Raw genomic sequence first — 72089 nt, forward strand, 5'->3', positions numbered from 1 at the left:
GTATAATCTTTATTTAAGGACAGTCTTTCATGTTCAGGTCTTTTAATTGACATTAGTTTTGTTTTTAGAGCATTGAATATTTTCTACATTTTAACAATTTATTGTTAATCGCATCTCTAACTATCCTACCTTTGGGGTGATGTTGACTCTTTTCATGACAGGAAATTATGAGAACAATCAGGAAAATATACTGCCACATTTATTAACAAATTGAGCCAAACTATTTAAAAAGACCTTTTAAGGAGGATGAACTTGATTTTCTTCAAGTCTGAGGGTTGCTTCCAATGCAACAGCAGCCACTTTACAGAGTTCATGAGTATAAGGAGTGTCCCCAGACATGTATGTTTCCTGATGTATCAGGATTCTTGCTAACTCTGGGCTTGACAAGCAAAGAATGATGAGTTAAGTGAGACTGATATGTAGTTGAGAAGAGGGCTCAGAGAAGACTGACTAAAGTGGTCCAGCAAGTGTCCATTCTCATTATGTCAGTAAAGTTAAGAGAGACACTCTAACTGGGAAATTGGCAATGGTACCTATAAGTTTCCATCTTTACTGAAGAAGGAAATGGCCACCCACTCCAGTACTCTTGCCTAGAAAATTCCATGGATGGAGGAGCCTGGTGGGCTACAGTCCATGGGGTCTCAGAGTCAGACATGACTGAGCGACTTCACATCACTTAACTTCAAGCTCTATTTTGTTGAACTATAATTGCATCTTTTGCCCTCTTCAGATTTAGGAATGTGAAGTCTCTGCAGCCTCTTAACTGTCCTCTTAATTTTGTCTATTTTCTCTTAAATTTTATCCTAACTTTACAGATGTAACACATATTATTTCTACAAGTTGAGTTTGATACATTTTGCTCCTCCAGTATAATTGTTTTCTCCTCTGGTCAATATTACTTAATATTTGCCTGGTATTTTTTTTTTTTTAATTTATCCAGTTAAGATTGTGATGTTTGTTGTTGTTGTTCAGTCACTGGGTCGTGTCCAACTCTTTGCGACCCCATGGAGTGCCACACACCAGACATCCCTGTCTTCGCTATCTCCTGGAGTTTGCTCAAACTCATGCCCATTGAGTCAGAGATGCCATTCAACCATCTCATCCTCTGTCGACTTCTTCTCTTCCTGCCTTCAATCTTTCCCAGCATCAGGATCATTTCCAATGAGACTGCTCTTCACATCAGATGGTCAAAGTACTGGAGCTTCAGCTTTAGTATCAATTCTTCCAATGAATATCCAGGGTTAATATTTGTATTAACTACATATTGATATGTAACAAATTACTTCAAAGTTTGCCAATTTAAAACAGCAAGCACTTATTATCTCACAGTTTCTAGGGGTTAAGAATTTTGGATGTGGCTAAGCTGGATGTCTCCTAGTCAGTCTCTCCTAAGAGTCAAATTAAGATGTCCTTGGAGCTACAGTTCTCTCTCTTATGAAGGAAGGTCCATTTCCAAGATCAATAACATGACTGACAATAGACATTCAGATCTCAGCTGAATGTTAACAAGAGACTTCTCTCTGTTCCTTGCCATATGGTCTTCACCATGGACTGCTCATAAGTTGGCAGTTGTTTGTTTTCCCCCTACTGAATGGAATCTGAGAGAGAAAATGAGAGAAAGCATTTAAGACAAAGCTGTATATTTTTTATATTTTTATCCTATCCTCTACAGTGTCATCAGGGTCTTTTCTAAAATGTCAGCTCTTAGCATCAGGTGGCCAAGGATTGGAGGTTCAGATTTAGTATCAGTCCTTCCAATGAAATTTCAGGATTGATTTCTGTTATGGTTGAATGGTTTGATCTCCTTGAAATCCAAAGGGTGCTCAAGAGTCTTCAACAACACAGTTCAAAAGTATCAATTCTTCGGTGCTCAGCTTTCTTTATGGTCCAACTTTCACATCAATACATGACTACCAGAAAAACCATAGCTTTGATTACAATGACCTTTGTCGGCAAAGTAAGGTCTCTCCTTTTTAATATGTTGTCTAGGTTGGTAATAGCTTTTCTTCCAAGGAGCAAGCATCTTTTAATTTCATGTCTGCAGTCACCATCTGCCATGATTTTGGAGCCAAAAGAAAAATAAAATCTGTCACTATTTCCGTTGTTTCCACATCTATTTACCAGGAAGTGATGGGGCCGGATGCCATGATTTTCATTTTTTTTAAATGTTGTTTTAAGCCAGCTTTTTCACTCTCCTCTTTCACTTTCATCAAAGAAGCTCTATAGTTTTTCTTTGCTTTCTGCCATAAGGCTGGTGTCATCTGCATATTTGAGGTTATTGGTATTTCTCCCTGAAAACTTGATTCCAGCTAGTGCTTCATTCAGCCCATCATTTCTCATGATGTACTCTGCATAGAAGTTAAATAAGCAGGGTGATATACTGCCTTGATGTACTCTTTTCCTGATTTGGAACCAGTGTGTTGTTCCACGTGTGGTTGCAACCGATGCTTCTTGACCTGCATACAGATATCTCAGGAGGCAGGTAAGATGGTCTGATATTCCCATCTCTTGATGAATTTTCCAGGGTTTGCTGTGATCCACACAGTCAAAGGTTTTAGTCTAGCCAATGAAGCAGAAGTAGATGTTTTTCTGGAACTCTCTTGCTTTTTCTTTGATCCAACAGATGTTGACAATTTGATCTCTGGTTCCTCTGCCTTTTCTAAATCCAGCTTGTACGTCTGGAATTTCTCAGTTCATGTACTATTGAAGCCTCGCTTGGAGAATTTTGAGCATTACCTAGCTAGTGTTTGAGACAAGTGCAATTGTGCAGTAGTTTGAACATTCTTTGGCATTTGCATGTTGCACAAGTCCCCTTGGAGGAGATTGCCATTAACCCACCATAAAGCTGCTGGGCAGACAACCCACAAACTGGAGAACAATTATACCAAAGAAATTCTCACATTGTTGCAAAAGTTCTAGGGCCCAGAATAGATTTCCCAAGCTGGGGGTCTGGCAAAGGGACTGAGAACACCCATTAAATTTGAAGGCCAGTGGGATTTGATTACAGAACTTCCGCAGGACTGGGAGTCAGACTTTTGGAGGGCACAAACAAAACTTTGTGCACACCAGGACCAAGGAGAAAGGAGCAGTGACCCCAGAGGAGACTGAGCCTGAGTTGCCTTGGAGTGTCCAGGCATCTCCAGGGGAGGCATGGGTCAACAGGGGACTGCTGTGGGGTCAGAGGCACTGAATGCAACAGTCCTGGGAGTGGAGGCATGCTGGCGTAAGTTCTTTTGAAGGAGGTTGACATTTGGCCTTAGGTCAAGTTACAGGGAGGGAACACAGCCCTACCCATCAACAGAAAATTGTATTAAAGATTTACTGAGCATGGCCCCGCCCATCAGAGCAAGACCCAGTTTCCCCACAACCAGTTCCTCCCTTCAGGGAGCTTCCACAAGCCTCCTATTCTTATCCATCAGAGTCCACACAGAATGAAAACCAATCATACTGAAAACTAAAGATATGACCAACCTAGACAGCATATTAAAAAGCAGAGACATTATATTGCCAACAAAGGTCCACCTAGTCAAAGCTATTGTTTTTCCAGTAGTCATGTATGGAGTGAGAGTTGGACTATAAAGAAAGCTGAGCACCAAAGAATTGATGCTTTTGAACTGTGGTGTTGGAGAAGACTCTTGACAGTCCCTTGGACAGCAAGGAGACCCAACCAGTTCATCCTAAAGTAAATTAGTCTTGAATATTCATTTGAAGGACTGATGTTGAAGCTAAAATTACAGTACTTTGGCCACCTGATGGGAAAAACTGATTCATTTGAAAAGACCCTGATGCTGGGAAAGATTGAAGGCAGGAGGAGAAGGGGATGACAGAGGATGAAATGATTGGATGGCATCACCGACTCAATGAACATGAGTTTGAGTAAACTCTAGGAGTTGGTGATGGATGGGGAGGCCTGACATGCTGCAGTCCATGGGGTCACAGAGTTGGACACGACTGAGCAATTGAACTGGACTGAACTGGTGGTGAAAGTAAGGTCCAATGCTATAAAAAACAATATTGCATAGTAATCTGGAATGTTAGGTCCAGGAATCAAGATAAATTGGAAGAGGTGAAAAAGGTGATGGCAAGAGTGAACATCGACATTTTAATAATCTGTGAACTAAAATGGACTGGGATGCATGAATTTAATTCAGATGACCATTTTATCTGCTACTGTGGGCAAGAATCCCTTAGAAGAAAAGGAGTAGCCCTCATGGTCAACAAAACAGTCCAAAATACAACACTTGGGTGCAATCTCAAAAATGACAGAGTGATCTTTGTTCATTTCCAAGGCAAAAAAAATTCAACATCACAGTAATCCAAGTCTATGCCCCAACCACTAATCTGACATATAGGCATATTAATTTTACATTACCTTAAGAAGCTTCACTTTTTTCTCTGCAATGACTTCCATTGTCTTTAAACTTGCCAAGTCACCTGAAATATATGATGAAACTCCTTTCCCTCCTTTTTTGTCCCCCCCCCTCTTCTTTTTTGGTCTCTTTATACTCATTTTCATTTTCTTTTGTAATAACTGAAATATATTAATTAGGGAAAGTTGTCTGAAATTTGTAGACAGTCAACTCAATTTCTGCTATTTTTTTTAAATGAAAAAATTTCCTTTACCTCATATGCATCTTCCTTTGTCATAACTCATTATCTTACATATCAGATTCTGTTCATTCTTATTTCCCATGCTTTAAACTGTGATATCTGCTGTTAAAATACAGGTGTCATGTTAGAATTGTTGATTTAAAATTGGTTTATGCCACGTTCCTAGAGTGTTGATTTATTTCCTTTCTTATGAATGCCACAATTCTCTTTTAAACTTCTTACCATTCTTCCTCCTTTTGAATCAACATCCATCTTTTTTTCTATACATGCCTTTCTCTCCATTTTGTTTCTTGAGATTTCACAAATCATTTGTGAACCTCCTTTCCCATATGCCAAATTTTCTAATAATTTGGATTGTTTTAGATTTACAGTTATACTATTATTATCTTTGCATTCCCCCCCATTAATTTCCCTAGGCAGTTATTAGCTATTTTCTGTAGCACTTAGACAAATACGTACTCTGTATGTCAAGTATTTCATTGTTTCACAAAGAACATCTTTACCATAGTGTAGAACAGATTGCCAATCCTTAGTGTCTACATATGACTTATCTTTTCTGGTAGCTAAGGTGATAGAACTTATATCTCTACCTATCTAAATATAGATATTTCTTTTCAAACTCTTCTCTGTTCAGGGGTGTAAGAGAAGTGTCCTAAGAACTATATTTCATTTATTTTGTAAATAGTGAAATGAGTGGCCTCCTTTCACTGTGTACTTTCATGGCCCAGGTAAAAGTTTCCCTGAGAGAAATTTAATGGAGTGTCCTGTTGTCCCTAATAGATAATGTTATGTGTATATTAAGGAGAATATTTGGAATTTCTTAAGACAATTTTATAAGGGTAGATTTAGAGGGAAATTATCTAATGGGAAAACAGTATATAATGGGAAGTGGTACAGTTGCACCATGTTAATCTCCTCCAACGTCTTCAAATAGCTATGTCCAGTAAACTTTTCATTCTCTTGATGTGAGAATTTTTATTAGAAGCATCGGTGAAGTGCCTTATTTGGGGTCAGGGTGGTAAGAAATAAAATAAAAGGCTGAAAAACTGTAACCCTAGATCCTAAAGAGGTAAATAAATAAAATAGGAGAAAATAATATTCATGCTGTATATTATAAAATTCTAATAGTAATTGCATTTACTTAGACATGTCATTCTTGATCCAGTTCACTCAAGGGATAATAGTTAAAACTAATAATTCAGGTCAGTTCAGTCTCTCAGTTGTCTCTGACTCTTTGCGACCCCATGAACTACAGCACACCAGGCATCCCTGTACATCACCAACTCTGAGAGATTGCTGAAACTCATGTCCATTGAGTTGGTGATACCATCCAACCATCTCATTGTCTGTTGTCCCCTTCTCCTCCCACCTTCAATCTTTTCCAGAATCAGGGTCTTTTCCAGTGAGTCAGTTCTTCACATCAGGAGGCCAAAATATTGGAGCTTCAGCTTCAGTATCAGTCCTTCCAATGAATATTCAGGACTAATTTCCTTTAGGATTGACTGGTTGGATCTCCTTATAGTCCAGGGCACTCACAAGTGTCTTCTCTAACACCACAGTTCAAAAGCATCAATTCTTTGGTGCTCAAATTCCTTTAAAGTCCAACTCTCACATCCATACATGACTACTGGAAAAACCGATTTGACTAGGTGGACCTTTGTTGGCAAAGTAATGTCTCTGCTTTTTAATATGCTGTCTGTGATGGTCATAACTTTTCTTCCAACAAGCAAGCATCTTTTAATTTCATGGCTGCAGTCACCATCTCCAGTGATTAAGGAGCCCCTAAAAATAAAGTCTCTCACTGTTTCCATTGTTTCCCCATCCATACGCCATGAAGTGATGGGGCCAGATGCTATGACCTTAGTTTTCTGAATGTTGAGCTTTAAGCCAACTTTTTCACTCTCCTCTTTCATTTTCAACAGGAGACTCTTTAGTTCTTCTTTGCTTTGTGCCATAAGGGTGGTGTCATCTGCGTATCTGAGATTATTGATATTTCTCCCAGTAATCTTGATTCCAACTTGTGCTTCATCCAACACAGCATTTTGCATGATTTACTATGCAAATAATTCCAATAAGCAGGGTGACAATATATAGCCTTGATGTACTAATAATTGAAGTAATAATTTAAATCTATTTATTAACTATGACAACTGCTTATTTTCCAAATAAAATAATTAATGAAGATTTAATTTAAAAAATGGCATAAGTACACAGTTGGTAATTTAAGTACACAGATCCTCTTGGATTATGCCCCAATATTTCATATAAACAAATAAAATTAGCTGATAATTGCCAGAGGCATGTCTGTAGAATCATAAATTTGATTAAAAAAACTCACAGAATCTTCTAATTAATTGCACAAAATATCAGAAGTCTTGTTAAGTTTTCTCACAAAAGCTAAAGGAATAATAAAATGTTAAATTATCTGTATCTATTTTGAGTGTTAGAATTGTCATAGGACAATTTTATCTATGACTTTACCTAATTAGTAAACAGGTTATTCTCACATAGTAGTAAGAATCCCAGGCATAACTGAGAGAATTGGAAGTTATAAATCACAGCAATTTTGAAATGGTTTTGTCACTTTTTTAGAAACAGTGATAAATTTGAAAGTGTTTGCCATACACATTCCTGTATATAAAATACCTATATTGTTTTTTCAGTAAAAATAAATAGACATTAACATGCACTGAACTTCATCTTACTATAACCAAAATCTTGTTGTTGTTGTTGTTGTTTTGTTTAGTCTTTAAGTTGTGTCAAACTCTTTTTGGGACCCTGTGAAGGGTAGCCCACCAGGTTCCTCTGTCCAATGGATTTCCCAGGAAAGAATACTGGAGTGGGTCACCATTTCCTTCTCCAGGGGATCTTTCTGACTCAGAGATTGAATCTTCTACTCCTGTATTGCAGGCAGTTTATTTACCCTGAACCGTTAGGGAAGCCTCATAACCAAAGTGAGATTCCCCCTATTGCATTTCTAAATACTTTTAAGCAATACCATTCTGACTAAGAATCTTAACTAATGAAGTAGTGATTTGAATTTGATGCTAATTCTATTCTGATATTTTTACTTTCTTTCTGAGAAATAGATAATATTCTTTATTCAATAGTTGTCTCATAGATTTCTATGATCATTTAATATCATGTGACTATCTACAATGTCCTGTTCTTCATCCTGGAGCCAAACGACTTAAATTTTCTTTAACTCCTATTGCCTTTGATTATGTCAGGCTGGGTCCATAGAAGCACATAGTAGAAGAGAAAGGCAACAATGGGGATTATCAGATAATCAGCTCATCAGATAATTTGTACCTTATAGTGTTTTCTCCCTCAAGAGTCATACTTCTGATATAAAGGAAATCCTAAGGGAACTAATTAGTTTATTAGGGCATAACAATAGAAAATATATTGAATATTGTTATTCAGTGGATTTCAAGGTCCAGGGACTCAGACCACACATATTTGGAGCATCAGGACAGAGAATTTCATTTTAGAAACTCAGGAGAGTAGGCCAATTTATATTCTGCCAGACTGGTATAAATTTTTCAGAAAATAAGCCATCCAATATTTTGCAAGTGTTTAATGCCTGCAGCTGACTAATAACAGGAAATGTATGCTAGTAATTTTAATCCAATTTTGAAAACATATATATATATATATATATCTTGAATCCATTTACTCATTTCCATTTTCACTACTATTACTCAACTGGTAGTGGATTAAGTCTCTTAGGATAAACCACCATGAAATTAGGAGAAAAAAAAAAGAGCTCCTTGAGCAAAGGGAAATAAGTAATTTAAACTTATTACTTATTCTGAGTTTCTGCTGAAAGCCAATTTTTCTAAATACATTGCAGAGATGGGTAGCTCAAACAGAGCATGATGGTTTTGTTCAGATAAAGAAATTAACACTGGAGCTATTGGGATAGCTTGACTTTTTGAGGCAAGATAATGGGTGTGGAGAACATGCAGAGAAGTCACTTTGAATTTTGTCCAAATACAAAGTTGCACATATAGAGAGCTACACACCTAAAAGACTGGATGAAGAAAAACTACTAGGAAGAAAATATCTACCACAAAAACAAAAACTATAACACAAGTTCCAAGTGAAAAATTGCACAAAAGTAGGTTACCTAGTTCCAAATAGCCAGAGTAAAGAGGCCAGCTTGAACACCATATGCATTCCATAGAAAATTCAGAAAATCCTCGGATTTGAAGTACCATTTATCACAATACTTTATACCTATTTGTTAAAAAATTAAAACAAACCTCAAAAATATCAAGCTGAAACAAAAGTAAATCTTTGTATGACAGTAAAACACTAAGTTCTACTAAAACAGATAGCAAATACTGATAGCAGATATACTGACAGACAAATGTGATCTCTGTAATATCCAGCATAAAATCACAAACTAAAGGACATATGATGGATTCAGTTCAGTTCAGTTAGGTCGCTCAGTCGTGTCCGACTCTTTGTGACCCCATGAACTGCAGCACACCAGGCCTCCCTGTCCATCACCAACTCCCGGAGTTCCCCCAAACCCATGTCCATTAAGTCAGTGATGCCATCCAGCCATCTCACCCTCTGTTGTCCCCTTCTTTTCCTGCCCTCAATCCCTCCCAGCATCAGGGTCTTTTCCATTGATTCAGCCCTCTGCTACAGGTGGCCAAAGATTTGGAGCTTCAGCTTCAACATCAGTCCTTCCAATGAACACCCAGGACTGATCTCCTTTAGGATGGACTGGTTGGATCTCCTTGCAGTCCAAGGGACTCTCAAGAGTCTTCTCCAACACCACAGTTCAAAAGAATCAATTCTTTGGTGCTCAGCTTTCTTTATAGTCCAACTCTCACACTCATACATGACCACTGGAAAAACCATAGCCTTGACTCGATGGACCTTTGTGGGCAAAGTAATGTCTCTGCTTTTTAATATGCTGTCTAGGTTGGTCATAACTTTCCTTCCAAGTAGTAAGCGTCTTTTCATTTCATTGCTGTAATCACCATCTGCAGTGATTTTGGAGCCCAGAAAAATAAAGTCTGCCACTGTTTCCCCATCTATTTCCCATGAAGTGATGGGCCCAGATGCCATGATCTTAGTTTTCTGAATGTTGGGCTTTAAGCCAACTTTTTCACTCTCCTCTTTCACTTTCATCAAGAGATTCTTTAGTTCTTCTTCACTGCCATAAGGGTGGTGTTATCTGCATATCTGAGGTTATTGATATTTCTCCCAGCAATCTGATTCCAGCTTGTGCTTCTTCCAGTCCAGCGTTTCTCATGATGTACTCTGCATAGAAATGAAATAAACAGGGTGACAATATACAGCCTTGACGTACTCCTTTTCCTATTTAGAACCAGTCTGTTGTCCCCTGTCCAGTTCTAACTGTTGCTTCCTGACCTGCATACAGGTTTCTCAAGAGGCAGGTCAGGTAGTCTGGTATTCCCATCTCTTTCAGAATTTTCCACAGTTTATTGTGATCCACACAGTCAAAGACTTTGGCATAGTCAATAAAGCAGAAATAGATGATTTTCTGGAACTCTCTTGCTTTTTCAATGTTCCGCCAGATGTTGGCTGCCAGGGTCCAGCCCCGGCCGAGTCCAGGGGTTCCCTTTGGATGAGCGGCGTTGGTGAAGAAAAGAAAGCAAGTTGAGTCTTGGTTGAGTGCAGAATCAAGACTACTTTATTCTTTTACATCAGTGCTTATATACCCTAAAGCCAATAATCCTTTAAAGAGGTTTAAGGAGGGGGGAATGATAAGATTGTACCAGGTGCATAATCACGGGTTACTTCATAAATAACTTTCCAGAACAGTCAATACCTACACATAACTTTTAAACAATGCAATGGCAGCAGCTAGTCAACTGTGAAAAGCCATCTACAAACCTTATCTTGGGAAGCTCAGCCCCAGGCGAACTTTTTGGCTTCATAGGTAGCATGATATTTGACTTTTGACCTCTCCCCCCTACATCAGCAAAGGTAAAATTTACATTACGTTTATTTTGTTATCCATCTAAATCCCTTCGTATACTTCTTTTGTTATTTACTCTTATCTCTGTGTCTGCTTCTAGTATGCCCCTAGCCACATTAGGGACAGGGGGCAAGCAAGCTCTGGTATGTAATCCTAAGGGTCAGAGGTCTCATAAATTCCCTCCTGATCACACCCTAAGGAATCTTTTCAATCTTGTAATGGACTGTTTATCTACTTTTGCTTATGGGATAGATAGGCCTGTTGCTAGCAGATTTGGTTTTGTGCTAGAAGAGTTTTTGTGCAATTATGAGCATTCCAGATTTTAAATTGGCAATCATAATTCCAGCAGAGCCAGAAGAGGCAGGATGTTCTGTGTAATATTTTCCTTACCTCTGGCCTGTTTACTGGGACCCATGTGCCCCTAGGGACTGTGTTGCTGCCATGTAAAGCTTTCAAGGAGGGATTTTAGGTAAGAGTCAGACTAGGTTTTAGGGAACATAGAAGCCAAGCACCAGAAGATGAAAGGACGAAGGCCTGGGAGTGGCTGGTGGGGCGGTCCCAAGAAACCCCCGGAGGTCCGGACGCCTTTGCATGTGGAGCGGTCTCGGAGGTCCGGACGCCTTTGCGTGCCAGCTCCTTGAACCCAGACCTTGTCACGGGCGGGGTTTCTCTCGCCGGCTCCCTACAGTTGGCTCTTTGATCTCTGGTTCCTCTGCCTTTTTTTCTAAAATCAGCTTGAAGATCTGGAAGTTCATGGTTCATGCATTGCTGAAGCCTGGCTTGGAGAATTTTAAGCATTTCTTTACTAGCGTGTGAGATGAGTGCAATTGTGAGGTAGTTTGAGTGTTCTTTGATGCTTTAATTAATTAATCATTAATCAATTAATTAATTTAATTTGTGATGGATTAGAATAATGCTGTTCATTTCTAGGGTGAAAATAAAGCAAGAGAAAACTTTTTAAAGCAAGGAAATTATGAAATTAATAATTTGTTGTTGTTTAGTCACTATGTTGTGTCCAACTCTTTTGAGACCCTATGGACTGTGGCCCACCAAGGTCCTCTGTCCATAGGATTTCTCAGGCAAGAATACTGGAGTGGGTTGCCATTTCCTTCTCCAGGGGATCATAACAACTCAGGAACTGAACTCATTTTGAAGAAGGAATTCATAGGGCCTGGACTCCATCTGAGGCCTGTCCATGCTGATTGTGCGTGGCCACCTCTTCAGTGGACTCTGAACTCTGTGCTTAGCGCCTGTGGGAATGACAATGGAAGGATAAGACCCTCTCTGGGCAGGGGAATCTTGAAGATCACATCCAGGTTACTCATTGCCTAAGAGAAAACAGACACTAATCACCCCTGCCTCAGGACAGTATCTATCAGGATGTAACCACAGGCTTATCGGTTATTAACTGGTTGGAATGTAACCACGGGCTTATTGATTACTAACTGTTTAAACACATAACACGTGAATGATGGGGTTATTGTGACTGTATTTACCCTTCCTTTGTAAGCCTCAAGGGATTTGGGCTGGTGGGATTTGACACCTACACATGGGGTATAAAAGATTTTCACAAATGCTGTTTGGGGTCCTTGGTTAAGAGGAGACTCTGCCTTGGGCCCACCGGTGTGCTGCACTCCACTATCTGCATTGTCCTTCTGAGTGAGTTTGTTTCCTGGAAAGTGTGGCTATAACAATTTCTTCTTCATTGCAGGCATGTTCTTTAGCACTTAGCCACAAGGGTAGTAAACTATTCAAAGTAACTCTAATAAACGTGAAAATGTTTGAAAGTCAGTTATAGATATAATTAGAGAACAATTAGGAAATATAGATAAATTAATATACAAAAAAAGAAAAACACCTGAATCTCTAGAATTGAAGAATATTCTTTTCTTTTCTTTTCTTTTCTTTTTTTTTTCTGAATGGACTTGGAAATTTTAGAAACTAGATAACGTCAGTGAATATATATATAGACAGGGTAAACACAAACAAAGTACCTCTCCAAACAGCAGCATCAAGGTCAAAAAGTTTGAGTAACATAAATGAAGCTCAGTGACAGCTTTGATAATAAGTGGTTTGATATATATGTTATTGGAACACTAGAAGAATAGGAGAAATAAAGATTAGAGAAAAAAATATTTCTAAAAATGATATGAAAAATGATCCATATGCTCATAAATCACTAAACTAAATAAACACAACAAGAAACAAACAAAAAAAAAGGTCCCAAGATGGCAGAGTAATAGGACAGGGAGACCACCTTCTCCCATACAATTTCACCAAAAGATCATTTGAACGTTCACCAACTTCCACAAAATAACTTCTGAACACTGATGGAGGACACCAAGTATCCAGAAAGGCAGTCCAGTCTCTTCAAAAGGCGGTAGAGCAAAATATAAAAGATGAAAACAGAGACAAAAGATTTAGGGACAGAGACCCATTCCGGGGAGGGAGACATGAAGGAGTAAAAGTTTCCACACAGTAGCAAACCCTCTCACAGGTGTGTCTGTGGGGAGTTTTGGAATCTCAGAACAACATAATTGGGTGGGGAAAAAAAAAAAAAAACACAGAATATGGGCCTAACCTCAACCACAAGCAGTGATGGAGAAACTTGCCTCTGTCACCAGCGAGTGGGGGCTGGGCAGGGAGGCACTCCTGCATCATCCGTCCTTAGGGTAAGGACGGGGCCTGAATGCCCTGAGGACAATCTGAGGGAGCTGATGTGAAATAGCAACCCAAACCAAGGAATTGCCAGAGACAAAAAAAAAAAAAAAAAAAAAAAAAAGCCTTTCCTGGGAAATGCTCTTAATGTACATGACCCCTGGCTTGCTCACAGAACAAAGGACTGAGTGAATACAAAAGGAGAGCAAGCCAGCTGCCATATAGGGCCCTCCCTCCCCAGAGGCAAAGAGGCAGGTGTGGGACAGCCCGAGCCAGAAGACAGGGGGCTGCTGCAACCTCAGCCCCAGAGACTGCATTTTCCACCAAACTCTGAGCAAGCTCCCAGTTGCTAACAACGTCTTCCTGGGATCCTGGATGGTTCGCATCTTCCAGGAGTGTCACAGCCTGAGATCAGCTCCCCAGAGGAGACACACGGGACACCTGGGACTGTGCTCTTATAGCACTCCCTGGAAACTGAGTGGCCAAGCCTGGGGAGGTGGATAAGATGCACAGCCCACCTGGGCCAGTGCACTCACCAAGCACCCGGTTGCCTGAGCTGCTCGAACCTGGGAAGGGCACAAAATGCATAGCCTATCTGGGTCTGTTCCCCTGCAGAGCATCTGAGAATCTGAGCGACATAGACCTGGGAAGTGCATGAAATGCAGGGTCCATCTGGAACACTGCCCTTGCAGAGCACCCTGGAGCCTGAGCAGTGTGGACCTGGGAAGTACACGCTACCTTGGGCTCTGGCAAACATAGTGTGGTCCATCCACTGTGAGCACTCCCCACATAGGCCAGTAGTATTTGTTTTCAGTGTCCCTCCCTGCCCACGACACGACTGAACAAGTGAGCCGAAACAAGTGGCCACCTTATAAGTGGCCCTCTTGTGTCAGGGCGGAAATTAGACACTGAAGAGACTTGCAAACAGAGGAAGCCAAAATAAACAAAGGGGAACCACTCTGGAAGTGACAGGTGCAACAGATTAAAACCCTTTAGTTAATACTGAGATTGTGCATTTGAAGGGCACCTATGGACCTTGGGGCTTCACTGATTACTCGGTTGCTAAAAATCCACCTGCAATTCAGGATACCCCAGTTCGATTCCTGGGTCAGGAAGATCCTCTGAAGAAGGGAAAGGCTACCCACTCCAGTATTCTGGCCTGGAGAATTCTATGGACTGTATAAGTCATGGAGTAACAAAGAGTCAGATATGATTGAGCTACTTTCACTTTCACTTTCTATAGACCTTGAGAACAAGTACAAGCCAGAACAAGGGACTATCTGACATTGAACTGACCCCACACAGTCCACAATACTCTAGAGAAATTCCTAGATATATTTTTAGTATTATCATTTTTTTTTTAAACTTAGTTCTTTATTACTCCTTTAACTTTCATTTTTATAGCCACTTGTTGTTTAGTCACCCAGTCATGTCTGACTCTTTGCAACCCTATGCACTGTAGCCCACAGTGCTCCTCTGTTCATGGGATTTTCCAGGCAAGAATACTGGAGGGTTGCCATTTCCTTCTCCTTATAGCCACTATTACCATTCCAAAAAAAAAAAAAAAAAAGACTACTTTTTGGAAAAAAAGAAAAATCAATATATACATTTTTAAAATTTTTGTGATTGAATTTGTTTTGCTTTTTTATATTGTATTTGTGAGAATATAACTTATATTCTACATTTTTAATCTTTGATTTTTGAATCTAATCTTCAGTATCCATTTTCACTTTTGATTACTGGCTTGATTGCTCTCTCCCCTTTGACTCTCCCTTTTATCCTCCGGCTCTCCTCTAACTGCTCCCTCCCTCTTCTCTCCTCTATATAACTCTGAATCTCTCTGGGTGTTCCTGGCTGTGGAGAATTTTCTCACCGTTAACCTAGGGGTTTTAACTTCTGTGCTGTATGGATGGAGACGTCTTGAGGCTACTGTCAGAGAAGGACTAAAAACCAGAGGCAGGAGGCTTAACTCCAAAACTTTAGAACATCAGAGAACTCCTGACTCCAGGGAACATTAATATACAAGAGCTCACCCAAAAGTCTCCATATCTACATTGAAACCAAGCTCCACCCAAGAGCCAAAAAGTTCCAGTGCAAAATGCACCACAATAATTCTCCAGCAAAATGGAAACCAAACCTGAACATTAAAAGATAGGCTGCCCAAAATCATGCCAAACCCATAAACACCCCAAAACTCATTACTGGACACTTTATTGCACTTCAGAGAGAAGAGATCCAGCTCCACCCACCAGAACACAGGCACAAGGTCCCCCAACCAGAAAATCTTGACAAGCCACTAGTCCAACCCACCCACAGGGAGCAGACTCCACAATTAGGAGGAACCATGAACTTCCAGCCTGCAGAAACGGTGCTCCAAACACAGCAATCTAAATAAAATGAAAAGGCAGATAAATTTTCAGCAGGTGAAGGTACATGATAAAAACCCACCAAGCAAAACAAAAGAGGAGATAAGGAGTCTTCCTGAAAAGGAATTCAAAATAACGATAAAAAAGATGATCCAAAATATTGAAAACAAAATGGTGTTACAGATAAATAGACTAGAGACAAGGACTGAGATGATGCAGGAAATGTTTAACAAAAGAAATAGAGAAGAGTCAATCAGTAATGACTAATACAATAACTGAGAGGAAAAGCACTCTGGAGGGAACCAACAGTAGAATAACGGAGGCAGACGAGAGGATAAATTAGGTGGAAGATAGAATGGTGGAAACAAAGGAAGCAGAGAGGAAAACAGAAAAAAAGAATTAAAAGAAATAAGGACAACCCCAAGAGACCTCTGGGACAGTGTTATACACACCAACATTCAAATCATAAGTGTTCCAGAAGAAAAATACAAAAAGAAAGGACATGAGGAAGTACTTGAGGAGATAATAGTTGAAAACTTTCCTAAAATGAAGGAAATAGCCACCCAAGTCCAAAAATAGTAATAGGAGACTTTAATATCCCACACACACTGATGGACAGATCAGCTAAACAGAAAATTAGCAAGGAAACACAAACTCTAAATTATACAATGGACCAGTTAGACCTAATTGATATCTATAGGGCATTTCACCCCAAACCAATGGAATTCATCTTTTTCTCAAGTGTATATGGAACATTCTCCAGCATAGATTACATCCTGGGACATGAATCTAGCTTTGGTAAATTTTAAAAAAGTGAAATTATTTCAAGTATCTTTTCTGATCACAATGCATTAAGATTAGATGTAAAGTACAGGAAAAAGAAAACTATTAAAAAATATAACATATGGAGGCTAAACAACATGCTTCTGTGTAACTAACAGATCAAATACCAAAATACCAAATACAAAAATACCAAATACCAAAACCCTAATACCAAAATCTAATACCTAATACCAAAATACCTAATACCTAATACAAATACTTAACACAAATACCTAATACAAATACCTACTACAAAATACCTAACACCAAAACCCTAATGCCAAAAATATGCTACAAAAAAAGGAAACTGCAGGCTATACCACTGATGAACATAGATATAAAAATCTTCAGCAACATTCTAGCAAACAGAATCCAACATCATATTAAAAAGATCATACATCATGAACAAGTGGGCTTTATCCCAATGATGCAAGGATTCTTCAATTTTCACAAATCAAAATTCATGATGTACCATTTAACAAATTGAAAACCCATATGATTATCCCAATAGATGCAGAGAGAGCCTTTGATAAAATTCAACATCCATTTATGATCAAAACTCTCCAGAAAGCAGGCATAGAAGGAACACACCTCAACATAATAAAAGCCATATACAACAAACCCAAAGCAAACATTATCCTCAATGGCAAAAAATTGAAAGCATTTCCTCTAAAATCAGGAACAAGACAAAGGTGACCACTCTCACCACTAATATTCAGCATAGTTTTGGAGGTCCTAGCTACAAAATCAGAGAAGAAAAAGAAAGGAATACAGATTGGAAAATAAGAAATAAAACTCTCACTGTTTGCAGATAACATGATCCTCTACAAAGAAAACCCAAAAGATACCACCAGAAAATTACTACAGCTAATTAATGAATATAGTAAAGTTTCAGGCTATAAAATTAATACACAGAAATCCCTTGCATTCTTATATACTAACAATGAAAAAAAAAGTGAAATTAAGGAAGCAATCCCATTCATCATTGCATTGAAAAGAATAAAATATTTAGGAATAAATTTATCTAAAAAAACAAAGACTTTATATATATATATAAAGTCTTATTATATATATATAAAACTGTAAAACACTGATGGAAGAAATTAAAAATGACTCTAATATGGAGTCATATGCAGCAATATGCCATGTTTGTGGGTTGAAAGACTCAATTAGTGAAAATGAGTACACAACCCAAAGTAATCAATATATTCAACACAATCCTTATCAAACTACCAATGGTATTTTCCACAGAACTAGAACAAGTAATTTCACAATTTGTATGGAAATACAAAAAACCCTCAAATAGCCAAAGCAATCTTGAGAAAAAATAGAGCTGGATGAATTAACCTTCCTGACTTCAGACTATACAGCAAATCTACAGTCATCAAGACAGCATAATACGGGCACAAAGACAAATATAGATCAATGGAACAAAATAGAAAGCCCAGAGATAAATCCCCACACTTATGAACACCTTAAGTTAACAAATAAGGCAAAAATATGCAATAGAGAAAAGACAATCTCTTTAACAAGTAGTGTTGGGAAAACTGGTCAACCTCCTATAAAAAAATGAAAGTAGAACACTTTCTAACACCACACACAAAAGTAAACTCAAAATGGATTAAAGATCTAAAGGTAAGACCAGAAACTATAAAACTCTTAGAGGAAAACATAGGCAGAACACTCTCTAATATAAGTCACAGTAAAATCCTCTATGACCCACCTTCCAGAGTAATGAAATTAAAAGTGAAAATAAGCAAATGGGAACTAATTAAACTTAAAAACTTTTGCACAACGAAGGAAACTATAAGCAAGGTGAAAAAGCAAATTTCAGAATGGAAGAAAATAATAGCAAATGAAACAACTGACAAAGAATCAGTCTCAAAAACAAGCAGCTCATGCAGCTCAATTCCAGAAAATTAAAGACCCAATCAAAAAGTGGGTCAAAGAACTAAACAGATATTTCTCCAAAGAAGACATACAGATGGCTAACAAACACATGAAGAGATGTTCAACATCAGAGAAATGCAAATAAAAACCACAATAAGGTACCATCTCACGCTGGTCAGAATGTCTGTCATCAAAAAGTCTATAAACGATAAATGCTGGAGAGGGTGTGGAGAAATGGGAACCCTCTTACCCTGTTCATGGGAATGCAAACCAGCACAGCCATTATGGATAACAGTGTGAAGATTCCTAAAAAACTGGAAATAGAACTGCCATATGACCCAGCAATCCCACTGTTAGGCATACACACCAAGGAAAGCAGAATTGAAAGAGACACATGCACCCCAATATTCATTGCAGCACTGTTTACAATAGCTAAGACATGGAAGCAACCTAGTTGTCTATCAGCAGATGAATGGAGAAGGAAGTTGTGGTACATATACACAATGGAACATTACTCAGCTATAAAAGTAGAATGCATTTGAGTCAGGTCTAATGAGGTGGATGAAAGTGAAGCTTGTTATAGAGAGTGAAGTAATTCAGAAAGAGAAGCACCAATACAGTATATTAACACATATATATAGAATTTAGAAAGATGGTAACAATGACCTTATATGCAAGACAGCAAAAGAGACACAGATGTAAAGAACAGACTTTTGGACTATGTGGGAGAAGGTGAGGGAGGGGTGATTTTAGAGAATAGCATTGAAATATGTTTATTACCATATGTAAAATAGATGACCAATGCAAGTTTGACGCTTGAAGCAGGGCACTCAAAGCCAGTGCGCTGGGACAACCCAGAAGGATGAGGTGGGAAGGGAGGTGGGAAGAGGTGTTCAGGATAGATGGGCACATGTATACATGTGCCTGATTCATGTCGATATATGGCAAAAACCACCACAATATTGTATAGTAGTTAACCTCCAACTGAAAGAAATACATTAATTTAAGAAAAATTTAAAAATAAAAATAAAAAGGGCCCAAATTAATGACTAAACAAAAATATTAAAAGAAGTCAGAAAACACAAATGCATATACAGAATATGCAAAGAAGCAACAATAAGAACACCATAAGTCTTCATTTGAAATAATTGTAATTGTATTTGTACACTGGACAAAAGGAAATATAGGCCCAGGGTAATTATGCAACCAGAAGACAATGGGAGCATCTTTAAAGTGGTGAAAATATCATGTTAATCTAGACTTTCATATCTGGGGAAAAAAATCCTTCATAAATGTAGATGAAATAAAGACATCTTTTGACAAGCAAAAGTTGACATAGTTCATACTCTTCAGGACTATAATATAAGAAAAAAATAAATAGATTTTGCAGGCAAAAAGAAAATACTAACAGCAAGGAATCTGAATCTATACAAATAATGGAAAACTTAAAATAGCAGATTGGTGTGTAAAGACAAAATAATTTTTCTCAAGTTAATATCTTTAAAATATGATTGGCAGGGTAAATCAAACAATAGCTAGAGAGTTTAGGATATATTTCATATATAGGATTAAAATATGTGGAGACAATAGCACACAGAGGAAACGGACATCAACTGTTATCACAATGTCACATATTTTGCTTTAAAATTTAGAGCATCCAATAAATAAAAACAAAGAGATAAAGCTACTAGGCCAATAAAAGAGGTAAAAATGGAATACTAAATGCTATATTTAATCTACCAAAAAAAAAAAGAAAGAAAGAAAATAAAATGAGAATAGATAAAACAAAGGAAAAAGTGGAAAGGTAGTAGGCACACCCAAATAGATAACTAAATTAGATCAAATATCAGTAGATAAAACATACTAATTATATTGCAGAAATTCTCCCCCAGAAGTGAGAGTACTGAGCTCCACATGTGTCCTACCACCCAGGGATCCTGCATTGGGAAGCTGAATCTCCAGAATATTTGACTTTGAAGTCTAGCAGGGCTTAATTTCGGAAGCCTCATAAGGATGGGGAAAATAGAGACTTCAGTCTAAAATGTGCACATAAATTCTCACATGCACTGGATTTCAAGGAAAAAGCCAAATTTGCTAGAATCATGGGCCAGACTTACCTACTGGTCTTGGAGAGTCTCTTGAAGATGGGAAGGGCAAGTGGGCTATGACTAATCTCGGGAACAAAGACACTGGTGGAAACTGTATTTGGAAGCATCTACTGGATAAACACTGCTACTGGAAGCTGCCATCTTGATTCATTAGTGTCTTTAAGACCTGGCTCAAGCCAATAGCCTGCTCAATCCAATAGGTGTCAGTGCTAGGAAGCCTCAGGCCCAATAATTGACTGTATAGAAATTAGCAGATAGGCTGCCTGAAGTCTTCCAGAGCAGACCTCCTTCCACAGACACCTCTAGAGATGCCCCAAGACTTGGCCCTACTCACCAAAGGGACAAGACCAAGCTCCAACCAGAAGTGGAAAGATATCAACCCTTCCCATCCAAGAATCCTGCACTAGCCTCTAAACCTACCTCACCCACTACCGTGCAGAACCCACCCCTCCAAAACACACACACACACATACACACACACACACACATACACACACACACACACATACACACACACACACACACAGCATCCTGCAGCTTGAAGATACAGGCCAACCACAGCAGGCCAGACCCTACCCTGGGAAAAGGTCAGCCTTGGCTCTGTCCACTAGCAGGCCAAAGAAAGCTTCAGGATACCTGGAACCCAGGCACAAGTGTGTCAGGAAGTGCCCCTCTCCAACAAGGATTAGAGACAAGTTCTGCAATGTCTGGAAACTGCAGTTGTACTCAGAGAATGAGCCTTGCCTACCAGTAGTCCAGCACAAACCCAAGGACCTGGCTTTACATGCCAGTGGGGGAGGAACAGCCCTGGACTCATAGGGACATTGTCACTTCCCACCAGTGAGCCAGCAGTACCCCCGGGGCCACCTACAATTCTACAGTGAGAAGCTGCCTCTTCATCTGACAGCAGACAGCAACATGTGAACATAGCAGAACCTGGCAGCCAACCAGTTTGGGAGCCAACAAAGCCTACTAGACCACCCATATAGTCAGCCTCCCACAATAGAAGAACCTCTTAAGGGGACTCATTAGAGCACATAGCTTGGAAGACTAAAAGGGAGTGCATAGTAGGTACTCATTGGATGAATCATACAGAAAGCCACCTTCAAATTTGAAAAGCATAACTAACCTACCACATGCATAAAAATATAAATAGCAACTTAGACAAAATGAGATAATAAAGGAATATGATCCACTTGAAGGAGCAAGATTAAATGCCAGAAGAAAAACTAAATGAAGTGGAGATAAGAAACCCACCCAAGAAAGAGTTCAGAGTAATAATCATAAAAATGATCAAAGAACTCAGGAAATCATGGCTGGTTATTATGCTCCTAAATAACAAATAAATAACTGGAGAAATCAAAGGAAAAAAAAAAACTAGAGATAAATGAAAATGACTATATGACAATTCACACCTGTGGGATGGAGCAAAAACAGTTCTAAGAGGGAAGTTTATACTGATACAAGCTTACTTCAGGAAAAAAAAAAAAAAATCAAATAAACAACCTCACCTTAACACTGAAAGAAACTATAAAAGAAGAGCAAATAAAACCCCAAATATGGTAGAAGGAAAGAAATAATAAAATCAGAGCAAAAGTAAACAACATAGAGACTAAATAACAATAGAAAATATCAATGAAATTAAATGCTGGTTGTTTGAAAAGATTAAAAAAAAAAAAAACAAAAACTGATAAACCTTTAGCCACACTCATAAAGAAAAAAGGAAGAGAACCCATACCACTAAAATCAGAAATAGAAAAAGAGAAATTACAAATGACACCACAGAAATACACAAAATCATAAGAGACTACTATGAACTACTCAACTCTATAATAAAATGGACAACCTAGAAGAAATTGAAAAGTTCTTATTGAAAATTGAACTTGAAAAGTACAATCTTCCAAGACTGAAGTAGGAAGAAATAAAAAGTATGAACAGATTAATTACGAGTACTGAATTTGAATCAGAAATTTAAAAACTCTCAACAAGCAAAAGTCCAAGACCAGATAGCTTCACAGGTGAATTCTACTAAATATTTAGAGAAGGATAAACACCAATCTTTCTCAAAATATTAAAAAAAAAAAAAAAAAAAATCAGAGGAAGGAAAACTTCCAAACTGATTCTATGGAGCCAGAGTCTTATACCAAAACCAGGCAAAGATACCACAAAAAAGAAAAATTACAGTCCAATATCACTGATGAATATAAATGCAAAATATATTTTACAAAATACTAGTGAACCAAATCTAACAATACATTTATTCCAGGGATAAAGTCCTAGCCATAGTAAAAAAAAAAAAAAAAAAAATCAATGATCTACCCAGGAGTGAAATTGCCTGGCCATATGGTAGTTCTATTTTGATGGTTTGAGAAAACTCCATACTCTTTTTTCCACAGTGGATGTGCCAATTTGCATTCCCACCAACAATGAACAAGGGTTCCTTTCTCTGTAGAAAAATCTGGCCAATATTTGTTATTTGTACTGTTTCTGATGATAGCGATTCTGACAGCTATGAGATGATATTTCACTGTGGATTATATTTCAATTTCATAATGGTACCATTTAAGTATCTATTGGCTATCTACATTTCCTCTTTGGGGAGGGGGAAATTATATATATATATATATATATATATATAGTTCTCCTGCTCATTTTAATTTGATTGTTTTTTGATATTAAGTTTATGAGCTGCTTATACATGCTTTATATTAATGTCTTAACAGTTACACCATTTGCAAATATTTTCTCTCATACACTAGGTTGTTTTTTAGTTTTGTCAATTGTTGCCTTTTTTGTGAAAAAGCTTCTAAATTTAATTAAGTCTAATTTTGTTTATTTGCTTTTTGTTTATTTTGCTTTTATTTCCTTTCGTTTAGAAGACAAATCTAAAGCAACTACTACAATATAAAAAGGAGGGTTCTGCCTATGTTTTCCTCAAGTTTTACAATATTTGGTACCTACATTACAGGCAGATTCATTACCAAGTCACCAGGAAAGACCTGTTCTAATGTTCTAATTTCATTTTTTGCATGTAGCTGTTCAGCTCTCCACTATTTTGTTGATCAGTTGCCCAGTAGTGTCTGGCTCTTTGCGACCTCATGGACTGCAGCACACCAGGCTTCCCTATACTTCACTATCTCCTGAAGTTTGCCCAAGTTCATGTCCATTGCATAGGTGATGACATCCAGCCATCTCATCCTCTGACGCCCTCTTCTCTTTTTGCCCTCAATCTTTTCAAACATCAGGGACTTTTCCAATGAGTTGCATCAGATGACCAAAATACTGGAGTTTCAGGTTTAGCATCAGTCCTTCCAAAGAATATTCAAGGCTGATTTACCTTAAGATTGACTGATTTGGTCTCCTTGCTGTCCAAGGGACTTTCAGGAGTCTTCTCCAGCACCACAGATGGAAGGCATTAATTCTTTGGTGTTCTGCCTAATTTACAGTTAGCTCTCACAACCATACGTGACCACTGGGAAGATGTATAGTCAAGGCTATGGTCTTCCCAGTTCTCCATATGAAGAAACTGTCTTTTCTCCGTTGTGTAATCCTGTCTCCTTTGTCATAGATTAATTGACATAAATGTGTGGGTTTATTTCTGGGTTCTTCATTCTGTTCCATTGATCAATATATCCGTTTTTATGCCAGTACCATACTTTGATGGTAAAACTTTATATAGTTTTAGACGGGGAAAATCATTATTCCAGCTGATTTCTCCCCCCCTCCCCCCAAGAACATTTTGGCTATTTAGTGTCTTTTATGTTTCCACAAAATTTTTAAAAATATTTGTTTTAGTTCTGTGAAAAGTTCCCTTATTTTCATAGGGATTTCATAGAATCTATGGATTGTCTTGGGTAATATATTCATTTTAACAGTATTTATTCTTCCAACCACAAATCATGGTGTGTCTTTCCATCTGTTTTTATCATTTTCAGTTTCTTTCATTAGTGTATTATAGTTTTTGTAGTATGATTCTGTTGCTTTTTTAGAAAGGCATATTCCTAGGTATTTTATTCTTTTTGATGTGACAGTAAGTGGTTGTTTTTTTTTTTTTTTAAATTATTTTTCTGATACTTCATTGTGAGTGTATAGAAATTCACTAGATTTTCTTATATTAATTTTGTATCTTGCAACTTTACCAAATTCATTGATGAGCTCTAGTAGTTTTCCAGTGATGTCTTCAGGATTTTCTATGTATTAGTATATGTCATTTGCAAACAGAAGCATTTTTTCTTCCTTTTTGATTTGGATTCCTTTAATTTCTTTTTCTTCTGTGATTGCTATAGTGAGGGTTTTCAAAATTAGGTTGAATAAAAGTGTTGAATGCAGGAATCCTCATCATATTCCTGATTTTAGAGAAATTCTTTCAGCGTTATGACACTGAATATAATGTGAGCTCTGAGTTTGTCATTTGTGGCCTTTATTATGTTGAGGTATACTCCTACTATGACCACTTTCTGAAGAGGTTTTATTATAAATAGATGTTGATTTTTATCAAAAGTTTTTCTGCATCTATTGAGATGAATATCTGATTTCTGTTCTTCAGTTTGTTAATGAGGTGTAATTAGTTGTTGTTGCTCAGTTGCTCAGTTGTGTCTGACTCTCACTGACCCCATGAACTGCAGCATGCCAAGCTTCCTTGACTTTTACCACCGACCAGAGCTTGCTCAAACTCATGTCTATTGAATCAGTGAAGCCATCCAAACATCTTGCTTTCTGTTGTCCCCTTCTCCTACAGCTTTCTATCTTTCTCAGAATCAGGGTATTTCCAATAAGTCAGCTCTTTGCATCAGCAGGCCAAGTATTGGTGCTTCAGCTTCAGCATCACTCTTTCCAATGAATATTCAGGGTTGATTCCCTTTCCGATTGACTGGTTTGATCGCCTTGCTTTTAGTTTTAGCAAATACTTTATTTTTATTTTTTTTATTTTATTTATTTTTTTTTATTAGTTGGAGGCTAATTACTTCACAACATTTCAGTGGGTTTTGTCATACATTGATATGAATCAGCCATAGAGTTACACGTATTCCCCATCCCGATCCCCCTCCCACCTCCCCTCTCCACCCAATACCTCGCTGGGTTTCCCAGTGCACCAGGCCTGAGCACTTGTCTCATGCATCCACCTGGGCTGGTGATCTGTTTCACCATAGATAGTATACATGCTGTTCTCTTGAAACATCCCACCCTCACCTTCTCCCACAGAGTTCAAAAGTCTGTTCTGTATTTCTGTGTCTCTTTTTCTGTTTTGCATATAGGGTTATCATTACCATCTTTCTAAATTCCATATGTATGTGTTAGTATGCTGTAATGTTCTTTATCTTTCTGGCTTACTTCACTCTGTATAATGAGCTCCAGTTTCATCCATCTCATTAGAACTGATTCAAATGAATTCTTTTTAATGGCTGAGTAATATTCCATGGTGTATATGTACCACAGCTTCCTTATCCATTCATCTGCTGATGGGCATCTAGGTTGCTCCATGTCCTGGCTATTATAAACAGTGCTGCGATGAACATTGGGGTGCACGTGTCTCTTTCCGATTCTGGCTTCCTCGGTGTGTATGCCCAGGAGTGGGATTCTGGGTCATATGGCAGTTCTAATTTCCAAGTTTTAAGGAATCTCCACACTGTTCTCCATAGCGGCTGTACTAGTTTGCATTCCCCCCAACAGAGTAAGAGGGTTCCCTTTTCTCCACACCCTCTCCAGCATTTATTGCTTGTAGACCTTGGGATAGCAGCCATCCTGACTGGCGTGTAATGGTACCTCATTGTGGTTTTGATTTGCATTTCTCTGATAATGAGTGATGTTGGGCATTTTTTCATGTGTTTGTTAGCCATCTGTATGTCTTCTTTGGAGAAATGTCTGTTTAGTTCTTTGGCCCATTTTTTGATTGGGGCATTTATTTTTCTGGAATTGAGCTGCAGGAGTTGCTTTGGATACAGAATCAGAAGCCAGAGAATAATCCACAGAACCTATGGACATCCTTAATCTTGCGACAAAGGAGGCAAGGATATACAATGGAAAAAAGACAACCTCTTTAACAAGTGGTGCTGGGAAACTGTCAACCACTTGTAAAAGAAGAAACTAGACGCATTTCTAACACGACACACCAAAAAATAAACTCATAAATGGTAAAGAATCTAAATGTAAGCCCAGAAACATAAAACTCCTAGAGGAGAACATAGTAATAAAACACTCTCGACATAAATCACATCTAGCAAGATCCTCTATGACCCACCTCCCAGAATATTGGAAGTAAAAGCAAAACTAAACAAATGGGACCTAATGAAACTTAAAAGCTTTTGCACTACAAAGGAAACTATAAGTAAGGTGAAAAGACAGCCCTCAGATTGGGAGAAAATGATAGCAAATGAAGAAACAGACAAAGGATTAATCTCAAAAATTATCACCTTGCTTTTAAAGGGACTCTCAAGAGTCTTCACCAGCACCACAGTTTGAAAGCATCAATTCTTTGGTGCTCAGCTTTCTTTACAGTCCAACTCTCACAGCCATAAATGACTACTGGAGAAACCATAGCTTTAATTATATGGACCTTTTTTTTTTTTTTTTTTGGCAAAGTAATGTCTCTGCTTTTTAATGTGCTGTCTAGGTTCTTCATAGTTTTTCTTTCAAGGAACAAGCATCTTTTATTTCATGGTTACACTCACCATCCACAGTGATTTTGGAGCCCCAAAAAATAAAGTCTGTCACTGTTTCCATTATTTCTCCATCTATTTGCCATGAAGTGATGGGACCAGATAACATGATTTTCATTTTTTGAAGGTTGACTTTTAAGCCAGGTTTTTCACTCTCCCCTTTAACCTTCATTAAGAGGCTCTTTAGTTCCTCTTCACTTTCTGCCATGAGGGTGGTGTCATCTGCATATCTGAGATTATTGATATTTCTCCTGGCAATCTTGATTCTAGTTTGTGCCCATCTGTCCAACATTTCACATGATGTACAGTGCATGCAAGTTAAATAAACATGATGACAAAATATACACCCTTGACACACTCCTTTCTCAATTCTGAACCAATTGGTTGTTCACTTGTTCCATGTCTGGTTTCAACTGTTCCTTCTTGACCTTCATACAGGTTTCTCAGGTGCAGGTAAGGTGTTCTGGTATTCCCATCTCTTGAAGAATTTTCCACAGTTTGTTGGGATCCACACAGTCAAAGACTTTAACATAATCAATGAAGTAGATGTTTTATAGATCCAACATGTGTTGCTTTTTCTATGATCCAATGTGTGTTGGCAATTTCATCTCTGTCTCCTCTGCCTTTTCTAAATCCAGCTGGTACATTTGGAAGTCCTCATATCATGTACTGTTGAAGCCTAACTTGGAGGATTTTGAGCATTATCTTGCTAGCATGTGAAATTACTGCAATCAAGAGGTAGTTTGAACATTCTTTGGCATTGCCCTTCTTTGGGATCAGAATGAAAACTGACCTTTTCCAGTCCTGTGACCACTGCTGAGCTTTCAAAATTTGCTGGCATATTGAGTGAAGTGCTTTGATAGAATAATCTTTTAAGGTTTGAAACAACTTAGCTGGAATTCCATCACCTCCACTAGCTTTGTTCTTAAATGCTTCCTAAGGCCCATTTGACTTCACACTCCAAGATATCTGCCTCTAGGTGAGTGATCACACCATCATGGTTAGCTGAGTCACTAAGATCTTTTTTGTACAATTCTTTGCATTCTTGTCACCTCTTCTTAGTATCTCTGCTTCTGTTATGTCCATACCATTTCTTTCCTTTTTTGTCCCTGTCTTTGCATGAAATGTTTCCTTGGTATCTCTGATTTTATTGAAGAGATCTCTAGTCTTGCCCATTCTACTGTTTTCCTCTATTTCTCTGCATTGTTCCCTTAGAAAGGCTTTCTTTTCTCTCCTTGCTATTTTTTGGAACTCTGTATTCAGGTGGAAATATATTTCCTTTTCTCCTTTGTCTTTTGCTTCTCTTCTTTACTCAGCTAATGTAAGAACTCCTCAGGCAATCATTTTGCCTGTTTGCACATTTTTTCTTGCGGATAGTTTTGATCACCGCCTCCTGTACAATATCACTACTCTATCCACAGTTCTTCAGGTACTCTCTTTATCAGATCTAGTCTCTTGAATCTATTTGTTACTTCCACTGTATAATCAGAATGGATTTGATTTAGGTCATATCTGAGTAGCCTAATGGTTTTCCCTAGTTTCTTCAACTTAAGGCAGAATTTTGCAATAAGGAGTTCATGATCTGAGCCACAGTCAGCTCCCAATCTTTTTTTTTTTTTTTTTTTTGCTGACTATATAGAGCATTTCCAACACTGGCTGCAGAGAATATAATCAATCTGATTTTGGTATTGACCCTCTGATGATGTCCATGTGTAGAGTCCTCTCTTGTGTTGTTGGAAGAGAGTGCTTGCTACGACCAGTGCATTCTCTTGGCAAAATTTTGTTAGCCTTTGCCCTGCTTCATTTTGTACTCCAAGGCCAATCTTGCCTGTTACTCCAGGTATCTCTTGGCTTTCTACTTTTGCATTCCAGTCCCCTATGATGAAAAAGACATCTTTTTTGGGTGTTAATTCTAGAGAATCTAGTAGGCCTTCATATAGCCATTTGACATTAGCTTCTTCAGCATTACTTGTTGGGCATTGAATTAGATTGCTGTGATATTGAATGGTTTGTCTTTGAGATGAACTGAGATCATTCTGTCATTTTTGAGATTGCACCCAAGTAGTGCATTTCAGGCTCTATTGTTGACTATGACAGCAGATATTGAAAAAAAATTTCATCCCTGGGATAAATCCCACATAATCATGGTGTATGATTCTATTAATATGTTATTGAATTTGATTTGTTATTTTTTAGAAATTTTTTTCAACTTTATTATACATTTTCTACTATACAAGTCTTGTACTGCCTTGGTTAGTTTCTTCCTAACTGTTTTATTCTTTTGATACAATTGCAAATAAATTATTTTTCTCATTTTCTTTCAGACATTTCTTTATGAGTATATAGAAATTAAAGATTTTTTTGTATTTTTATTTTATATCCTGCAACTTTATTCAGTTCATTAAATAGTTCTAACCATTTTTGATGGATTATTAAGGATGTTTCCATATATAAGACCTAGTACAGAAGATTATTACGAATCAGGTTAAAGCTTCGATGGGGGTCACAGACCCTTTTGCTAATCAAAACGGTTGTGTTTATTCTTAGCAAAATCTGGGTATCTGGAGTAGGCCAGGACTTGTCTATACTCCAAGACAAGTGGTACAGTATCCAATCCTTCAGGTAACTCCCAGATAAATTGGGCCATTAGATGTGCAATTTGACTTTTTTTCCTTTTCGGAGAGTATCTGTCAGCTGGGATTTATTGCCTGCTCACTCTACAAGGAGTGGGGGGAAGGAGCTGTGATGAGTGCTTGCCTCCATGTTGGTTCAGACAGCTTTGTTTATTGTAGTCCCAGGACTACTAGTGTATACAGATCTCTTTTAGTTCCTGAAACCTTTCCCTTAGGTAATGCCTGGAATAGCTGAGGCCTCAACTATAAGGTCTAACCCCTTAGCCACTCAGGGAAAAGCTGGGAGGCAGAGGGTTTCTTATTATATGACACTGCTGCTAGGGTTGGGATTTTGGCAAAAAAACAAAACAAAACAAAAAAAAACCCTTCACTTTCTCTTCTGGTTTCCATGTGGTTGCTTTTACACTTCTACTCAGTATAAGTGGTAGTTTCTCAGTTGTGTCCAACTCTTTGCAACCCTACAGACTGTAGCCAGCCAGACTCCTCTCTCCATGGAATTCTCCAGGTGAAAATATTGGAGTAGGTTGCCAGTTCCTACTCCACGGAATCTTCACAACCCAGAGACCAAACCTGTGTCTCCTGCATTGCAGGCAGATTTTTTACTATCTGAGCCACCAGATGCTCATTACCCAATACTCATTACTCAATACAAGGTGACTTCTAATTTGTTTTGACATTTCTTATAAGGGTAATCTATATGTGAGTTGTTATCAAATTGGTGTATCCATGGGGAAAGGAGAATGCAAGGCTTTTTATTCAATCATCTTGCTGATCTGGGTTTATTATTCATCTCAGTAAAATTTGGTATCATGGTGTCCAAAGTGACAATTCGTGCATGCTCACTTGTGTCTGACTCTGGAACACTTTGGACTGTAGCCTGCCAGGCTCCTCTGTCTGAGTGAAACAATAATATAAAAATTCTTATCATGGAAGCTTGCTCTGGAGATTTAAAAAAGCATTAGAACTTTTTAAGATATTTGGCACAATATCTGAAAGATAGTAACTCTCCCATTGATGGTCAATACTGAAATTAGAATGATTATATTCATTGTAGCCAAATATGGAGAAGCTCTATACTCTTAGCAAAAAGCAAAGACAAGACTTGGAGTTGACTGTTGCACAGATCATGAGCTCCTTATTGTGAAATTCAGGTTTAAGATGAAGAAAGTAGGAAAAACCACTAGACCATTCAGGTATGACCTAAATCAAATCCTTGATGATTTTACAGTCGACATGGCAAATAGATTCAAGGAATTAGATCTGAGTGCCTGAAAACTCTTAATGGATGTTTGTAACATTGGTCAAGGAGTGGTAACCAAAACTATCCTCAAGAAAAAGAAAGGCAAGAAAGCAGAATGGCTGTCTGAGGAGGCCTTACAAATAGCTAAGTAAAGAAGAGAAGCAAAAGACAGAGGAGAAAATGAAAGATATACCCATCTGAGTGTAGAGTTCCAAAGAATAGCAAGGAGAAATAAGAAAGCCTTCCTCAATTATCAGTGCAAAGAAGTAGAGGAAAACAATGCAATGGGAAAGATTAGAGATATCTTCAAGAAAATTAGAGATACCAAGGGAATATTTCAACCAAATTTGGGCACAATAAAGGACAGAAACAGTTAAGGAACTAACAGAAGCAGAAGATATTGTGAGGTGGCAATAACACCTAGAAGAACTGTACAAAAAATGGTCTTGATGACCTAGATAACCACAATGGTATGCTCACTCACCTAGAGTCAGACATCCTGGAGTGTGAAGTCAAGTGAATCCTAGAAAGCATCACTACAAACAAAGCTAGTGGGGGTGATGAGATTCCAGCTATGCATTTTCAAATTCTAAAAGATTATGCTGTTAAAGTGCTGCACTCTACATGCCAGCAAATTTGGAAAACTCAGCAGTGATTATAGGACTGGAAAAAGTCAGTTCTCATTCCAATCCCAAAGAAGGGCAATGCCAAAGAATGTTCAAACTACTGCACAATTGTGATCATTTCACATGCCAATAAAATCATGCTCAAAATATTTTAAGATAAGCTTCAAATGTACATGAACTGAGAAGTTCTAGATGTACCAGTAGTATTTAGAAAAGGCAGAGGAGCCAGATATCAAATTGCCAACATCCGTCGGATCATAGAAAAAGTAAAAGAATTTCAGAAAATCATCTGCTTCTTCTTCATTGACTGCACTGAAGTTTTTGACTTTGTGGATCACAACAAACTGTGGAAATTCTTAAAAAGATGGTCATGCCAGACTACCTTACATATTTCCTGAGAAGCCTGCATGCAGGGCAGGAAGCGACATCTAGAACCAGACATGGAAAAATGGACGGTTCCAAATTGGGAAAGACATACATCAAAGCTATATATTGTCACCTTCCTTATTTGATTTATATGCAGAGTATATCATGCAAAATCCCAGGCTGGATGAATCACAAGCTGGAATCAAGATAGTCAGGAGAAATATCAATAAACTCAGATATGCAAATGACAGTACCCTAATGTCAGAATTTGAAGAGGAAGTGAAGAGCCTCTTGAAGAAGGTGAAAGAGGAGAGTGAAAAAGCCAGCTTAAAATTTTAAATTCAAAAAACTAAGTTCATGGCATCTGGCCTCATTACTTTATGGGAAATAGATGGGGGGAAAAGTGAAAGCAGTGGAAGAAGAAATTTTTTTTTTTTTTTTTTTTTTTTTTTTTTTTTTTCCTGTTGAACAGAAAAGTTTCCTATGTGAAAAGAATTAACTCTTCTAGGAATATACTATATGAGAATACAAAAGGCAGCTTAACTTGTGCTAAACCTTAATTCTGAGCATACTAAAGAAAAGTTTAGAGATCAGAAGTCATTTTTAGGTAAATGAGACATTAAACACCCAAAATTACAGGAAGGTAAGGTGACTAGGACAAATTGCTTGATATGGAACCTAGAAAAATGTTCAATTTTATGTACCAAACTACGAAATATATTTTAATGTAAGGAATTGCTCTCTGTTGCTATGATGTGCAAGAACTAATTCACAGCTAATTAGAGGCAGAGGCAGCTGAGAAAGATCAGACATGGGCCACACAGAAAAGAAAAGAAGTGTTTATTTTTTAAAACTCATCAACCCAATGGAAATTGAAGCCAATGCAATTAAATTTCTTAAAATGCTACTGAATATGATAGACAGTCATCATTTAGAAAATATTAGCCTTTAGATGCATAAAAGATCACAATTAAATATATATAAAATGAGGAGCATAGTGGATAAACAGCATATGATACAGCAATAGGCATTTATATTTGGATCCACTATGGATTAAATTTAGTGTCTTGTCTTACTTTATATTGATGTGAAAGTCCTTTTTATGTTGAGACATACTAAAATCTCGCAGCCTATCAAATATTCTTAATAGTGAAAAATCCAACTCCATTAATATAATCATCTATTAATATCTACATTTTAATGGCAAGAGTAAAATTGCTGTTATTGATATAATCTTTAATTCCTGTGGTGAATAGCTTTCCTTAAAATAGTTTATAGTTGCTGAGCTGATTCTTGAATTTTCCCCATATTTTATTAAAGACAACTTTTTATTAGAGAGAGAGGAAAGGGGTGAAGAAATTTAGAAGAAAGGTCTTTAGAGTTAAAGTGCTGGTGGGATTTTACATAATTGACTGTCACCCTCCTTTTGTTAACTCAAAACATGTGCATGGGGCACTTACTAGGTAGCAGTTGAATCATGGTATGTGCTTCAGACCAATTAAAGTAGATACTGTACTTCTCCTCTGTTATTAATAATCTAAAGAATGTATATAAAAATAATAGTAAACAAGTGCTTGTATGATGTAATAGAATGTGTCGTCACAGTATTCTATGTGGATTCAAAGGAAATGGAGATTATCTATGCATCTGAGAGAAGTTTTTTAAAATTGACTGCCATGATTATAGACATTTGTCCATAACATTCAAGTATGTCAGGTCCAAAATGATCAGGGTATGCCAACAGATAATCTGGAAATATTTCTTTTTTCTTTCAGAGCAAGGTCTCTTAGTCGTGTCTGACTCTTTGCAACCCCATGGATTGTAACCAATCAGGCTCCTCTGACCATGGGGTTTTTCAGGCAAGAATACTGGAGTGGGTTGCCATTTCCTTCTCCATGGGACCTTCCCAACCCAGAGATCAAACCTTGGTCTCCTGCATTGCAGGCAGATGTTTTACCATGTGAGTTACCAGGGAAGCAAAATAAATCTTTTTTTCTCTTAAGACCTTCAAGGACGGAGACTTTCACTTTAAAGGGGAGTAATCTGCTTTACTCAAAGTCTACTGATTTAAATGATAATCTCATCTGAAAAATATCTTCATGGCAACATCAAGACAAGTGTTTGTCCAAATGAGTAGGTACTGTGGCCTAGCCAAGTCAACACACAAAATTGACTATCACAGGTTTAAATAGAAAGAGATTATATCAGATGGATAGGTCATAAAAAAATATATAGAAGTAACAATATAGAAGGACTGTTCTAGGAAAAAGAAAGAAGGAAAGAATGTTTCATTAAATCAGTGGACTTTGCTATTAATAAATAAACTTTAAAATCATAACTCCTCTACTTACTAGTGTCTGACTTTAGACAGTTAACATTTGTAAACTTTAATTTTACAGGTATTTAGATTGCTAGATCAATGTCTATTTCATTATTGTGATTTGAGGATTAAATGCATTGAAGTTTGAAAAATTTGTAATGTATTACTTGGCACATAAGGCACATATTAAGTTCTCAAGAATAGAGAGACAATGTAGCATAGCATTGTAGTTAAAATTTCAGAATCTGGAACAAGATTCAGCTCTAATCCTGGATCTATCACTTTTTAGCTACTAATGTTTCACAAATTGCTTAATCTTTCTACATATATTTATTTCCTCCTCTGAAAATGAGTGTGGTAATAAAACATCCAGAACGCAGATGGGATACAGTAAGGGCTATGCAGTTGCTAATATCAGTATTTATAGGGTGGCAGGATGATTTCTTAGATTAATTGACAATGTTTTTCATCATCCCTATTAGTATTTAACTTGTCTTGTCCTTCAAAGTAAAGCAGACAAAAACATGGAATGATGGCCAGTCCTTACAGTCTGAGTTCTGAGCTCACTGAATCTAAGGAAATATCACTGAACTGTGTTACCCCCTTGAGAGGGCCTGAAACAAAAGTTGTCAGAAATTATTCTCCATTCAGGACACTGTTTTGGAGTTTCTGCCCAATTAAACAAATCTACCCTTGCCTCAGAGCTAGAACATGAAAGGAGGCTGGAAGGACAGAGAGTACTAGGGGTTTGAGGGATTTCTATGAGTGCGATAGATGGGATCTCAGAGATTACTGTTGTTTGAATCAGAGAAATAACACATGATATTGTTCTTGACAACATTAGGTCTTGTGTTGAAATTGATTGGTGGCAAGAAATGAAGAGTGAGCATCTTGATGCTTATTATAGCCATGCTACATTGAGTGTGGATGACCAACATATATGTGATAGCAATACCACCTAATAAGAGCTAATGGTGATGAAGAAAGCTTCAGAAAGAGGTAGTAGAAACATGTCCCATTTTCTAGGTATCATTTAAGCCCCAGGAGCCTTTTAACCATTTAAAGCTGATGTTAATAGTGGAGGCCCACAGATCACATTTTGAATAGGAAGTTACTAGATTATCATTTGGTCTTTAGAACAATCTTTCAACATCTAAATATTTTTCATAAATTTCTCTAATTTTTACACTTATTCTTCAAAAGACATAGCCAAGATAGTCTCATTAACTATACTTCTAAACACTCATTCCTAGGAAGCACTCTACACTGCTATGGAGGCACTTATTAATCATTCACTCATTTACTATATATTAACTAATAATTACATATTAATTATTAATCTCTTATCATGTGTCAGATACCATTTTAAGTCCTGGAGATACAGTGATGACAGAGAAAAGGAGTGACATCATCTGCTTTAAGTATTAAAAAAAATATATCAACAAACACTTGAAAAGATGCTTGAAATCATTAGTCATAAGGAGAATGCAAATCGAAACCATAATGAGATACTACTTTACACTCACTGGAATTACCAGAAACAAAAATTCAAGGAGCAAGCTTTTTGTGAGGCTGTGGAGAAATCAGAACTTTCATATACTGCTTGTAGGAAGGTAAATTGGTGCAGATGCTTTGGAAACCAGGATGGCAGTTGCTCAAATGATTATTAAACAAAGAGTTACAATACAATATGATAAGTACTTCTAGCACTTGGCATATATCCAAGAGAAATTAAAACATATACATGAATGTTCATATATATGAAACCTGTATATGAATGTTCACTTCAACATTATTCATAATAATCAAAAAGAAATAGCCTACATATATATCAGTGGACAAATGAATAAACAATACCTGGACTATCTATACAGTAGAATTTTATTTAGCCATAAAAAGAAGGAAGTACTATACATGCTAAAATATGAATGAATCCATGTTCTTTATGTTAAGTAAAGGAAACCAGTCTTAAAGAAAACATACTACATGACACACATGAGTATCCAAATCAGGGAAATCTACATACAGAGAAAGTAGATTAGAGGTTATACAGATTTAAATGGAAGAAAGTAGGGAAATCCACTAGGCCATTCAGGTATGACCTAAATCAAATCCCTTACAGTTATATGGTGGAAGTGACAAGTAGATTCAAGGGATTAAATGTGATAGAAAGAATGCCTGAGGAACTATGGATGGAAGTTTGTGACACTGTACAGGAGGCAGTAATCGAAACCATCACCAAGAAAAAGAAAGGAGGAAAGGTAAAATGTCTATGTCTTTGGAGACCTAACAAATAGCTAAGAAAAGAAGGGAAGTGAAAGGCAAAGGAGAAAAGAAAGATACATCCATCTGAATGCAGAGTTCCAAAGAATAGCAAGGAGAGATAATAAAGCCTTCCTAAGCGAACATGCAAACAAAGAGGAAAATGTTAAAATGTGAAAGACTAAAGATCGCTTCAAGAAAATTAGAGATACCAAAGGAACATTTCATGCAAACATAGGGAAAATAAAGGACAGAAACAGATTAGCCCTAACATAGGCAGAAGATGTTAAGAAGAGATGGCAAGAATACACAGAAAAACTATACAAAAAGATCTTAATGACCCAGATATCCATGATGATGTGATCACTCACCTAAAGTCAGACATCTTGGATTGCAAAGTCAAGTGGGCCTTAGGAAGCATCACTATGAACAAAACTAGTGGAGGTGATGGAATTCCAGTTGAGCTATTTCAAATCCTAAATGATGATTCTGTGAAAGCACTGCACTCAATATGCCAGCAAATTTGGAAAACTCAGCAGTGGTCATAGGACAGGAAAAAGGTCAGTTTTCACTCCAGTCCCAAAGAAAGGCATTGCCAAAGAATGTTTGAACTACTATACAATTGCACTCATTTCACATGCTAGCAAGGTAATGCTCAAAATTCTCCAAGTCAGGCTTTAGCAGTACATGAACAGAGAACTTCCAGATGTTCAAGCTGGATTTAGATCCAACATCCACTGGATCATAGAAAAAACAAGAGAACTCCAGAAAAACATCTACTTCTGCTTCATTGACTACACTAAAGTCTTTGACTGTGGGGATCACAACAAACTGCAGAAAGTTCTTGAAGAACTAGGACTCTAAGACTACCTTATCTGCCTCCTGAGAAAACTGTATGCAGGTCAAGAGGCTACAGTTAGAACCAGACAGGGAACAATGGACTGGTTCCAAATTGGGAAAGTAGGAGGTCAAAGCTGTATACTGTCACCTTGCTTATTTAATTTTATGCAGAGTTTGGTTCAGTTCAGTTGCTCAGTTGTGTTGACTCTTTGCGAGCCCATGGACTGCAGCACGCCAGGCTTCCCTGTCCATCACCAACTCCCAGAGTTTGCTCAAACTCATGTCCATTGAGTCAGTGATACCATCCAACCACCTCATCCTCTGTTATCCCCTTCTCCTCCTGCCTTCAATCTTTCACAGCACCAGGGTATTTTCCAATGAGTCAGTTTTTTGCATCAGGTGGCCAAAGTATTGGAGCTTCAGCATTAGTCCTTCCAATGAATATTCAGGACTGTTTTCCTTTAGGATTTACTGGTTTGATCTCCTTGCTGTCCAAGGGACTCTCAAGAGTCTTCCCCAACACCACAGTTCAAAAACATCAGTTCTTCAGTGGTCAACTTTCTTTATGGCCCAACTCTCACATCATACAAGACTACTGGAAAAAGCATAGCTTTGACTAGATGGACCTTGTCAGCAAAATAATGTCTCTGCTTTTTTAATATGCTGTCTAGGTTGGTCACAGCTTTTCTTCCAAGGAGCAAGCATCTTTTAATTTCATGGCTGCAGTCACCAGCTGCAGTGATTTTGGAGCCCAAAAAAATAAAATCTCTCACTGTTTCCATTGTTTCCCCATCTAATTGCCATGAAGTGATGGGACCATATGCCATGATCTTAGTTTTGGAATGTTGAGTTTTAAGCCAGCTTTTTCACTCTCCTCTTTCACTTTCATCAAGAAACTCTTCAATTCCTCTTCGCTTTCTGCCATAAGGTTGGTGTTATCTGCATACCTGAAGTCATTGATACTTCTCCTGGCAATCTTGATTGCAGCTTGTGCTTCATTGTGATTACAATGCTGTGCTTCCAGTCCAGCATTTTGCCCGATGTGCTCTGCACATGAGTTACATAAGTGGGGTGACAATATACAGGCTTGAGTACTTCTTTCCCATTTTGGAACCAGTCTGTTTGGAACCATAACTCCATTATAATATCAAATTTGTGGTGAATGTGCACCATATGTGCACATAATGTGTACATATGTGTGAATATGCTTTGAAAAGTTGAACTGTATACCTTTTGGATGAATTGGATGAAAACCATCCCTCAGTAAAGTTGTTTGTTTGTTTGTTTGTTTTTTAAGTGTTGTTTTAGCTCTTGTGCAGCACATTGACTAGGAGAGGGAAATCATGGGAGCTGGGAGGCCCCAGATGAGGTAATTTCAGTAGCCCAGTGAGATTCAAGGAAAACATTGACCAGAGTGGTTGCAATGGAGATAGAAAAAGATAAATTCACACCAGATTTATTTTGGATATACACCAGCAAAGCTTGGTGAAAGACTTGCTATCGATGGTGAAAAAGTAGAGATTAAGGCTGATTCACACATATGTGATCTTAGCAGTTGGATAATTTAAAATGTGGTTTTCTACCAAGAGTCTTTCTGAAAATGAAGGTGAGTTGAGACAGGGTGGATTCAGATATTCTGAGAAGAAATCTCTATTTCTGTTTAATAGTAACTAGTCAGTTGAGTATATAAATCTGAAGCCCAAATGAGAGATCAAGGATGAATATATAAATGCCATTTATTTATTGGTTATCCATATTAGTAACTGGTTTATTCTGACATTCAAAGGCAACTTGCTAGTTAGGTATTTAGGTATTGATGGAGAATACCAAAGAAAATCAGATGCATTATTGCCTTTAGAGGGTTTACAGTGAAAGACTTGTGATTTTCTATTCACCAAAAAATTGTTTAATATATGTGTGAATGCATAAGTTTCCACCTCTTTAAAGTGTAATATAGTAAAAGGTTTGTTATTTAGTAAAACTTTATTTCAAATGAGCTAGGTTAGAGACCTCTAAATAAAATCTCTCATGGATCTTCAGCACATAAGATCCCTGGGAATTTTCAAGCTCTATGCCTATTCTCTGGAACTATAAACAGGAGTGATTGTGCAAAAGATCTCTTATGGCTCTTCAAATCACCTAGAGTTAAAAATAAATCACAATGCTCAAATATACTTCTGTACTTACAGATTCAAGATACCAATTAAATAATCTATTTCTTATAAGTCCCCCATCCCCAAATGATTCTAATTATATTTAGGGCTGGAAGCCACTGGCTTAAGGAAAATGAAATGTTGTTTCCAAAAGCAGTTTAGATAACTGGAATGGGAAGTTGAAAATTGAAAAAAGTGCCTGCCGCAGAGTTACTCTAATTTTACTTGGGATCTAATGCATTCTCCAAACTGCAAAGCTGGATATATGAGATTTCACTCTAAGAAATTTAAGGTGTTTGTTTCAGATGCCTCTCCTAGTGTTGGGAGAAAAAGAAGGTTAAACAACATAAGAAATGAGCCCACACTATTTTGAGCCTGCTTCCCCCCAACCCCATGGAGCAGAAAGCTAGAAATGAGTTGTGTATGCTCAAAGGAAAGATTGTTTAGGTCTAGAGTTATTATGTTTTCCTTTTGGCTCTAGTTCAAGTCATCTAGTAGGAGATAATGGCAGTCCTGTTAAGGTCAATAATATCACCTAAAGGCAAGGAAGGGAGGGCAGCAATGACAGAAGGCTATGCCACCACCAATAGTGTCTGTGGCATGGATAGTTGCCAGTGTGGAGATAATGGTGGTGACAGTGATGACAGTGAAGAAGGTATGCAAAAGTGTCACTGGCCCCAGTGATGAGGTTTTGATGGCCATAGACTCACTAGAGGGAAGAAAAAGTCTCCTGAGCACTAAATGGGTTTGGTGAGGGGACAACTCAGAACAACGCCCTTTGTCCGTAATATAAAAATGCAAGAGCATCTACATGTGTTCTTCTAATTCTGAAGGACTCTATGATCATATTTGAATGTTTAAATCCATACTAGCTACTAAGGACAAATTATAGTTTGGGAATCAGACATAATTTGGGGTCAATTAAAGAGTGGGAACTAGTGAACTAGCTTAATATCTCTAAGGGCTTTATTTTTGAATCAATATAACTTGTGAATATGCATGTTAGAGAATAACTGTAAAAACAAATTTAGAAGCATTACTGACAAGCAGAAACTCTTATATTTGTCCATATTTGAACACTCACCTATATAAAATAATAAACATTTTAAAAGAGATACAATTCTATCTAGTGTTTATAAATGTGTCCAAAAGGTACACAAGGCAAATCATTGCAAATATTAGGAAATTTTAAAATGTGACTAGGCATTAAAATATCTGAAAATTTATTAATTCTGTATGATTAATTGTATTTTGCTCCTAAGTATTTAATGTTTTTTTTTAACTTTAAATATATAGTTCATTTACTATTACCCTTTAAAAAAGTAATATGAATAATTTTTCTCCTTTGTGCTGCTTTGAAAATGTATGTATCTCATAAGTTGTGATACATAATGTTTTCAAGATTGTTCTTTCTTAGGAAATCTAAACTTTTACTTGAATTGACAGAGTGTTTAATTTCTAAATGGATGTTATTTTGCTCATTTGTTTATTTTTTGTCTGACTTTGTTATTAGTTAGATATTTTACTACAGTAAAATCAGATAGGTATTATTTTTACTTTTTAAAATGTATTGATATTTTCTTTCTGGTCAAAGACATGAATTTTTTTTTTTTTTTTGGTAATTTTAGGGCATGAATTTCCTTTTTCATCTAGTGAAACTGTCCTCTGAATTGTGGTACTTACATTTTTTTTTCACATGGGATGCTTGCCTAGTTCTGTTGGTGTAAGTATTTTGGTATCAATTATACCATTTGGAGTGTGAATTTCTCTCTTTATTTCACTAAACACATGCATTTGTTTTTGTTCAGGTTCTCCTCATTTCCATGTGAATTGCGAAGACTCAAACCTAATACTAATGTGCGTATTAAAACCTAGTTTGGGATGGACATGTAGATTCTGCTGTATTTAAAATGGATAACCTACAAGGACCTACTGTATAGTACACAGAACTCCTGCACGATGTCATGTGGCAGCCTGGATGTGAAGGGAGTGTGAGGGAGAATGCATACATGTATATGTACTGCGGAGTGTCTTTGCTGGTCACCTGAAACTATAATACCATTGTTAATCGGCTATACCATGATACAAAATCAAAAGATAAAAAAATAAACCTCGTCAATCTCACTCGTCAGAAATTGCTAAAAATGTGAACAGTGGACTAACAGAATCTTAGCTTTGATTAATCTACTAAAAAGCAACAAAATTAATTTCAAAATTTCTCAAAACCTCCAAAGTATAACAGAATTACTTCCTATTTAATGTAACTGATATATTGAAGTCCATCTATATTCCTAAATTAATAATATGTAAACTTATTTTTTAAATATATCCTATAGCACAAATAGATTAAATTGCCTTTCTACCAATTATTCTAATGAGCATCTTTCCTTTATTTATCATGCGATGTATAAGAAAGCATCACAGCAACATAGTTCTCAACACAATAAATCAAATCCAAACCTTGATGATCAAATAATTTTTGAGCTGACATCAAATTTTTCAGGGAAATCTTTTAAAATGTATGAAAGAAATTTCACACTCTGCCTTGATGACATAACTAAGTACTAGCATCCAAATTCTGAGGATATTCAAAGAACTCTGTTGAATTATAATATGATTCAGAAAACCAAGAAAATGCTTGATCTTCATTTTTCACCCGTAAAATTATAATTACTGCCATCTTTAGGGATACCAGTTTATGAGAAAAAAATACTTCAGGACTTTTGACTCCACATTCTTTTTGTTCGGCTTGAACAACTGGGAACATTTCTAAGTTAGCTGATTCAAGCAAGCCCCATTCTTTTAGTGACTCCTGTAGTTGCTATTTCTTTGCCTCTTGGCTGAGCCAGCCGTTGCCAGTGGCATAAGCACTTTGTTGCAGTCAATGAAGTTGATAAATGGAGTACCCTTATGTAAGCAGGAACTATTAATAAAACTGCTCTTAATGGGTGGTCTGAAAGCTTGTACCATGCAAGCTCACACTGACATACAGGAAGAGATAAAAGACTTATTCATCATCGTCTTTATCGATCAGCATGACAGTCTCACTTTAGGGACAAATACTATAGCTAAATTTTGTAGTTTATTGTCATGGTCAAAATGTTTGCTCTTTTTCTAATATATGCAATAGATCATTTAGAAAAACTAAAGGGAATGTTGAAAGCTTTGTCTGGATAAGGCAATAACAACATGTGATTTGTTGCAAACAGTTCTTTCTTAGTTCTAAATTGTCAGCAGAGAATAAAAAAAATGATTTAATAGTGCAAACATAATTTGATGATTAAGTAGTCAAAACTGACTGTCATTAAAACAGTAAAAACATTTACATGGTGCAGTTTATTCCACTAGGTACTTTGACCTATAGATCAGCACTGAGATATAAGTTCTTATTTCAATAATACATTGCTATTTTTCTTCTTGATAAGTTTTCTGAGTGTGTGCTGCTTAAAAACATTTTGTCTGCAAGATCATAAAAGTAGTTTCTCCTGTTATTTCCTGAAATTTTTTAACTTTCAAATTTTGATTTATAATCCAATCTATTGAAAATTGCTTTGTGATTAGCACATGATGCTAATTCCTTAAATAATTGGCATATACTTGAAAAGACAATATACTCTGCAGTGGTTAAGTATAGTGTTTTATTTAGGCAAACCCATCCAAGTTTGCTAATTGTTTGTATCAACTTTTTTTTTTTTTTTTTTCTCTATTTAGCCTATTAGCTGGGCTTCCCTGGTGGTTCAGATGGTAAAGAATCTCCCTGCATTGCAAGAGACCTGGCTTCCATCCCTGGGTTGGGAAGATCCTCTAGAGAAGGGCATGGCAACCCACTCCAGTATTCTTGCCTGGAGAATCCTCATGGACAGAGGAACCTGGTGGGCTACAGTCCATGGGGTCTCAAAGAGTTGGACACGACTGAGCAACTAAGCATAGCACACATTCTATTAGTCAATAAGGCATATATTATATTCTCTGTGATTTTCAGATTAGCTAGTTCTTTCAACTCTGTCAACCAGCTCATTGCCCTTTGAAGTTATTTTATATGAATATATATTTAAGATTTTTATATTTTTCTTATAATTTGATCCTGTTTTATTGTTGTTGTTTAGTCTCTAAGTCTTGTGTGACTCTGCAACCCCATGGACTATAGCCCTCCAGGTTTCTCTGTCCATGGAATTTCCCAGGCAAGAATACTGGAGTGGTTTGTCATTTCCTTCTCCAGGGAACCCTCCCAATCCAGAGAATGAACCTGCATCTCCTACATTGTCAGGCAGATTCTTTACCACTGAGCCACACGGGAAGCCCTTGAACCTGTTATCATTCCTTAATATTACTTCTCTTTGGCAATAACACTTCTTGCCGTAAAGACTACTTTGTCTGATGGTAATGTGCCTACAGCTAATCTTTTTTTCTTTATTTCAAATACTTATTTCTTCATTTCAACTATTCTTCATATAAATTAGTTTCTCCATTTCAAATATTTTATCTGAAAATTTAATATTTCTTACATAAAATTCAGCTTATAATAAAAAAATCAGTGCATAATCAGCCTCTCTTTTATCATCCATTCAGACAAGCTGTGTCATTTATTTAGATTATTTTGTTCTTATTTTAATGGGATTGCTTGTCTATTTTTCCCTGTATCCACCATTTTGCTATTTGTTTTTTAGTGTTTTCTCTTTTCCTGCTTTTTTCCTACTAATGATCATTTTCTTACTGAATTTCATTCTGATTTGGTTAGTTAGGTATACCATAGAGAATACAGCATGCATTCTTGACATATTAAAATATACTGAAAAGTACTTTGGACTTCCCCTGGTGGCTCAGTGGTAAAGAATCCTTCTGCAATGCAGGAACCACAGGAGGGGCAGTTTCAATCCCTGGGTAAGGAAGTTCTCCTTGAGGAGGGCATGGCAACCCACTACAGTATTCTTTCCTGGAGAATGTCTCCTGCACAGCACTAAGTTCCTCAAACACTTTAGACTCATTTATGTAGCTGCCTTTGATATTGTTATTATCATCATGCATATATATACATGTACATAAATGCACACACACATAAACACACACATTTATATATACAGTTAAAATTTGCATAAATTTATTCAAATATTAATTTTATTTCATTTCTGTCTTTATTTTTTATTTTTAATTAATATTTTTAATATTTTTTTTAATTTTAATTTTATTATTTTTTAAAATTATATGAAAGTGCATTCACAGGAGACTTGGAAAATATAGAACAAAGTTACATATAGTTCCAGAATATATTGCAATTGTTTGTTTTAAGTACATAAATTAAGATTTTTAGTTGAAACTTCAATAATAAACTATCAGAAATTAATAGAATAATATACAAAAAATGTAGAAGAATATATTAGACACAAAAAGCATTATGAACCAATTTGACCTCAGATTTATACAATTTTCACATAACATTAGGATACAAATTGTATTCAACTTCCTGTGGACTATAAACTGGAACATATCCAGAGATCTAAGACCAGGTGCTGAAATTTCCAGGTCTAAAAGTATAGAAATCATACAAAATTTGCTCTCTTATTACTGTTGAGTTATTTTAGAGATCAACATCAAAAGATATTTGAAAATAATCCACATATTTTTGAATGCAGTGTGGCCTTAACAAAAGAAATCTTTGACTTAGTCATTGAAAGCCTCAATAAAGTTAGAAGACTGAAAAAACACAGTAGGTGATTGCAGAAAATAAAGCATTTAAATAAAAAATTAATATAAAAGTGAAAATAGCAAAGATGTTCAAAAAAACATATATTTGGAAATTAAATGTCTGCTTTTAAATGAGGGGTATATCTAAGAAGTCACAATGAGGAATATTAGAAAATATTTCTAATAGGACAAAAATAAAAAGAGAATTTGCCAGAATTTGTTGCAAGCAGCTGAAGCTGCTCAAAGCATTTAAATATAATGAGGAGTCTTGAATAAGGTATGAAAACAAATAATAGACATAAAATTTTGTGAGATTTGAATAAAATCTGCACTTTAATTAGTAATTCTGTATCCCATGCTAATACTGTATCCTATGTTAATTCCCTGTTTTTAGCCTTGTTCACTTGTTAAAATACTGTTTATGTCTGCTTTCACACTACAGTTGTAAAGTAGTTGCAGCTAAGACCATATGGCACACAATGTCTAAAATATTTGCTCTTGGTCTTTTACAGAAAATGTTTACCAAAACCTGCTAATATATTGGAGAAAGTCATAATCTCATAAGAACCTTTTTTTTTTTTTTTTTTTTTTTTTTTGAGAAAAGATTCCTGTCCTGGCATGCTATTGGATTTTAATGAGTCATCATGACTCACTAATGGATCATGTTGGGGTGCCATGCGTATTGGATTAGGCTGATCAAAGAGAATACATATTAAACAACATCCAACTATAAAGTTACATTGGTAGAGATGAGACTGGACAAGAACCCATTTTTTTTTTTTTAATGCAAGCTTTGTGAGCACCTTGCTCAAATAACCAGCAGACTTGTTTCTTGATGCCTTTCCCTCAACCCAGACCTATGACAAGATGATTGTAGAAGGGAAAAATAAATGAGCTTTGATTTAAAATGGCTCTTTAAGATATGCTACTTCGGCCTCCCTGGTGGTTCAGACGGTAAAGCGTCTGCCTGCAAATGTGAAAGACCCTGGTTCGATCCCTGGGTCGGTAAGATCCCCTGGAAGAGGAAATGGCAAAGCCGGAACTCTTGCCTGGAGAATTCCATGGACTGAGGAGGCTGGTAGGCTACACTCCATGGGGTCGCAAAGAGTCAGACACAACTGAGCGACTTCGTTTTTCACATTAGCCAGATGTGGGTTTCAATGATTGCCATCATCAATGTTGACAAAGAAGGTGGAAGAGTATTCCTTGTCATGAGTAGAACTTGAAGATCAGGTTCCCCATTACCTGAAAGAAGATCTGTCTTCAGTGAAGTGCAATGCAGATTAATGGGGAATGATAGTGACTAGTTAACATGGTTCTGGAATATCCTCTTTTCTGTTAAACTTCCCATGTGTGATCTATTTTAGTGTTATATTCTTCATCTTCTTTAAATTTCATGCACACCCTTTCAATCTGTACTGTTTCTTCCTATAATAAACTCAGAGAAACAGAAGGAATGACCTCATCAAATCTGTTACAAGAGGCTGGGAAAGATATGTGGGTGGGTCTAGGTGTCAATTTGTATCCAATTTCTCTCACTCACTTCTTACCCCAGTCCAATAGAGGGTCTCCCTTACCACTCTGCTTGATGACTTCAAAGTTGCTGTAAATAATTAGTCTTCATATTTTTCTACCTTCCTAATCTTTTTATAACATTATAGAGACATATAATCAGTAAATGATTTTAAAAAAAAATCAGGACTAGAGGCTAAAACTTTATTCCTCATTTCCAACCCACTTATTTTTTAAATAGACTGTTTTAGAGCATCTTTAGGTTCAACAGCAATATTGGGTAGTAAGTACAGAGATTTTACTTGTATCATATGCTCCTACATGTGCATTGCTTCCCTCCTCAATACCTGATACCAGAGTGGTACATTTTTTAAAATGAGAAACCTACATTGACATATCAATATCATCCAAAGTCCTTAGTCTACAATAAGACTTACTGTTGGCATTGTACAACCTGTAGGTTTTGAAGTTTGTAGTGATGTGTATCCTCTATTAAAGTATCATGTCAAATATTTCTGCTGCCCTAAAATTTTTCTATGTTCTGATCATCTATTCACCACTCCCCCTCCTTAACTCTTGGCGAACAGTGATCCTTTTCTTGTCTCCATAAATTTGTCTTTTCCAAAATGTAATATAGTTGGAAGGAGATAGTATGTGAACTTCTCAGATTGGCTACTTCACTTAGTAAGTTTAAGATTTCTTAATGCCTTCTCATGACTTGACAACTTTTTTTTTTTAGTGCCTAATAGTATCTCATTGTCTGAATGTATCATCATTTATTTAATCCACTTATTTACTAAAATATATTTTGATTGCTTCCACATTTGGCAATAGTGAATAAAAAAGTCCTATAAACATCATGCATAGGTTTTTGTGTGGACATAAATCTGGGTAAATACCAAGGTGTTTGCTCTCTGTGTAGTAAGAATATGCTTGTTTTTTGTCAGAAACAGCCAAAATATCTTCTAAAGTCACAGCATCATTTTTTAAATTCCTACTAGAAATGAAGGCGAGTTACTGTTAATCCAAATCCTTCTGAGCATTTAGTGTTGTCATTGTTCTGGATTTTGCCATTCTAACAAGTGTTTATTAGTAGTATCTCACTGTTTTAATTTGCATTGCCCTAATGACATATGAGATTCCCTGGTGTCTTAGTGCTAAAGAATCCACCTGCCAATGCAGGAGAGGCACATTCAATTCCTGGGTCAGGAAGATCCCCTGGAGAAGGAAATGGCAACCCACTTCAATATTCTTGCCTAGGAAATCCCATGGAGAGAGGAGCCTGGCGGACTGCAGTCCATGGGGTCACAGAGAGTGGGACATGACTTAGTGACTAAACAATACCAACACTGATATATGATGTAGAATATCTTTACATATGATTATTTCCCACTGATATATATATATTTTGGTGAGTTGTCATACCAACACTGATATACAATGTAGAATATATTTACATATGATTATTTCCCACTGATATATATATATTTTGGTGAGTTGTCTGTTAAGGTCTTCTGTTCATTTTATACTTTAGTTGTTTATATTCACATTATTAAGCTTTCAGTGTTCTTTGTATATTTTACAAAACAGTCCTTTATCAGATTTGAATTTGCAAGTATTTTTTCTCAGTCTGTGGCTTGACTTTTCATTTTCTTGACAATGTTTTTCATAGAACAGAAATGTTTAATTTGAATAGAAGTGTAGTTTAACTTCTTTCATGGATTATATCTTTGATGTTGTATCTAAAGAGGCACAACCAAATCCAAGATCACCAGGTTTTCTCCCATATTATCTTCTAAGACTTTTGCAATTTTGCATTTTTCCAACACTCACTAAAGATGAATGTTGTCAGTTTTCTCTTCTGATAAAACAAAGCAATATCACAAATGGTGTTGTGCTCTTTAGTTTCTATGTCTTGCCTGGCTCTTTTGTGACCCCATGGACTATAGCCCAGCAGGCTTCTCTGTACATAGGATTTCTCTGGCGAGAATGCTGGAGTGGGTTGCCATTTCCTTCTCCATGGGATCTTCCTAACCCAGGGGTTGAACCTGCATATCCTACATTGGCAGGCGGATTCTTTACCACTGAGCTACCAGGGAAGCCCATGCATGCCATACTTCATAATTATTAATAATATTCTAATAGGTACTTGGTGCACATCTAACCTTATTTCCCTGACTCTAAAATATGTGATCACAGGTAGTTATGAAAGTATCTTCATTAGAGTCATAAAATTAGTCATGCTTTAATTTATGTTTTTAAAAATGACATCATTGCAAACTTTGAGCCTCTCCTTGTGTCATATTGGGCTTCCCTGGTGGCTCAAATGTTTAAGAATCTGCCTGCACTGTGGTAGACCCGGGTTTGATACCTGGGTTCAAAGATCACCTTGAGAAGGGAATGGCAACCCACTCCAGTATTCTTGCTTGGAGAATTCCATGGACAGAGAAACCTGGCAGACTACAGTCCATGGGGTCAGAAAGAGTCAGACATGACTGAACTACTAACACACACAATATTCATTCATTCATTCATTTATTTTTCAATCCATTATGTCTACAACAAATATTAAGACAAACTGTCTATACATCAGACTATTAACAAGTTATATGTGAAACAGCATAAAGTCATCATTTCATGTTAGTATACTGTGATTTTTTAATTAAGAATCTTAGATAACAGCATAACGATTAAGCATTCAGGGCAGAGAGAGATTTGTGTAGGTTGGCATAGTGTTTGTGGGTTCAGAAGGTAGTTGAATTTTAAAGTAGTCATAGAGAGTTGATTAGGTTTTGTTTATCAAGGAGAAGCAGCTTTCTATGTTATTTAATCATGCAGTAATTACTTATCCAACAATATGAATTTATTAGTGTATCTAAAACTTTGAAGGTTGATCTCTCGAGCTACAAGCTGTTTTTGGTGTAAAAATTCATAATCTTATTTAACAGTCCTTAATTATTTTTCACTGATGGAAATTCAAGGCTTCAATAAATGTCTCAATATGAAAATTTTTAAACTGAAACTCTATGTAAATGAAACAAAATATAATCATAGAGATCTGGGTGTACGGGAGTCTAGTGTCAGTTTAATAAACAAACTATCAATGTGTCTAGTCTGGAATTTGAATTGCTAAAACAAGAACAGGAATGTCACATGGCTGACAGTTCCACCCACATGATCTTCATTAATAGGGCAAAGCATGACATATGCAGGTCCGTTCAAAGTCATTGCTCTGGTCTATGAAGGCAAATATTCTTTGCTGCTTCAAATGTTGATGTAAATCTATTCAAATGTCTCTGATTCTTTTTGGTAGAGATTCTCAGCTGCTAGGAGTTTTCATATTGCATTTTTGTGAAGGACATATTAAACTGCATTAAAGAAAAATCAAAGCATCAAAACAAAATAAGGTCCTTATTAGATGTTGGAAAAAATGTAAAAAAAATGCACCTAGGAAAAGTTATCTATATTTTATTCATGTTGACAATTAATTTGACTCATATTTATTTTAATTTTATTAATTCGATTTTAATAGCAAACCTTGAGTATATGAAGAATTGGGCAAAGCCAGCTCTGTTAGATATAGCTTTAATACACTGTTCTATGTAGATTCAGGTATCAGGCATATTGAAATAGTTCATATAAAACAAAGTTCTGATCCATAAGAATTTATTCAGTGAGAATGCTATATAGTCGTTGTGTTTTACTCACTTCTCAGAAAATAGCATGCCTTCATGAAATGGTTTAATTAAAACAGAAGCACTTTAATTCAAACAGAAAATGCTAGCAAATATTTCTTAAACATACTCTATGAAATTGTTTTTGAATTAGTCAACAAAGGTATCATATGAACACTGTATGGTAACTTCAATATAATATTAAATCCTGAAATTAAAAAAATGTATATTTCCTGTCATGCATAGAAATTACTGACAGAACAGAAAGAATTTTTCTATTTAGTCAAACATTGCTGCAAGGACACTGAACCAAATGATATACTTTGGGAAACATTGTATATCAACAACTATCTAGCATCAACTTTATAATGCCAAATTATACACATATAGATATAGATTCATGTATCTATAATATACACATATGTATGTATAAAGGCTTTAACTTTTTAATAAGTATTTTATTTGTGCTGACTTATGTTGAGGAATGAAAAAAAATCACAAATATATATCAATGAATCAAAATTTTTCCAGTTTTATTGTTAGAAAATGTTAATGATATATTTCATTTCATTATTTAATTTAGTAGGTAAATATTTAGATTGTCTCTCATGTGGCTCATGAGGGCCTTGCTCAGTCAGGTCTGACTCTTTGCAACCCCATGGACAATAGCCCGCCAGGCTCCTCTGTCCATGGCATTTCCCAGGCAAGAATGCTGGAGTGGGCTGCCATTTTCTCCTTCAGGGGATCTTCCTGACCCAGGGATTGAACTCACATCTCTTGTGTTTCCTGCATTGACAGGCAGATTCTTTACCACTGTGCCACCTGGGAAGCCCTTAAAAAAACAATAAAAATTTAGCGGAAATTAATTACTGCACTTGAGAAACCAGAGTTTCTCACAGACTGTACATCCCTAAGCTGGGTAAATCAGAAGAAGTTGCAATACACTGTATAAATTCAGCTTTCTGGACTATCTCAATAGGGACTGATTTGGAAATCTAGCGTTGGGACTGATTATTTCCAAATGTTTTTTTAAGGCCCAGATGTTTCATATTTGCAGATAAATCTTACATAATCCACACAATTCTTAATTTTCATGTGTTACTTTTAAGGATTTGTCCCATTTACTCATTATTCACAGGATGAAGTTGATATGGTAGAAAGGACAGATTTGTATCCAACCACAAGCTGAGTGTGAATTGCCAGCTACTTAAAATCTTAGTGCATCCACTTTTTAAAATGGTGATTGTGACACTATATCATGTTTTTGTTGTGCTGAATTAAATGAAGAAATCAATCTAAATGTAATATAACATTTAGATTGTACTGTATACTGTATTTAGCAATGCAGCATATACTGTATTTAGGAACTTCCAAGTTTAATACATTGCATTTAATTGAACTTAGAATATATTTCTGGAGAAGGCAATGGCACCCCACCCCAGTACTCTTGCCTGGAAAATCCCATGGACGGAGGAGCCTGGTAGGCTGCAGTCCATGGGGTCGCTGAGTCGGATACGACTGGGTGACTTCGCTTTCACTTTTCACTTTCATGCATTGGAGAAGGCAATGGCAACCCACGCCAGTGTTCTTGCCTGGAGAATCCCAGGGACAGGGGAGCCTGGTGGGCTGCTGTCTATGGGGTCGCACAGAGTCGGACACGACTGCAGTGACTTAGCAGCAGCAGCAGAATATATTTCATTTAATTAGGAAATTGCTGAAATAGTTCAGTTGGGAGAGCATTAGCCAGAATAATATATTTCATTTAATTATAAATTGATTATTTCTTCATAGGTTATTTCTGATAAGAATAGTGAAGAAAAAAACCCTTAATTTATATAGTCTAAAAGCAGAGTAAGTCTAGTTTTTATCATAATATTTATGTTACAATAAATATTATTGAAGGTTGATTTGATCCCTGGGTTAGGAAGATCCCCTGGAGAAGGGAAAGGCTATCCACTCCAGGATTCTGGCCTGAAGAATTCCATGGGCTGTACAGTGCATGGGGTCACAAAGAGTAAATGAGTGGCTTTCACTTTTTCTTTCTTTCTTTGAAGTTTGAAGAATTATTTGACCTAACATTATGGTGCAATAAGGTTGTGTTTGCTTCGTGTAGATCTAGAAACAAATAGCTTGTTATTAACCTGTCTTTGAACCTTATTGTAGATTATATATGCTAGCAGTGATTAGTTGCTAGGAGAAAATGTATTATATTTGAGTACTAGTAAATGGACTTTCTAAAGTCTGGGCTATGAAAAAGTTTCCCTAAATAATCAAAAAAGCATATCAGTGAAAGTCACTAAATTATTGCTGTCATTGATATCATTGAGAGAGGGATAAAAATGCTAGAGAAAAAAACTATTAATAATACATTCTTTTAAATACACGTATGCATACATAAGGGTTTCCCTGGTGGCTCAGATGGTAAAGAATCTGCCTGCAATGCAGGAGACCTGGATTTGATCCCTGGGTCAATAAGATCCTCTGGAAAAGGGAATGACTACCTACTCCAGTATTCTTGCCTGAAGAATTCCATGGACAGAGTAGCCTGGCAGGCTTCAGTCCGTGGGGTCACAAACAGCCAAACATGATTGAGCAACTAACACTTTGGGAGTTTCCCAGGTGACTCAGATGGTAAAGAATCTGCCTGCAGTTTGGGAGACCTGGGTTTGATCCCTTGGTCAGGAAGATCTCCTGGAGAAGGAAATGTCAACCCACTCCAGTATTCCTGCCTAGAGAATCCCAAGGATAGAGGAGCCTGGTGGGCCACAGTCCATGGAGTTGCAAAGAGTTGGACACGGCAATGACCAATACACACATACATATGTATTCTAAATACACTGAGTAAATAAATGAATTTATTCAATAGATATTCATGAAAATTGGTATTAGGCAATGTTATGGATACAGAAATTAATAGAACAGAATGAAACAGATTCAGTAGAGATTCATATGTGTAAAATAATACATTTGATTGACATAAATAATATATCTGATTAACACAATGGTTGTAATACTTAGTTAGCCAAATCTGGCATTATGTTAGAGCCGTCTAAGAATTTCTGTTTTATCTTACACGTATCAAATTAAAATTCCTGTTCCTTAGTTATAGGTTCATATATTCTGACATAGAGGTTGGATGTATGTAATTTTTAAGCTTTTACTTTGAAATTGATATAGAAAAATATTTGAAAATCACTACTGGTAGATTTCTCCATTTTAAAATGGAAATTTCTTTCTGCTGGGATGTCAAGGAGTTCTTTGTGGATGTGTTAGTGTAGGGAGTGGAATAACATCATTATTCCTGTTTTTATTGTCATCTGTGCTTGGATATACTACAGTAAAATTCTGTAGTATATTCAGGATTATTCACCTGTATTTCATTTTCCTTTATTTTTTTAAAATTTCTTTTATAATCACCTGAAAGATAGAAGATACTATTTTCTCTTGTTTTGACCATTCTGCATTTCTTTTTTTCATATTCTATTTAAATATCAGAGAAATAAAGACTGCAATTTTTTGTTATGCTTAAAGTGAGCTAGAATCTTATATTAATCTATTTTAGGAGTTTTTAAATTAATTCCCAGCGACATACAGTGAATATTTTCCACCTATCACTGTTTAAACTTTACTGTCCACAATATTCCAATGAGCAAGCTTCATTATAGTGATACTTAACTACTTTGTATTCTCAAGAATGGTATGTTATCTCAAGCCTTTGGGTCTTTGTATATGCTTCTCTATGATCACAACCTTATAAACACTAACTCATACTTTAATACTGAGGTCTTGAAAAATGTGTACTCCCTGATACAGAGTTTTCCTATATGTACATCTATAGTCTTGTTCATTCCATTTTATTGTAATTTTTTTTGCAATTTCTTGGCAGGAGAAATGTGTCTTTTTTATTTTTATTCCAAAACACAGCATGATGTCAGGCATATAAAGCATAATTTTTAAATAAGAGAATGCATACATATTTTAAAATATGTTCCTATTTCTAAATAAAATAGAACTGCATGAAATACTCTCCAGTGCACAGTCTTCAATGCATTATAAAATGGAAGCTTATCTCAGAGTTATTGTGGTTTCAGACTCAAAGCAAATGTTACAAAAGTGTCATACAATTTTTTTTTGTTGTTTCTCACTGCATATACAAGTTATGTTCACACTACACTAGTTTATTAATTGTGCAGTGACATATGAAAAAACACACAAGGTATATATCTTACTTAAAAAGAAATTATTGCTAAAAAAGAAATTGTACTAAATATCATCTGATCCTTCACAATATTTTTGCTGCTGAAGGGTCTTGTCTCAATATTGATGACTGTTGACTGATCATGGTGATGGTTGCTCAAATTTGGGGTGGTTGTAGCAATTTCTTAAAAAAAGACAATGACATTTGCCACATCAGTTAACTCTTCCTTTCCAAATAATTTCCCTGTAGCATGCAATCACATTTGATAGCACTTTGTCTACAGTAGAACTTTTTTCAAAACTGGAGTCAGTTTTGAAATTCTCAAATTCTGCCACTGCTTTATCAACCAGGTTTACGTAATATCCTAAAATATTACATATTATAATATATAAAATGAAAATTAAAATATGTAAAATAGCATATTAAAAAACAAAGACATTACTCTGTTGACAAAGGTCCATGTAGTCAAAGCTATGGTTTTCCCAGTAGTCATGTATGGATGTGAGAGTTGGACCATAAAGAAGTCTAAGCACTGAAGAACTGATGCGTTTGAGTTATGGTGCTGGAGAAGACTCTTGAGAGTAACTTGGACTACAAAGAGATCAACTAGTCAATCCTAAAGGAAATTAACCCTAAATATTCATTGCAAGGACTGATGCTAGAGCTGAAGGATCAATACTATGACCACCTGACATGAAGAATAGATTCAGGGAAGCCCAGTGTGCTGCAGTTCCAAAGTTAGCAACTGAACAGCAATATTCTCATTCCTTTGTTATTTCAATTTTACAGCCTCTTCACCAGTGCAAGATTCTATCCCTAGAAACCACTTTATTTGGTCATCCATAAGAAGCAACTTCTCAGCCACTAAAGTTGCATCATAATATTGAAGCCATTCAGTCACACCTCATTCCACTTCTAACTCTAATTTCCTGTTTTCAGCATATCTACAGTTACTTCCTCCACTGAGGTTGTGAACCTCTCCAAGTCATTCCTAACTCCTGTTAATAGTATTTTGACCTCTATTCTGAATCACAAATATTCTTAATGACATCTAGAATGATGAATCCCTTCCAGAATGTATTCAATGTACATTGCTGATATTTATCAGAAAAATCACTATCAATGGCAACTGTAGCCTTATATATATGTTTATCAAATAATAAAACTTGAAAGTCAAAATGACTCTTTGATCCTTGGGATATAGAATGAATGTTGTTAGCAGGCAAGAGAATGACATTAATCTTGTTGTACATCTCCATTAGAGCTCTTGGATGACAAGGTACATCGTCAATAATCAGTAGTATTTTGAAAGAAATCTTTTGTCTGAGCAGTAGGCTCCAGCAGTGGGCTTAAAATATTCATTAAACCATGTTGTGAACAGATGTGCTGTGATTTTGGCTTTATTGTTCCATGTAGGGCACAGGGTAGATTTAGAATAATTCTTAATCACCATAGGATTTTCAAATGGTGACTAAGAGTTGGCTTCAACTTAATGCCATGAGTTGCATTAGTCCTTAACAAAAGAGTCAGCCTATCCTTTGAAGTTTTGCAACCGGGTATTGCCTTCTCTTCTCTAGCCGTAAAAGTCCTAGATAGCATCTTCTCCCATTATAAGGTTTTGTCTACACTGGAAATCTGCTGTTTAGTAGAGTCGCCTTCACTAGTTATCTTAGATAGATATTCTGAAACACTTGGTGCAGCTTCTATGTCAGTACCTGCTGCTAACCTGCACTTTCATGTTGTAGAAATGGCTTCTTTCCTTATAAACCTCAAATCAATGTCTGCCAGATTCACTCTTTTCTTCTACAGCTTCCTCACCTCTCTCAGCCTTCAGAGAATTGAAGAGAGCTAGGACTTTGTTCTGGATTAGCCTTTGGATTCAGGGAATATTGTGATTGGTTGGATCTCCTAGCCAAATCACTGAAACTTCCTCCATTGTTACCAATAAAACTGCTTTGCTTTCTTTTCAGTCATATGTTCACTGGAGTAGCACCTTTAATTTCCTTCAAGAACTTTCTCTTTGCATTTACAATTTAGCTAACTGGCCCAGAAAGCCTAGCTTTTGGCCGATGTTGGCTCTTGACAAGCCCCCTTGCTGAGCTTAATCATGTCTAGCTTTTTATTTACAGTGAGAGACGTGTGACTCTTCTTTCACTTGAACACATATGGATATCGTGTGGTTATTAATAGGTCTAGTTTCAATATTACTGTTTGTCAAGTAATAGAAAAGCTTGAGCACAAGGAGAGACATGGGAGAATGAGCAGTTGGTGGAGTAGTCAGAATACACACAGCATTTATCCACTGTCTGCAGCTTCATGTGGGCATAGTTAATTGTGCTTCAAAACAACTACAATAGTAACATCAAACCACTCATCAAAGATCACCATGACGAATATAACAATAATGGAAAACTTTGAAATATTTTGGGAATTACCCAAAAGTGATATAGAAATACCAACTAAGCAAATGCTGTTGGAAAAAATGATGCTGATAGACTTAATTGACAAAGGATTGCCACAAACCTTCAATTTGTAAAAACATACAGTATCTATAAAGTCCAATAAAGCAAAGCACAATAAAACAAGGTGTATGTCTTTTAAATTATTGAATAAATTAAATAGTACATGAATAAAAGTTAAGAATTACAAAATAAAGGATTTAATGCAATTAATACGTGCTTCATGATCATTCATACTAGGTTGAAGTTTAGGTAGCGCTGTACATTTTGAGCAGTGAGATAAAAGCAGGACCTTAAAGTTAGGAATGTGAGTTCGTATTATGGAAGTGTTCTACTGTATTATAGAAACACTTATCCCAGTGTTATTGTTATACATAGACACTTTCAATAGAATGCAATTAAGTAACTTCACATAAGAAATTTTTAAAAGACAAATAAACTACTTTTTTTATAAAAAGCATAATTGGAGATATATTGCCTTTAAAGAATTTGTTACTATACCTCCTGTCCTTAGGAGGAATCAGAGAGACAATTGGTATAACCCTTAGATTAGCCATCTAAATTCATCCATCTGAATGACTGCAATTTATACAAGGATGCTATAAAATTATGGGCAATTATTAATTTATGTACTTTTCTGCACTTTCCTTCCACAATATGAAATTGGAATACAATAACATAGCAGGTTTCTTTTTTCTCCAAGTCAACAAGCATTTATTAATCTTTCTTTATTCATTAAGAGTTATCAATTGACTCTGGTTTTGTCTGACTGTTACTCAAGAGACATTTGACAGCTGTTTCCTGAGGCCAAGAAAAATTTAGTCTAGAAATAGACTTTGACAGCACTTGACTTATATGATGCTCCAGGGGCTTTTTCACAGGCAAGATTTTCACAATGTGCAGGATTTCATTATTCTTTTTAGAAATTTGTATCATTATTATTTTATACTTCTTCTGATTGAACACAAAGCATTTCATGCTGTTGAAATCACTAAAAGCAAAATCCACAGTTCTTGGGTACATATCTTAAAGCTTTCTATACTTAGCAGTTCTGACAACACTGCTGACAACTAATATTGCTTCTATGCTTCTTGCGCTTCTGCCTTGCTGTTTCTGCTATTCCCTAATAGGGTCAGGAATCCAAACACTAAGTTAGTGTTGAAGAAGACCTATCAAAAATGATTGCTTTGGCTGACAGCTTAGGATGTGTCCAAGATGCATCTGTCAGATTTTGACAGAAGCATTGTTTCCAATAAACTTTGAGCTTCAGTTTGCTGATTTGGATGCATTTCTACCGCTATGCTAGGAAAAATGAACACTTCTTCCTTAACATTATTATTCTGTAAATTATTTTTCTCTTGCCTGACTCTTAAAATCTACTTCCAGTATAGTTAATGATACTTTTCAGATAAGGAAATAGAAGAGTGAGAAAATTCAATAGATTACCTATGTCACAAAACTAACAAATGCCAGAACTACTGCTAGAACCCTTGTTTCCTGGATTTCACACCTGTTTTTCATTCCACTTATTTACCCAGGAGTTACTTTGCTAATCCTTCACACTAGGAAAAGACCTTAAATTACATACCACAACACTATGCACATTTCCTTTATGCCACCTACACTGTTATTTAAATACTTGTTTATATTTCTTCTCCTTACTAGAAAAAACATTTGAGAAGAATGTTTCTGTGCTGTTCCCCATGAGAAACATGATATTACTCAATAATACATAGCAGTGGAAACTAAGTAGCTCAAAAACACTTCTTTGTTAGTGATATTCAAGAACTGCTTTCTGCCTTGCTTCTCCAACTGGCAAATCCATCATCTGACTGAAGTCTGTTGAACTTGGGTCTTGCTTTTTATATTCTGCCTGTTCTCCCTCCCTGATGTGAATCTTCTCCCCAACCTTACCCCAATCAGTCCTCCCCACCCACCTGACCCACCAGCCCCCTTCCAAAGAAAAACCTGTCAGGAATAACTCTTCATGCTGTTGTCTCCTTTGGGCATGTTATATGAACTAGCATTAAACAATAACATGTCAATTGCTATCTTCATGTTCTCAAATTCTCTCTGTCCAGAAATTATATAGTTCCAGCTTAATTATAAACTTGTCCCTATTCCTCAAGGAATTAATATGGTCTAGTGGATTAACAAAGATTATTTGTTGACAGACAAATCTGAGCTCATATTCTAGGCAAGTCTCCAGTCTTACTTCCCTCAGATATAAAATGTGTATGAATATCTAAGACAAAGCTTTGGTAAGAGCAGAATATATTGAGCACCTAATGAAGAGCACAAAGATATTGTGTTATCTATTCTTATCTTCAACATTGAAAAATCACAACTTTTTTTTTTTTTCTGATACATTCTCCCTCCTAAATCCACACTCACATTTTTTTGTACTTTTCATTTCCATAGAACCTATTCCTATCACTAGTGCCATCTCTGCTATTAGCATTTGCATGTGTGAGCTCTGGCCCTCTCTAATTGTTTATTCTATCACTCTGTTCTTATACTTTGATCTCCTTATCTTAAATGAAGGATGGTTGTTCTTTCTACAGTTCTTTTTCCATCGACCCCAATTCATAGACCATGGAGAAGAATTGGACACTCTTCTTTGTCCCTAAATTTACATTCCTCTAAATAAGTTCTCATCTTTTTAAGGCTGCTACTTTGTACTTTGTCCTTTCCTTGGTATCTTCTCATTTGTATTAGTCTTGAAAATATTAACTGTAGCAAACATGTGATGTTTGTATCTTTGCCTCAATCCCCTTCTAATTGCAGCCACAGCTGCATTACATGGATCTAGGAGAACTCTGCCAGCTACCAACTTTGGTATTCAACCTCAGAATTTTCTACACAGAATCAAACATGCTGGATCTAGTTAAAGTACAGCCAAGATATGAAAACGAGTTAATCCCCTAGGACTCTCACAGATGTTGAGGGATTAAAGCAAATGGAGAAATACTCTGATCTCCCATATCTCAGAGACATAATTCTGGAAAGCATCCCTGACACTTCTAGAGATTTTCTGGATCAAGCTCTCATTGCTCACAAAAGTGACCTCAAAAACATATTCTTGTTTTGAATCTTCCTCCTTCTTGATCTCACTGTTCTTTTTTCTTCACTTTGCTTCTTGGAAACATTTCTCATGGAGTTATCTGGTCCATATCCTTAACATCCATTCTTTTATTAGAGTAGAAACTAAAACTCACACACTCTCAAGGCTGTAAACAAGTAACCATTATCTTCATCCCCTTTTCTTTCTGCTGTTATATTTCCTCTAGCCTAGCAACATAACCATGTATGCTATTTCTCCCTGTTTTTTTCTTTGTTTGTTTTTGCTTCATTTTACTCTGAATAACTAAAGATTTCACTTTATGTTCAAGTATATCAAAGGAGTAGGTGTATACTGATATTTGCTACTTTCTCACCACTTGGAATCCAGTCCTTTAACTAGTTACTCTCTGAAACTCTTCCTTGAAATGTATCAAATGTTCCCTAGTTTCCAAATTATATAAGCTATTTTTCTGTTCACATTCTCCTTGACATTTTCAGGCTTTGATCACAATATAAAGTTTCCTTTCCATTGATTTTTAGAACAAATTTCTCTCTTGCTTCTAGACTTTCTTCTCTAATCACTTCACATATTCTGCTGAATTATATTCAAATGCTTTTCCTTAAGATTCAAATTGTTCTACACTTGAACTACAGTCAAATTTTTCTCTAGGAAAGTTTCATTTTCACATTTTATACTGCAAATGTGTTGTTCTCTAAATTTTCTGCACAATGAAATTGCCAGAAGATTAAAAAAAAAAAAAAAAGTTGCAGCTTACCACCTGCCTGAAGACATATTACATGGCATGAATTGAGAATTGGTCATTAGAATTTTTATCAAATGATGTAATGTTCAGTAAAATTTGAGAACCACTGTTCTAAATTAAAGATAAATGTAACTCCTAAATTTTTTAGTATTTGTCCGATATTTTCTCATCTCCAATTTTTAGTTTACATTGTTTTAAGAAATGCTTTTTTATCCTTATCTCCACTTTGCCAAATCTTACCTTTCTTTAAGTTCCAGTGGAAACAGCTTTTCTTCCACTAAACATGTTCTAAGCAGTTTTGACTAATGTTGAACCATTCGAAGGTGTTATTAATGAATCTTTTATAGACTTTTGCTTTCGTGAGAATATATTCAACTTCTGTGTTGTTCACCAATATATGCCACATTCATGCAGGCTTTCTGAAAGTCATATAGGAGATTCTCATGAAATACTTGATGACTGACTGACTGACTAGTTGAATAAACCAACTGAAAAATGACCAACAAGCTCATATGTCTTTGTTCAGGGCCTATGATCACCTAAAAATGACAATGCCTGAGGGAAATATCTATGTCTAATTAATTTACTACATCTCTCTATTCTGAAGGACTATCTTATAAATACATGCTGCTGATAATTATTTTTGGGTAGGTAAATTAATGAATATGTAGACAGCTTTATATTCAGTTACCTTAAAATTTTAAATAATAAATTTAATCACTTAAGAAAAAATTGAAACTGACCAAGCTGTAATATGTCTACACTTCATTTTTCTGATTTCAAATGAAAAGACTTGGCTAAGATATTTCTATTTTACACCTCTAAAATAATCTACTGTTCTATTAATTTTAAGTTCTATAGCTATTATTTATTAAAATCTAGCTGTGTGCCAAGCCTTGGGATAAATTTGTTGAAGGTATTGTTTATTCATTTCTCACAAAAGGTGACGGTAGGGCATGAAGTTAGGATACAGACTATATTAGATTCAAATCCAAGTCTCCTCACTAAATTAATCATGACTGCAGGTAAATTACTTAATCTCTCTAATTCACTTTCTTTCACTCACTATAAAATTAAGGTAATATAGTTCAGCTCAATGAGTTGTGAGAATTAAATTAGTTAATGTATGAAAAGTTTTTAGAAGTTGCCTGGTACTAAATAAATGATTGTTTTTTTAACTATTAATTGAATAGGTGCTATTCAATACTAACTACATGATGAAAATAGAAATTAGAGTCAGTAAGTATTTTTCAGGGTCATAGATGCCTTAAATGGAAGAGTCTAAACTCAAATAGGATTAGTTATTAGCTCCTTAGAAATTGTTTTCTGGTTAATACTGGAATATGCCTTAGCCCTACATACGCAGCTTGCTTTTTATAAACCTATGATGCTTGATACTCTTTAGAGAGAAATTTGGATTCACTCTGTGATTAGAACTATTATAAAGTTATAAAGCTCTAAAACAGATTTGTAATGGAAATCCTGACCTAGCTATAACTATAGGTGACACTAAATAAATAAGTGTCTTTGCTTTGGCTCTGAATCTACTCAGTAAAGTGGAAAATGACTGGGCTAGTTGGGTGTGCAGTCATACAAAACAGCTCAGCAAACTGTAAAGAATCTTCTGGCACCAAATGCTTGTGCAAGAACAGCATTTATGCAGGGCTATACATATTTAAATTTGAAATCAAATTGCTGATTCTGTGCTAACATTTGTAAGAAGCTTTTAAAATATACTTAATGTTTAATTTCCATTTCTACTGTAATGGAGTCAAAACTTATTATACACTAAAGAAGATGTAGTAGTACTTAGTCTCCTTTAAAAATGTGACATATATCTACCCAAGTACAGAGCTCATCTGTTTAAGAAGGATCCTGTAAGCTTGATTTGTGCATTTTTGTGTAACAGTATGAGTCTCAGTATAGTGTCACCCTCAAACCCCAAGAAATTGGAAGGAAAGGGAGTAAATATTTTCTCAGAAGTATACTTTATATTTTAATTAATTAATTTGTTTTAATTAGAAGCTAATCACTTTACAATATTGTAGTGGTTTTTGCCATACATTGCCATGAATCAGCCATGGGTGTACATGTGTCCCCCATTCCAAAACCCCCTGCTACCTCCCTCCCAATCCCATCCCATCCCTCAGCGTCATCCCAGTGCACCAGTCCTAAGTGCCCTGTCTCATGCATCAAACTATTGGTTCGATGGACCAACAACTGGACTGTTGATCTATTTCACATATGGTAATGTACATGTCTTAATGCTATTTTCTCAAATCATCCCACCCTCGCCTTCTCCCACAGAGTCCAAAAGTCTGTTTTTACATCTATGTCTCTTTTGCTGTCTTGCATATAAGGTCATCATTACCATCTTTCTAAATCCCATATATATGTATTAATGTACTGTATTGGTGTTTTTCTTTCTGACTTACTTCACTCTGTATAATAGGCACCTCATTAGAACTGATTCAGATGTATTCTTTTTAATAGCTGAGTAATATTCCATTGTGTATATGTATCACAACTTCCTTATTCATTCATCTGCTGATGTACATCTAGGTTGCTTCCATGTCCTGGCTATTATAAACAGTGCTGCGATGAACATTGGGGTACACGTGTCTCTTTCAATTCTGGTTTCCTCAGTGTATGCACAGAAGTGGGATTGCTGGGTCATATGGCAGTTCTATTTCCAGTTTTTTAAGGAATCTCCACACTGTTCTCCATAGTGGCTGTATTAATTCGCATTCTCACCAACAGGGTAAGAGGGTTCCCTTTGCTCTGCACCCTCTCCATCATTTATTATTTGTAGACTTTTGGATAGTAGCCATTCTGACTGGTGTGAAATGGTACCTCACTGTGGTTTTGATTTGCATTTCTCTGATAATGTGTGATATTGAGAATCTTTTCATATGTTTGTTAGCCATCTGTATGTCTTCTTTGGAGAAATGTCTGTTTAGTTCTTTGGCCCATTTTTTGATTGGGTTTTTAATTTTCTGGAATTGAGCTGCATGAGCTGCTTGTATATTTTGGAGATTAATTCTTTGTCTGTTGCTTTGTTTGCTATTATTTTCTCCGATTCTGAAGGCTGTCTTCTTGCCTTGCTTATAGTTTCCTTCATTGTGCAAAAGCTTTTAAGCTTAATTAGGACCCATTTGTTTATTTTTGCTTTTATTTCCATTACTCTTGGAGGTAGGTCAGAGAGGACCCTGCTGTGATTTATGTCAGAGAGTGTTTTGCCTAAGTTTTCCTCTAGGAGTTTTATAGTTTCTGTTCTTACATTTAGATCTTTAATCCATTTTGAGTTTATTTTTGTGTATGGTGTTAGAAAGTGTTCTAATTTCATTCTTTTACAAGTGGTTGACTAGTTTTCCCAGCACCACTTGTTAAAGAGATTATCTCTTCTCCATTGTATATTCTTGCCTCCTTTGTCAAAGATAAGGTGTCCATAGGTGTGTGGATTTATCTCTGGGCTTTTTATTTTGTTCCATTGATCTATATTTCTCTCCTTGTGACAATACCATGCTCTCTTGATGACTGTAGCTTTGTAGTATAGTCTGAAGTCAGGCAGGTTGATTCCTCCAGTTCCATTACTTCTTTTTCAAGATTGTTTTGGCTATTCTAGGTTTTTTGTATTTCCATACAAACTGTGAAATTATTTGTTCTATTTCTCGGAAAAAATACCATTGGTAGCTTGATAGGGATTTCATTGAATTGATAGATTACTTTGAGTAGTATACTCATTTTCATTACATTGATTCTTCCAATCCATGAACATGGCATATTTCTCCATCTATTTGTGTAATCTTTGATTTCTTTCATCAATGTTGTAAAGTTTTCTATATATACGTCTTTTGTTTCTTTAGGCAGATTTATTCCTAAGTATTTTATTCATTTCATTGCAATGTGAATGGAATTGTTTCCTTAATTTCTCTTTCTGTTTTCTCATTGTTAGCGTATAGTAATGCAAGGGATTTCTGTGTGTTAATTTTATATCCTGCCACTTTACTATATTCATTGATTCAGTTCAGTTCAGTTCAGTTCAGTCGCTCCGTTGTGTCCAATTCTTTGCGACCCCATGAATTGCAGCACACCAGGACTCCCTGTCCATCACCAACTCGAGGAGTTTACTCAAACTCATGCCCATCGAGTCGGTGACGCCATCCAGCCATCTCATCCTCTGTCATCCCCTTTTCCTCCTGCCCCCAATCCCTCCCAGCATCAGTGTCTTTTTTCCAGCGAGTCAACTCTTCACATGAGGTGGCCAAAGTATTGGAGTTTCAGCTTCTGCATCAGTCCTTCCAATGAACACCCAGGACTGATCTCCTTCAGGATGGACTGGTTGGATCTCCTTGCAGTCCAAGGGACTCTCAAGAGTCTTCTCCAACACCACAGTTCAAAAGCATCAATTTTTCGGCACTCAGCTTTCTTCACAGTCCAATTCTCATATCCATACATGACCACTGGAGAAACCATAGCCTTGACCAGACAGACCATTTTTGGCAAAGTAATGTCTCTGCTTTTTAATATGCTATCTAGGTTGGTCATAACTTTCCTTCCAAGGAATAAGCATCTTTTAATTTCATGGCTGCAGTCGCCATCTGCAGTGATTGTGGAGCCCCCCAAAATATAAAGTCTGACACTGTTTCCACTGTCTCCCCACCTATTGCCCATGAGGTGATGGGACCAGATGCCATGATCGTAGTTTTCTAAATGCTGAGCTTTAAGCCAATTTTTTCACTCTCCTCTTTCACTTTCATCAAGAGGTTTTTTAGTTCCTCTTCACTTTCTGCCATAAGGGTGGTGTCATCTGCATATCTGAGGTTATTGATATTTCTCCCAGCAATCTTGATTCCAGCTTGTGCTTCTTCCAGCCCAGCGTTTCTCATGATGTACTCTGTATAGAAGTTAAATAAACAGGGTGACAATATACAGCCTTGACGTACTCGTTTTCCTATTTGGAACCAGTCTGTTTTTCCATGTCCAGTTCTAACTGTTGCTTCCTGACCTGCATACAGGTTTCTCAAGAGGCAGGTCAGGTTAGCTCCAGTAATTAAGAAAGCATATAAATTCTTACCTTTCAGACCATATAACTGAGAAAAATAACTGCTCATTTCCAAGGAATGATACAAACAGAAAAGAATAATTTGCTTTTGTTAATTTCCCAATATTGACAATGCTTTCTCTCGTGACTAAATTATCACTTATAAAGTGGAATTCTTAGTAAAAGGATGTCCAAATTCAGCATACCTTACATCAAAGTTTAATTTTTTTTTCTGTTGTCTTTTTTTGGATATATCTAAAGTTATATTCTGTGGATACTTTCAATATTGACAGAATACCTTCGTTTAAGTATTCATAGCTCATTTACTCTTTGATTAATTTTTGGATGTTCCAATATATGTGTATCATCTCAACTATAAAATGACACACAAATACAGTGATTTATAAAAATATAGTTATTCTCCTCTTTATGAAAAGGGAAAACTGAAGATCAACCTTGAGTAATAAATATTTATTTGAACCTATATTTAATAGCCATTATATTATGAAAAGTTTTCTCTTTGTAGAGAGGTCATTCATCTACCAGTTTTTCAATATCCATCAAACTCCTCATGTCTTAACGTCCCTCTAACAATGTTCAGAAAACATGGTATATGATTAAAATCAGCTACCTGAAATCCTTAACTCTCCAACTGTTCTCTTTTCATTGTACCCATCCTCCTCCCAAATTCCAACTGTTACTAAAATGAACCACTGATTTTACCCTGTCTATAAAATGTTGAATACCTTCATCTTTTTTTTCTGTGGGGACCCTGATTGCCCCAAAAAGTTACAGACTCCCTTGATCTCATTCTACTTTTGTGCTAGACACCTAAAATATCTCTACTTCTTCACCAATAATTTATCTCTAATTAAACCCATCTAATCACTTACAATTATGCACTCTCTGTAGGGCAATGACTGTAAAACTTTTTCACCATATATATACATGTGTGCGCATATAAAGGTTCTGTCTCATGAATCTTTATATCCATTTTTTATTTGCATATATAGTAGGAAATGTAATAGTTGTCCAATATTTATCATATCCATAACAGTCACATGTATCCTCCCTCTTCCAAACTTGATCTACCCCAAATGTTCCTATTTTACAAATTACTCAGTTTAAAACCTAGGAGTCATTCTTGATTTTTAACTTTCTCTCACTATCTTAATGAATATATAAATAATTCCCATTGGTCATTCTTTTCTTCTTTCTAATGCTATATTCTTTGTTGAAACCTCTCTCATTTCTTATTTACTCTGTTTTTAGACCAAGTCTTCTCTATGCCTCCATTCTCACTTTGTTACAATATACTGTTCACAAAATCACTACAACAATCCTCTGATCATTGCCCTAATTAAATATCTTCAGACATCTAATCACACATAGTGAAGTGAAGTGAAGTTGCTCAGTCGTGACCGACTCTTTGCGACCCCATGGACAGTAGCCCACCAGGCTCCTCAGTCCATGGAATTTTCCAGGCAAGTGTACTACAGTGGGTTGCCACTTCCTTCTCCAGGGGATCTTCCCATCCCAGGGATCAAACCCAGATCTCCCGCACTGCAGGCAGACGCTTTACCGTCTGAGCCACCAGGGAAGTAAATAAACCCAAAACCTTTATCAGTACCTTCAAGACATAAAAGCAATAGAAATAAAATACCCAACCTCATATCATGTTTACCATAAAACTAAAATCTTTACAATAGCTTCTAGTAGCAGTCAGTAAACTTGTTCTATAAACGACCCAGCAGCCATGAAATATGTTGCAGTTAGTTTTTCCTGGGCTTCCCCCATAGCTCAGTTGCTAACGAATCCACGTGTGATGCAGGAGACCCCGGTTCAATTCCTGGGTCAGGAAGATCCACTGGAGAAGGGATAGGCTACCCACTCCAGTATTCTTGGGCTTCCCTTGTGGCTCAGCTAGTAAAGATTTGCCTGCAGTGTGGGAGACATGGGTTCGATCCCTGGGTTGGGAAGATCCCCTGGAGAAGGGAAAGGCTACCCACTCTAGTATTCTGGTCTGGAGAATTCCATGGAATAAGTCCATGGGGTCCCAAAGAGTGGGACATAACTGAGGGACTGTCAATTTAGTTTTTTATGGACTGGGTGATTTCATGTGCTAATAAGTGGGAGGATCATTCCAATAACTGGGGAACCACCCACTCCTCAGTCTTTTGATGGTGACTTGGAACTGTCCTGGCACCTCTGGATTTGTCATTTATCTTGCAGATTGAGGATCAAGGTTTAGTTGAATTTGACATGTCATCTTGGACCCCTTTGATTTTAATTCATTTATGTTATGCCCTTGGGCTATGTCATTCTTTCAAAAGTTGGGCCTGCCCCCTTCCCTCCTGTTTGATGCTCTTTTCCTGAGCCCCATCAGGGCCCACAGTGTTGCCTCTATGATCTTCTGGAGGGACAATCAGAAAATAGCTGGCCCTTGGGAGGGAAATACTGCATAATATCCAATCTCTTTAGTTAGTCAGGCCTTCATTTTCCATGTTTCCTACAACATGTGCAACAGGAGCATTGCTCAGTGAACCCGCCAAGGTGGGAGACAGGCATACAGTGCCTGCTAGAAGTCCATCAGTTGGCATCCCTTCAAGGGCAACTGGGCTTCCAGGGATAATGTTTGCCACTTTGAGAGTTAGCCTGCAGGCTGTTTGGGCCCAAACCCTTACCAATCTTCTCCTAAAGCAATAAGCATACCCCTGGATCAAATCTCCACTCCACTTTTATGGAACATTTGGTCTGTTGCTTTTATCAATTTGTTCTTAAGCCAATTACTAACTCCTACAACCAGGACCCTTGTAGGCAACATCTCTCCACCCAGCTTATTATTAAAATACTCTTAATGCCCTTAACTGGACCAGATAACCCACTCCTTTGTCATTACTTTTGTTATTACCTAAAATGGGTCTATGGCAATGAAATATTTACCATTGGGAACACCCTAAACTGCTCTTATGGAGGACTAGGGAAAGAAATCAGTGACTTACAGTTCCTCAGAGCAATAAGAGGATATGTCTTCTGACTGTTTTGCTAGGTTCCCAGTCTCAGGGCACAGGCTTGAATTGCTTTACATCATGGTATCTATTCCCATCCATGGTGGGAAAACTGACAATGAGTTAAAATTACAACCCCTTAATCCTACTCAGCACTAGTCATGCTGAAAACCTTGGGGATACCCAACTCCAGCCTTGGGATCCTAGGAGGTTGGCCTGCTTCAACCTGCCTTGAGATCTAGTCCCTGGGAGGTTGTCATGCCTCAACCTGCTCGGGGATGCCAGTTCATGGGTCCCAGGGGATTGACATGGCTTGACCTGCCCAGAGATCCAATTCTCAGGAGGTCAACATACCTCGACCTACTAAGGGATTTGATCTCCAGGAGGCTGTCACTCCTCAACCTGCCTGGGGATCTGCACCCTGACTCAGGGATGCCTGGCTCTCAGGTTGCAATAATACTGGGTAGAATAGGCTTCAGAAAGACTCGCCCCTAAAGAAGCCCACCCATGGAAATAGGAGGAAGCCTATTACTTGTGGGACTGTCTCAGCAATAACTCAGGATTCCAACGAGAAACCCATTGCCTTTCTGGACAGGCTAAAAGACCCCCTCAGAAAGTTTACCAATCTGGACTTAGACTCTTATGAGGGACAGGCAATTTTAAAGGACAAATTCCTGTCCCAATGTGAAAGAAGAACAGATAGGTGGTGTAGGACCCTCACCAATGTGCATCAGACATCAGGGTGAAGTTACAACAGCTACAGCAACAGGACCCTGCTGCCTCTTTAGGTGAGAGGTCCAGCAAGCCCCCAATACTTGTATAACAGAGAACAGGAGAGGGAGGCCAAGGCCCAGGAAAGGAAGAAAAGGAAAGAGACAAGGCATGCCCAGATGCTGGCTGCCCTCCAAAGAAGTCCTGTGGCAAACGCTGAGTACCTAAAGGACAAGGCACGAGACAAATGCCTAATCTATAGACAGGCAGGACATTGGGCCAAAGAGTGTCCAAACAAGTCTCCTAAAATGGCTTGCTACAAATACCATCAATTGGAACACTGGGCAGTATTCTGCCCTTGGGACCCAAGAGCCTCAAAGTCAAGCACCAAGCCTTCCCTCAGGATGGCTCAATAGGATTGAAGCACCTGTTCCAGCCAGCCTGCCTCTCACAGATAACCATCAAGGGGCTGGAGCCAAGGGTGGAACTGGATGTGGTGGCAGGTAGGTCCAAGAATTTCTTGGTTGACACAGGGGCTACCTACTCTGTCCTAACCTCTTACTTTGGGACCTTCCTCTCCCAAATCTGTACCATTTTGGAAGCTGCAGGAAAAACAATTACAAAAAGATTCACCTGAACACTTTTTTGTTGCTGGAATGGACAAATATTTTCCCACCAGTTTCTGGTGGTTCCTGAGTGTGCTACTCCCTTATTGGGAAGAGATCTTTATCTGCCTTTGAAATCTCACAGTCCTGATAGAAGATGCTTTAAAAATCTCTCTTGGGGACAAACTATTTTTGCCAGCCATCAACTGAAACAACTCCTGAATGGGGGAGGCCATTTATGGATGTCTGATCAAAGGATCCTCCAATATCAAGTAGTGATGATGGAAAATCCAGGCCTCACTATATCCCCTTGTGAGGTTCTTAACCCAGCTACCCTCCTGCCTAGACTCGAGGGCTCTCTTCCCTTTCACTCTTGCCTAGAAACCTTGGACCACTGGACAAAACCCTGAGAGGGATTATCAGAAGATCCTCTGATCAACCCTGAGGAAATCTGGTACATTGATGGAAGCAGCTTTGTCTTAGATGGAAAGAAAAGAGCTGGATATGCAGCAGTCTCCAACTTTGAGACCATAGAGGCTAAGCCTTTGCCACCAGGCACTTCAGCCCGATTGGCTGAGCTCATAGCCCTGACTCGAGCTGAAGAGCTGGGGAAAAGAAAAAGAGTAGCTGTTTACACTGACTCCAAGTATGCCTTTCTGATGCTACATGCACATGCTGCTATTTGAAAAGAAAGAGGCCACTTGACCACCGAAGGGTCCCCAATCAAATATGGTGATCAAATCCTCAGGCTCTTGAAGGCAGTCCATCTGCCCATTGAAGTTTCAGTCTCCCACTGTAAAGGACACCAAAAAGGGAGCATGGAAGTGGCATGAGGGAACCAAGCAGCCGATCAGGCAGCAAAGAGAGCAGCATTACAGAACAATGACCTAATAGGGGTTGCCAATTTAGTTCCACAGACTAAAGGAGCCAGAAACTACTTCATATACTTCATATTCTTAAAGCTAAGAGTGAGGGCTTTCAAGATCATATAGGGTGATTCCAAAAGGAGGGACTCCTTTTTCAGCCTGGGAACCTCTAAGGGAAGTTGGTTAACTCCTTACATGCCATCACTCACTTAAGGGAGAAAGCCCTCCAAAGATTACTAGAATGGTCCTTCGGAGGAACAGAGCTCCAAACAACTATAAGGCAAATGGTCTCCTCTTGTCCCACTTGCCATTTAAACAACCCCCAAGAAGCTTGAAGACCCCAGCTGGCCCAGCTCATCCAATGGCAAGGGACCTACCCAGCAGAGGACTGACAGATGAACTTCACCCAGATGCCAGTTTCTCAAGGGTATAAATACCTATTAGTCATGATAGATACATTCACAGGATGGACTGAAGGCTTTCCCACCCAGACTGAGAAGGCTGAGGAAGTGGTAAAAAAAAAAAAAAAAAAAAAAACTGCTTCATGAAATCATTCTGTGATTTGGTCTGCTCAGCTCATTACAAAATGACAATGGGACCTCATTTGTTTTTAAGGTCAGCCAAGAATTCTCTAAAGAATTGAGCATTGTTTATTATCTCCATTGTGCCCAGAGGCCCCAGTCTTCGGGAAAAGTAGAAAGAGCCAATCAATTCTTAAAATCAGTGATCAAAAAGATAACCCAGGTGACCTCCCTGGGATAGAAGGAGGCTTTACCAATAGCGCTCCTCCATGCTGATATTGTCCCTAAGTAACAGGCTGGTCTTACTCCTTATGAGATGCTATATGGGAGACCTTTTGTTTATGTTGATGACTTCTTCCTAGATCCAGAGTCTCAGACCCTCAAGTCTTATACCATGGCCATTGAACAAGTCCAACAAGATATACACTTTGGGATGTCAACCAGGACCCAAAAGATTCTGAAGAGC

At 37.0% G+C, this 72089-nt stretch overlaps 1 long non-coding RNA gene across 1 annotated transcript; it reads right to left on the minus strand.

The window, feature by feature from the left end:
• Window positions 1-28304: 28304 nt before the first annotated feature.
• Window positions 28305-53855, minus strand: LOC122450234. Its single transcript, XR_006272086.1, has 3 exons — window positions 53839-53855; window positions 44975-44977; window positions 28305-28425 (listed from the first exon to the last, which is right to left on the minus strand). It is a non-coding gene; the product is annotated as an uncharacterized LOC122450234 (long non-coding RNA).
• Between the last annotated feature and the right edge of the window lie 18234 nt (window positions 53856-72089).

Source organism: Cervus canadensis, chromosome 11 (genome assembly GCF_019320065.1).
Source record: "Cervus canadensis isolate Bull #8, Minnesota chromosome 11, ASM1932006v1, whole genome shotgun sequence".
In the NCBI taxonomy this organism is placed as follows: Eukaryota; Metazoa; Chordata; class Mammalia; order Artiodactyla; family Cervidae; genus Cervus; species Cervus canadensis.